At 36.7% G+C, this 72,089-nt stretch overlaps 1 protein-coding gene and 1 long non-coding RNA gene across 2 annotated transcripts; both read left to right on the forward strand.

The window, feature by feature from the left end:
* Positions 1 to 21,448: 21,448 nt before the first annotated feature.
* On the forward strand, positions 21,449 to 45,512 carry LOC112042967 (protein toll-like). The gene is made up of 6 exons (XM_024078199.2): positions 21,449 to 21,623; positions 41,468 to 41,704; positions 42,433 to 43,474; positions 43,551 to 43,884; positions 43,962 to 44,120; positions 44,259 to 45,512. Exons 2-6 carry the CDS (start codon positions 41,566 to 41,568, stop codon positions 45,030 to 45,032), a joined length of 2,448 nt encoding a protein of 815 aa, XP_023933967.1. The 5' UTR covers positions 21,449 to 21,623; positions 41,468 to 41,565; the 3' UTR covers positions 45,033 to 45,512.
* Positions 45,513 to 57,898: 12,386 nt separating this feature from the next.
* LOC128198395 (uncharacterized) lies at positions 57,899 to 59,551 on the forward strand. The gene is made up of 2 exons (XR_008251105.1): positions 57,899 to 58,541; positions 58,625 to 59,551. It is a non-coding gene; the product is annotated as an uncharacterized LOC128198395 (long non-coding RNA).
* Positions 59,552 to 72,089: the final 12,538 nt, after the last annotated feature.

Genomic DNA, 72,089 nt, shown 5'->3' on the forward strand with positions numbered 1-72,089 from the left:
CAAGTATGAGGTATAAAAACTCAAGGATACTTTGTCGCCAAAGAACCGGTATAGATCAAAGTGCAAAGTATCCGATCTGGGGCGCATTACTCTTTGACTGTCAGAAGCACCGTCGAGACTTAGGAATGCCTTCTTCTGAGAATACCCTTTGAGTTCCTAGGTCTTTTGCTTTGAGATTTATTACCTGTTGCAATTAAAATTTTCCTTGGTAGATCGTTCTTTAAAGTTACTTCGCTTGTTATAATTTCTGCTATGTAGGCACTACATTAAGATATTGTGATATTGTGATTAGTTTTCTGTTGTTGTATTTTCATATTACAATTTACGTTTATTTTACCTCTTACTTTGTCTATACTGTTTAATCGATATTCTACTGTTACTCTAAGTTACATACAAAAATAATTTAACAATTAGTGCTTATTTAACTTTTTTTAAATATTAATATATCCTTAACATAATTTCAAACAATATTTTCAAAATGGATGTCTTAAAAATATTTTATAATGCCACCTGCTGAAGTGAAATTAATATGAAATACGAATATCATGAAAAATGGTAATTCTCATACAAATTCATGCATTCCAGCCGTTTTTTTCTTTCATCTTTTTTTTTTATTATTTATTCTTTACAAGTTAGCCCTTGATTACAATCTCACCTGAAGGTAAGTGATGATGTAATCTAAGATGGAACCTTGTTAGGCTAACTTGTTAGGAGGAGGATGAAAATCCACACTCCTTTCGGTTCCTACACGACATCGTACCGGAACGCTAAAATGCTTGGCGGTACGTCTTTGTCGGTAGGATGGTAACTAGCCACGGCCGAAGCCTCCCACCACCTAGACCTAGACCAATTAAGAAAAACCTCAATCGGCCTAGCCGGGGATCGAACACAGGACCTCTGTCAATAAATCCACCGCGCATACCACTGCGCCACGGAGGCCGTCAAAAACTTACGAATTCAACTTACGAATCTAAAATTTTGAAACAGCATTGTATTTTCATTAAATAAGACAGCTCTAGCTACAAGCATACCTTAAATACTTATTACTTTTACAATAACGCCGTAAGGTAAAGAAATGTATGAATTGTTTAAATATTGAAATTTGAAAAGCATTTATTAAAAATCTGTATTCGTCACACCTGCGCCATATTGAAATCACTTTTTTACGCTCGAGTTTTATCACGAGGCGCATTCAGGCGTCAGCAGTAAAGGCGAAATTACACCTCTGGAATGAAACACAAAACCTCACGTTTATTTGCATAAGATATCGCACATCCCGTCCAGAATATTAATGTTTTCACGAGTTTTCTTTCTTAAATATACTTTTTATATCTTTTGTTTGGGGAATTTTCTTTATTTTGCATGTAACTTATTTTTTTTGGGACTAAATCTAAAAATGGTCTTATTCACATTAATAAACACTTTCGATTTTCGATTTAAATGTTGTATGTAATGATAGGTATGCCTTTTCAGACGAAATTTCCGACACCCATTGACAAGAGACTATTATATATATTAGTAGTTCAGAGTGTATTTATACATTATATAAGTATTTATATGTAGTATATAATAATTGTATATTAATATTATAATATCAACTATCTTAGCACCCATAACACAAGCTACTCTGTATGCTATGTTATGCTTGTTTGGGGCTAGATAGTGATGTGTATTGTTTAAGTATATTTATAAAAAAAAAGAAAAGAAAAAAGAAAGAGTATAAATGTGAATACTATATATATATATATCATCCGGTATCCATTGAACATCTACAAATATATTATTTCCAAAGTTAACAGTACCGTACGGTAATAGTGACATCATTGAACGGAAAAACGATTTCCAGTTTAGTCGTTCACCCTATAATAGGATGCATAAATCACAATAAAACTCACAGCAGAGCGGCGCCATTCCTTCTAATTTATAGGTCTAACGTACCCAGGGAGTACTTTTCCACTATAGTGGATATACGAGTCAGTGCACTCACAGTCTGTTCGCAGAACTAATCAACTAATAAAGTCAAGGACCTCAGCTCTGAATACGTTTTTTTCTTGTTCTGGCTTTATATCCATGCGCCGGTCGTAAATCCTTCATTGTTTTACAATGTTCTTGAGTTTAATTTCTTTTTGGTACTTTTTATAGTTCATAGCAGTCGGTTATAAAACATCAGGTGGTTTAATGTAAGCATTGCATATTAAATAGGTTAAATTATTGCATGTACGAGTAACAATGTGGAGTAATCATTAAAAAACTAGTTTTTTTTTGGCTACCGCACCTGCAAAACTATTCGCTAACATGGTGTATATTAGCCGCTAATACATTTTTCGGTACTCCATAAAGTCAATTGTAAAATGAAAATCACCGACCGACAGATCGAACCGTTTATCAAATTTGGGATTGGACTTGGTTGGACCAACACCCCCAACTTCAGGCTGTTTGAGATTTTGTTTCGAAAGAAAGATTATCATATATATATTTTTATGCTTTACAGGTTAGCCCTTAACTATAATCTCCCTGATGATAAGTGACGACGCAATCTAAGATGGAATCTGGAAACTAAATCGCTTGGTACGTCTTTAACGGTAGGGTGAAAACTTCAATTGGCCCAGCCGGGGATTGAGGACTAGGACCTGCGTCTTGTAAATTTACCGTACATACCACTGCACCACGGAGGCCAAAATAAATCAGTTTTTGAATTGTATTGTCTTGTACTTATATTATAAAGTTATTAAAACTTTTAACAATTCACAAGTATAACTGACAAACGTGTCTAATAAATAGATATGATTTTTTTTTTAATTTCAAGTCAAACAAATGGAGTTCTCAATATATGCTTATTAAAATATAAATTCTGCGCTCGAACAAAAAGCTCTATTTTGAACTTCATCCTCCTCTACAATACTTTTGTTCTGATTGTTGGTTCTAAATTTCAAGGAATTCCGAACAATATTTCACTCCGCATTCTATTTGAAAACTAAAATTGCAATTTGCAACAAGGCTACTGCCAGGAGCGTGACAGCGCTAATAAAAACTTGGCACCGTACACCTTAACTTTTACTTTGAATATTCATAACGCAAATTCACTCGGAAGTTTTTGGTGAGAAATTATGATAATAATTTCGTAGTAACTCCAACACTCTTCCCGAGATTTTAAAACTGCACAAGTTTTGCAGAGTAAGTTACTAGCATAATCCGAACTTTCAGATAAAGCTTCTCTAAATTTGTTCATAATATCACACTTTCAAATTTCAAGTTGGTATATTTTAATTATATAATTAATTAATAAATTTATAGGGGTGTGGATTTTCATCCTCCTCCTAACAAGTTAGCCCGCTTCCAACTTAGATTGCATCATCACTTACCATCAGGTGAGATCGTAATCAAGGGCTAACTTGTAAAGAATAAAAAAATAATAATAATTTAATAAAAAAATATTAATTAATTAATTAACAATTCAAACAGTACAGTAATTTAAATTGTAATGCAAATACGAGTATGAAGACATTGCTGTACGGGTGTCAATCTTTGCCTGTTGGTATACACTTAAAAAATATTGTATTTCTTAATATAATTTTGGTGCCACTCGAATTACATTATTGATTTAATTACAAATTTATATTTTAGCTATGTATTTTTAGCAGAATCACTGACTCGAGCTCTGATATGGATATGGACAAACTCTCCCGGGTATATTGGAAAGTGATACAACCATTAAACTTTTACCTTCTTTGGCTGGTGGGAGGCTTCGGCCGTGGCTAGTTACCACCGACAAAGACGTACCGCCAAGTGATTTAGCGTTCCGGTACGATGTCGTGTAGAAACCGAAAGGAGTGTGCATTTTCATCGTCCTCCTAACAAGTAAGCCCGCTTCCATCTTAGACTGCATCATCACTTACCATCAGGTGAGATTGTATTCAAGGGCTTACTTGTAAAGAATAAAAACAAAAAAAAAACCTTCTAAGTCGCGGAAATTGTACTAGTATTTAATTTTGTTAGATTCCTATTGCATGAGATTAGATAAAGTAGAGTATAAAACGTGCATAACTTGGCATTAAAGCACTCTTCTCTCTATAATAAAACTCACTTCGTTCGTTTTATAAAATGCAACTTGTGTTTTAATGAACGATATTCAATTTTATCTATACTAATATTATAGAGGTAAAGTTTGTAAATTTGTCACATTCTTTAAATGGGGTAATCTTCGGAACTACTGGCCCGATTTCAACAATTCTTTCACCAGTAGAATGCTACATTATAGGGGAGTGCTATAGGCTATATTATATAGGTATTATATATATTAGCCGAGTTATCACAGTTTTTGTCGTACAGGTCCGACCGAAAATCCTCTTAAACAGACTTATTCGCAAGCGCTGCCTTAACTATTGTGTAAAATTTAAATTAATGTATAAAAACTTTATGTATCTTTAAAAGTTCTACAAAAAAGTCCGCGACACCATACATCTATCTTCTATATATTAGCAGATATAGTACCTTTTGTGTTTTAAAAATTATTAATTTTATATACTTTAGTTTACGTCACTATTTATACAACTAAACTTTAATCCTTATTAAAATAAATTATTTAATAATCACAAGGATATTATGGAGATAAGATTTGCCCTTTACATTATGTTAATTACTTAAATAGTTTCGGAGATAATACAGAATTTCTAAAAGACGCAGAAATTCCGCTATATGACTAGGGTAGGGTAGGGTAGGGGTAGGGTAGGGTAGGGGTAGTAGTAAAGTTGACATCGAATTTTACGCGGACGAAGTCGCGGGCGTCCGCTAGTTATTTTATAACTTACTTATATACTTACAGGAATCGGTTTAAACTATGTCAAACATAAAGTTGACCCAGCCGCTCCAGACAATAAATAGCCCGGACAAACACACAGACAAATATACTCAGAGGCACAATTATCCGCCCACTATAATATGACGCGATGCAAGTGGGCGGATAATTGTGCCTCTGAGTATATTTAAAAGTAGTTAATGTGTGATTTGGTATCGTGTAACCAACTGTAAGCTCTTGAATAATTTGCTTTAGGAATTCTATTTTCAAAACGACCGACATTTCAATTTAATTTAAATATTTTCTTAGTGGACGCCCACAACTTGGTTCGCGTATAATCTGTTAATTTTTTAATTAATTTTTGAAGATTAAATTAATGTTAATTAATTTATTCGGGGAAAAATGTAGCGTTTTGCTCCAAGGTTCAACTTGTCTCTATACCAAATTTAATTTAAATCGGTTCAGTGGTTTAGCCGTAAAAAAGTAACAGACAGACAGCAAGAAGGTAAGAGTCCGGCACTACCCAACATGGGTGTCCATGAGGATTTTCCCCCCTACGAAAAAAAAAAAAAAAAAAAAAAGACAGCAAGACTTACTTTCGCATTTATAATATTTATATAGATGTATTGTGTATTTGAACTAAACAAAACTATTTGAAAGCAATAGACTAATGATTTTAAACTAATTTCGTGGCTGTTATTTACGAATATTATTTAAACGGGTACATACCAGAGTCCCGTCGTGACCACGATCCATGCAACTGGGTCGAAATATCGACATTAAAAATCTCGTCGTTTTATCGTGGTATGCAATAGAGTTTCAAATACACGGGATAACATCATCACTCGGTACCATAAAATATTCGGGACGCTATTTACGGCCGTTACGTAAAACCTTTTCATTATTACTATCATTGTCTGATTACAATGGGATATTACTCGTAACTTGGTAGGAGCGGCGTAAATAAGAGCAATATATTTTGTATTGTTAGAGAATTGAGTTCCGCTACGTAGAATGTAGACCTCTGATGGTTTATGGTTAAGTTATTAGTTCAAATAACAACTTAACTTGATGGACCTGCCAATGCATAGCTTTAAGCAATGTGTTAAAAATAGCCCTTGACTACAATCTCACCTGATGGTAAGTGATGATGCAGTCTAAGATGGAAGCGGGCTAACTTGTTAGGAGGAGGATAGAAAAAGAAAGAAAGAAAATAAATTTATTAAAATCTAAAAGTTATAGACAGTCAGTACCCTATCCTTATGACAGCATGTCTGTCTGTAACCCTTAAAAAGAAAGGGTGTACAGCTCAGCATATGCTATAGGATGAAATCCACACCCCTTTTCGGTTTCTACACGACATCGTACCGGAACGCTAAATCGCTTGGCGGTACGTCTTTTTAGTAGGGTTTGTCAGGGTAACTAGCCACGGCCGAAGCCTCCCACCAGCCAGACCTGGACCAAATAAAGAAAATCTCAATCGGCTCAGCCGTGGATCGAACCCAGGACCTCCGTTTTGTAAATCCACTGCACATACCACTGCGCCACGGGGGCCGTCAAATTGCTAAATGTATGCTAAAGTTATATTCATTCAAATTGAAAAACGGGCTCGGCTTGGACACGACTGGTTCACAGAATATTCAAAAGCGGGACCGGAACAAAAGATGCTGGGAAGGAAGATTTACGGACAGTTTGCAACGCAATGATATGTCACGTAAATTCGAGTACCTTTAGAAATGTGTGCTTTTGAATACTTTCGTGTGGATTTTTGGTAGAAGTAAAAATTAAATATGGATAAAACGGAACTAACAGAACTATCATAGAGGCGAAGATTCTGTAAGTATACCTCAACCAGTTTTATTATAATGATGGGTAGGTAGGTACTAGGGTACACTTGTGACTGTTTCCGTGAAATTCAATTTTTCTTAAATTCTTTTTTTTTTTTTTTTGTTTTTTTTTTCTTTACAAGTTAGCCCTTGACTACAATCTCACCTGATGGTAAGTGATGATGCAGTCTAAGATGGAAGCGGGCTAACTTGTTAGGAGGAGGATGAAAATCCGCACCCCTTTCGGTTTCTACACGGCATCGTACCGGAACGCTAAATCGCTTGGCGGTACATCTTTGCCGGTAGGGTGGTAACTAGCCACGGCCAAAGCCTCCCACCAACCAGACCTGGACAAATTAAGAAAATCTCAGTCTGCCCAGCCGGGGATCGAACCCAGGACCTCCGTCTTGTAAATCCACCGCGCATATTACTGCGCCACGAAGGTCGTCATAAATTCTGCGAAAACCATGGATTTTTCCGGGCAAAAAAGAAAGGAAATGGTAAGAAAGCTAAAGGTATATCATCTATCTCCACTTAAAACTTAACTTAAATTGGTGTGGTATTAGCAGACTGACAAACATATACAAAGACACACCCACAAACCTAACCTAAATAAATAAACTTATATTTATGCCAGAGAATTAGTATTGCCATACAACGTGCCTTCTGGGCACTTTACCAATGAACATCGATGAATTCTGCGACGCTGAGTCTATAAATATAATTTAAATTTAATATATTTCCCTTTTTATTTTTTATAATATGTAGCTTAATATATGTAGCTACGTAGTTTTTATATTATTGTAAAATAAATTACAATATTGGTGTTATTTAGACTGGCACAGGAACACTACACCGATATGAGTACTATTTTTTCACCCAACCCAATAGAAGAGTAAGTAGAAATCTATCGCCAATAAACAGAGAAATACATGCAGCGCATGCAAGGAACACGTCCATAAAATAACCAGTATAATCATATAAAAGCTGAAGTGGTGGTGGGCGGGCCACATAGTTCGAAGAACTGATGGACGTTGGGGTCCCAAGGTGCTGGAATGGCGACCCCGCACTACAAAGCGCAATGTTGGTAGCCCCTCCCCACCAGGTGGCCTGAGACATCAAGCGAGTCGCAGGGTTCGCTGGATGCAGGTGGCTCAGTATCGTGATGTTTGGAAGTCCCTACAAAAGCCCTATGTCCTGCAGTGGACGTCCATCGGCTGATATGATGAATCATCTAGATCAAACTGGTTATTTTTACACGATTAATGTAAAACTTCTTTAGCTCTCCTTAACAACATGTGTTCGCCTCACCCGATTACGCTTTTCGTAACGCATTCACCAGCTTACTCCCCAAGTCAAGCGTAAAGATTTACTTTAAAAGTGCCGCCTATCTTTCAAGCAGTATAACGCCTTAATGCTATTTCACCGACTATGGTTAAACCTCTTATAACTAAGCACAACAATGCTGCTAAGCGGAAGAGAGCAAAAGGGTAGGACTTCCCTAGACGAGGATTGTCACAAACAATTCTACAACTGCCTAAAAGGTTCCTTCCAGTCCGACGGATAACGTGCAAAATGTCCAAAGTAAACAAGGAGACCTTACTTCAGCCGGTCAAATAAACACTATTAACTTGAAGGTTAATCGCATGTTATCAAAGGCTCTATTGTGCTTTGAAAGGCTAACGAGGCCTTTTAGGAGAGTGTTTGGGCAGTCAGTCCTGAATGTTACCAACAACGAACTAATGGGCAAACAACTAAAGCTTGCGCCACCTAAATAAGTTTATTCAATTAATTATGTGGATTTGTTTGATTCAGTCACGCGGGTTTTAGCATTTCGCCTAAGGGTGATGTCACTAAGTTATACTTAATTCAATGGAAAAGCGTAAAACATTTGTATGATTTTAAAATACGTTTGTTTGAGTAACTTAAATAACTTTATTGTTATTGTGTTATTAACTTACTTTAAAAGCGTTTAATAGCTTTCATTTAGTTACGTAAGTTTTGATATTTCACGTGGATCGCGTTATTGGAATTATTTTAGTTCTACGATCATAGTAAGTATTTATTTCATCCAAAAAATGTATTTATCCATTTCATTGGGATATTGAAATGTAATAGTTAAAATCTAGCACTTCAACCCAGGACCTCGTGATCCGAAATCTCAGAGACTGACAACTGAGAGCCTCAATAGCTCAACGGTAAGAGCGGTCGGACTCATCACCGAGGGGCGGTGGTTCGATCCCCGCCCCGTTGGTCTATTGGATCCACTCCTAATACTGTCTTTCTCGACTAGTTGGAGGGGAATGGGAATATTGGTCTTATTTAAAAGGTATGGAAATCTATACTAATATTATAAAGCGGAAGAGTTTGTTTGTTTGTTTGTTTGTTTGTTTGTTTGTTTGTTTGATTGAACGCGCTAATCTCGGGAACTACTGGTCCGATTTGAAAAATACTTTCACTGATAGATAGCCCATTTATCGAGGAAGGCTATAGGCTATATTTTGTTTTCAAAAAAATTAGGGATCCTTCCTGAAACTCCAATAATGTAACCCAAGGTGAACATGGCGTGTGTTCGCGCCTTCCCAAAAGTCTGCTAATGCCCTCAAGCATTGTCATTGCTATTCAAAAGGCCAAGGGGTTGCAAATACAGCAGCGTCATTCACTCGACCGTGAAATGACCTCACTCTCAACCAACATGCGCACGAGACGGTTGTAGCTTGCCAATTTGTCATCGGACCTAACCTTACTTACAATAAACCTTTTCAACCTTCTCCAAGTTTTTCTTTACCAGCGTGCGCTGCAAAAACTATTGATGTTAGTATAAAATAATGTACAACAACTTTGTAAAACACATCATTTTCTACAAAAAATGTCGCGACAGCATATATCTATCTATCTATCTATACTATAATAAAATAGTAGAAATCGAGTGTCTGTACTTTGACCAAATTTAACTAAAATCAAGTTAGGGCGATTAGAAATGAGCAATAGAATACAAAAATATTTTTTTTTTATTTTCTTGCCTGTCTGTCTGTCTGTCTGTCTATCTGTCTGTCTGTCTGTCTGTCTGTCTGTCTGTCTGTCTGTCTGTCTGTCTGTTCTTCTGTCTGTATGTTCGCGCTATTCTTTGGTTCTGCTGAACGGATTTTGACGTGGATTTACGATTAAGACACATACAAATAGATTAAGCAAAGTTCAGGGCAACATATAGGCTTTGTTTCATTAAAATCGGACAGATAGAAAAAAAGTTATCTTGAAAAAACCGGATTGCTCAAATTGAAATTGTTATTTGGAGAAACGAGTTTTCCACTAAAACTGTGTAATATCGATATTGAGGCACATATTCTATACTCAACTGACCAATTTGTTTGTTTATTTGGTTGAACGCGCGAAACTAATCTCAGGAACTACTTAAAAGTTCAAGTTCAAACTGAATAATCCTTTTTGTGTTTAAATAGTCACAATGTCTACTTTTTTATCGTATAATGTTATACAAGATTTATTACTATAAAAAGAGCACGAATTTGGCGCAATCTATACTTTATACTTATAATAAAACTGTAACAGGTCAAAATACAGAACTTTTTGATTAATTAAAAAAAAAATATCATTATACAATCGATACTGAATTCAAAAACATTTTTTTTCGATTATTTGTCTGTCTGTCTGTCCCTATTTTTTGTTGACCGAGCATCACACTGAAACTACTGAATGAATTCAAATGAAACTTAGCACGGTTTGAGAACATAATACGGAGCATGTTATAGAATACTTTTTATAGCGAAAATAAAATCAGAAGGGGGTGAAATAGGGGTTGAAAGTTTGTACGAAAAGTCCTCCTCTTTTCCTGGTCAATTTACCCAAGCACAAAAAACGCGCTTTAAACTTTATTATAGACTTTATTATAGGCCTTCGGCCGGGAGTTTATGATACAGCCTTTGACCGTGACTACGGCTGGGCATTTTGCCCAAGCACAAAAAAAGGAACGCGCGGCCTTCGGCCGGGAGTTTATGATACAGCCTTCGACCGTGACTACGGCTGGGTATTTTATCCAAATAAAAAAAAGCGCGACATTCGGCCGGGAGTTTGTGATACAGCCTCCGACAGTGACTACGGCTGGGCATTTTAGCCAAGCACAAAAAATGGAACCCGCGGCCTTCGGCCGCGCACTGTATTGTAGCCCGGCCTTCGGCCGGGAGTTTATGATACAGCCTTCGACCGTGACTACGGCTGGGCATTTTACCCAAGCACAAAAAACGGAATGCACGGCCTTTGGCCGCGCACTGTATTGTAGTCCGGCCTTCGGCCGGGAGCTTATGATACAGCCTTTGACCGTGACTACGGCTGGGTATTTTATCCAAAGAAAAAAAAGCGCGGCCTTCGGCCGGGGGTTTGTAATATGGCCTTTGATCGTGGCTACGGCTGGGAATTTTACCGATGCACAAAAAACGGAACGCGCGGCCTTCGGTCGCGCACTGTATTGTGACCCGGCCTTCGGCCGGGAGTTTGTGATACAGCCTCCGACCGTGACTACGGCTGGGCATTTTACCCAAGCACAAAAAATGGAACCCGCGGCCTTCGGCCGCGCACTGTATTGTAGCCCGGCCTTCGGCCGGGAGTTTATGATACAGCCTTCGACCGTGACTACGGCTGGGCATTTTACCCAAGAACAAAAAACGGAACGCGCGGCCATCGGCCACGCACTGTATTGTGGCCTGGCCTTTGGCCAGGAGTTTATGATAAAGCCTACGGCTGGGCATTTTACCCAAGCACAAAAAACGGAACGCGGGGCAGAATCCGGGGGTTTGTGATAGGGTCTTCGACCGTGGCTACGGCTGGGCATTTTACGCAGACACAATTAATTGCACGCCGGCCGTCGGCCGGGGGTTGGATAGGGCCTCCTACGAGGGCTACGACTGGGCATTTTAACCAAGCACAAAAAACGCGCACTTTATTGTACACCGGCCGGGGGTTGTGATTTTGTAATTTTTATATATAAAACATACGAAAATAGAATAAATAGAAGGGGCGACGGGGTCGAAAATGTACATCGATTTTCACGCGGACGAAGTCGCGGGCGTCTGCTAGTATTCTTTATAAGAAAATGGACCGGAAGCAGAATTAAAACACAGAACAACTTAAGACACAATATAATTTAATAATTCGACACAATATAATTATTAATTCAAATCCTTGCACAAGAGAGTACGTTAAGCCTGGTCCCAGACATTGTCATTAACATCTGATTGTGGTCGTTGAAAATCATTATACGATTAAGCCCGCTAACCCGCAGTGAAGCAGCGTGGTGCGTCTAAGCTCCATATCCCCTCTCCTATAAGGAGTAAGGCCTGAAAGTCTTTTAGTGGACTGTTGAAATTGGCTGATAATTATGGTACTTTTAATACCTATTGTGGTAGTAGCATTGTGATGGGTGGCATAATTTTGAAATAAACGCATTTTTCTTTCTTTCTTTTTTTCAAGTATCTATACTAATATTATAAAGCTGAAGAGTTTGTTCGTTTGTTTGATTGAACGCGCTCATCTCTGGAACTACTAGCCTGATTTAAAAAATTCTTTCAGTGATAGATAGCCCATTTATCGAGTAAGGCTATATATTATCCCCTTATTCTTACGAAAACGGGAATCACGCGGGTGAAAGCGCGCGGCGTCAGCGTAGTAAAATATATTTGTTGTAAAATGTGTAAATTGAAAGTATACTTAATAATATACTTTCATCTTACATGCCAAAAATAATAAACGGTAATTTAATTTTCAAAATAAGATAAAGACCTATACAAAAAAACAAGTTTAATTAAGCTAAGACGTACGTTTTAGGTAAACCCCTTTATACACACAACAAAAGGAGAAACCGAATCTTATATTGGAGATCTTCGCTTTTATCCGACGTATTTGAATTCAACTTTCGTAACAAAGACAGGATTACAGCTCTTGAAACACAACATCTTGTGTATATTTGCATAAGTTATTTGCGAACGCGCACTCGGCATATTGCCGTGAATGTTTAATACCTTCGTTGTGGACTGTGAGCTTGTCATAGCCAGATACACCTCATTTAACCCATAACCTGAAACTTTTTAGTAATGTCATTATCAACTCATATTCGGCTCACTGAGTCCCTTCTCAGAATGAGATGGGTTAGGCTTTAGGCCACGCTGGCCAAATGCGGAGGATTTCTGAGAGGAGACTCGTGCTCAATAGTGAACCGAATATGGGTTGTTAATGACGAATATAAAAAGAAAATGAAGTGAATCACTTAGCTTAGGATATCTAGCGAATGTTTGCCACAAAGCTAAGGAACTGGAAATTAGAAATATGATGACAAGATAGAAACAATCAAAAAATTACTGTATCTACTTGGACAAGTGAGGATATGGGCTCTTGAAATCTGATACTCTGAACTTGATCGTACCTTTAATTTTAAGTTTTCAAACAATCATTATCACCATTATCTAAAAATATTATTACCCGACGTTTCGAAAGTTCTTGTAAACTGAGTCTAATTGAAATAAATGAACAGTGACTTTTGATTGATATCTTCCAAAGACACCATGATCGAAATTCCATTAGCCCTCATTCACACGAGTGTTTTTTTTTTAACAAAGCGTTCAAATATAGTATGAAGCTAAACAAAGGTCTATTTCCAACGCCCATAATTGAAAATGCAATACTGCTAGAAACAAAAAACGTCGTGTTTTAAAAACGTTCTCGTGTGATTATATACTTGGGAATGCATTTGTTGTTTTGAACGCTTTTTTAACGTCAGTTAAAAAAACTCTCGTGCGAATGCCTCGATAGCTCAACGGCAAGAGCGGTTGGCCCATCACCGAGGGGTGGTGGTTCGGTCCCCGCCCCGTTGGTCTATTGTTGTACCCACTCCTGGCACAGTCTTTCCCGACTAGTTGGAGGGGAATGGTAATATTGGTCATATTATAAAAAATATGGCAAATACTCTTATTATTTACCGTACTTAGGTAGGCTATAGTAGGCATAGGCTAACAAACTTGCAGCCTTCATTAAATGAGGTATTGAGGTGGTCTGGCTATCGCAGGCTTTCGTTCTATTGCCTCCACCGCCGAAAATATTTCTTTGTGGCATTTAGAACACTATTCAGTGAACGTCGGTTGAATAGCGAATACAACATTCGGTTATACAAGCGTACTCGTACCAACGAATATGTTGGTTACATTTGTTTGAAAAGCTTTTTTTGTATATAAGCTTTTAGTAAAATCACGGCCTCGCGTGCTTTTACGTAATAAAATGTGGTAGAACGTTTTCAATAAACGCAGGTGTCGGGTTATGCAAGTCATCCTTTTATAAAGTACTAGCAGACGCCCGCGACTTCGTCCGCGTGAAAATCGATGTACATTTTCGACCCCGTCGCCCCTTCTATTTATTCTATTTTCGTATGTTTTATATATAAAAATTACAAAATCACAACCCCCGGCCGGTGTACAATAAAGTGCGCGTTTTTTGTGCTTGGTTAAAATGCCCAGTCGTAGCCCTCGTAGGAGGCCCTATCCAACCCCCGGCCGACGGCCGGCGTGCAATTAATTGTGTCTGCGTAAAATGCCCAGCCGTAGCCACGGTCGAAGACCCTATCACAAACCCCCGGATTCTGCCCCGCGTTCCGTTTTTTGTGCTTGGGTAAAATGCCCAGCCGTAGGCTTTATCATAAACTCCTGGCCAAAGGCCAGGCCACAATACAGTGCGTGGCCGATGGCCGCGCGTTCCGTTTTTTGTTCTTGGGTAAAATGCCCAGCCGTAGTCACGGTCGAAGGCTGTATCATAAACTCCCGGCCGAAGGCCGGGCTACAATACAGTGCGCGGCCGAAGGCCGCGGGTTCCATTTTTTGTGCTTGGGTAAAATGCCCAGCCGTAGTCACGGTCGGAGGCTGTATCACAAACTCCCGGCCGAAGGCCGGGTCACAATACAGTGCGCGACCGAAGGCCGCGCGTTCCGTTTTTTGTGCATCGGTAAAATTCCCAGCCGTAGCCACGATCAAAGGCCATATTACAAACCCCCGGCCGAAGGCCGCGCTTTTTTTTCTTTGGATAAAATACCCAGCCGTAGTCACGGTCAAAGGCTGTATCATAAGCTCCCGGCCGAAGGCCGGACTACAATACAGTGCGCGGCCAAAGGCCGTGCATTCCGTTTTTTGTGCTTGGGTAAAATGCCCAGCCGTAGTCACGGTCGAAGGCTGTATCATAAACTCCCGGCCGAAGGCCGGGCTACAATACAGTGCGCGGCCGAAGGCCGCGGGTTCCATTTTTTGTGCTTGGCTAAAATGCCCAGCCGTAGTCACTGTCGGAGGCTGTATCACAAACTCCCGGCCGAATGTCGCGCTTTTTTTTATTTGGATAAAATACCCAGCCGTAGTCACGGTCGAAGGCTGTATCATAAACTCCCGGCCGAAGGCCGCGCGTTCCTTTTTTTGTGCTTGGGCAAAATGCCCAGCCGTAGTCACGGTCAAAGGCTGTATCATAAACTCCCGGCCGAAGGCCTATAATAAAGTCTATAATAAAGTTTAAAGCGCGTTTTTTGTGCTTGGGTAAATTGACCAGGAAAAGAGGAGGACTTTTCGTACAAACTTTCAACCCCTATTTCACCCCCTTCTGATTTTATTTTCGCTATAAAAAGTATTCTATAACATGCTCCGTATTATGTTCTCAAACCGTGCTAAGTTTCATTTGAATTCATTCAGTAGTTTCAGTGTGATGCTCGGTCAACAAAAAATAGGGACAGACAGACAGACAAATAATCGAAAAAAAATGTTTTTGAATTCAGTATCGATTGTATAATGATATTTTTTTTTTAATTAATCAAAAAGTTCTGTATTTTGACCTGTTACAGTTTTATTATAAGTATAAAGTATAGATTGCGCCAAATTCGTGCTCTTTTTATAGTAATAAATCTTGTATAACATTATACGATAAAAAAGTAGACATTGTGACTATTTAAACACAAAAAGGATTATTCAGTTTGAACTTGAACTTTTAAGTAGTTCCTGAGATTAGTTTCGCGCGTTCAACCAAATAAACAAACAAATTGGTCAGTTGAGTATAGAATATGTGCCTCAATATCGATATTACACAGTTTTAGTGGAAAACTCGTTTCTCCAAATAACAATTTCAATTTGAGCAATCCGGTTTTTTCAAGATAACTTTTTTTCTATCTGTCCGATTTTAATGAAACAAAGCCTATATGTTGCCCTGAACTTTGCTTAATCTATTTGTATGTGTCTTAATCGTAAATCCACGTCAAAATCCGTTCAGCAGAACCAAAGAATAGCGCGAACATACAGACAGAAGAACAGACAGACAGACAGACAGACAGACAGACAGACAGACAGACAGACAGATAGACAGACAGACAGACAGACAGGCAAGAAAATAAAAAAAAAATATTTTTGTATTCTATTGCTCATTTCTAATCGCCCTAACTTGATTTTAGTTAAATTTGGTCAAAGTACAGACACTCGATTTCTACTATTTTATTATAGTATAGATAGATAGATAGATATATGCTGTCGCGACATTTTTTGTAGAAAATGATGTGTTTTACAAAGTTGTTGTACATTATTTTATACTAACATCAATAGTTTTTGCAGCGCACGCTGGTAAAGAAAAACTTGGAGAAGGTTGAAAAGGTTTATTGTAAGTAAGGTTAGGTCCGATGACAAATTGGCAAGCTACAACCGTCTCGTGCGCATGTTGGTTGAGAGTGAGGTCATTTCACGGTCGAGTGAATGACGCTGCTGTATTTGCAACCCCTTGGCCTTTTGAATAGCAATGACAATGCTTGAGGGCATTAGCAGACTTTTGGGAAGGCGCGAACACACGCCATGTTCACCTTGGGTTACATTATTGGAGTTTCAGGAAGGATCCCTAATTTTTTTGAAAACAAAATATAGCCTATAGCCTTCCTCGATAAATGGGCTATCTATCAGTGAAAGTATTTTTCAAATCGGACCAGTAGTTCCCGAGATTAGCGCGTTCAATCAAACAAACAAACAAACAAACAAACAAACAAACTCTTCCGCTTTATAATATTAGTATAGATTAATTTTATGTGTGTATCGTGGTAACCGAGCTTCACTTGTTGTGATTTTTTTTTTATAATAGCAGACGCTCGCGACTTCGTTCCTGGTAGAGATTACTTATAGTAATAAGGCCGCCTTTGCATGCTAAGTTTAATTTATGTTTTTAATGTTTCAATTAATAATTGTATTTTTGTGTGCAATAAAGTATTTCTTGTTCATCTTCTTTGTCCGTGTGAAATGAAGTTTGTCACCAATCTCGCGGAAACCATGGATTTTTCTGTGACAAATGTAGCCTATATGTTGTTCAATAATTTCCTTCTATACCTTCCAGTGAAAGTCCGGAAAAGTAAATGGAAAAACAGACAGATAAGCTTCTCTGTTTGTCTGTCTGTCTGCTTGTTGCTGCCACAGACGTTACTCCAAAATGTTATGTGAACCTTAATTTTTCATCAGGGATTAAAAAGTAGTCCCGTTCCACGATACTAAATTAATTTTATCAAACCTTCAAGCTGTTTTGATCAATTGGAACGTTCCAATTGGTCAACAATCTTGAATGTTTAATACAATAATCAAGGTATTATTGACAAAACTTTTATGAACCTAAATAAAATTTTAGAAAATCAATTAAACTATTAAATAGATGCAGACGTTAATACAGTTTCATCACGAAACATGAACCCCACTCAGAGCCGATAAATAATCCTTCACGTATTTACGTTTCAATCAATCCAAAATGAGATGTTGATTTTGCAATGTTCAGTTTAGAAGGTTGTTTGTTGTTGCATGAATTCGTCGGTTTTTTCAAAAAAACCGACGAATCCATGCAACAAAAAACAACGGAAGTTTATTCCGTTGTTACCGGTCAAATCGAACTCGTAAAAACTCGTCGTCCAACTACATTGGTCATTTATCGGTCCGGTGTTTTGCAAGTTTGATTGTAAATCATAACACTAAAACGGGCCCCGCTGGTAAATCCTAAATCGAAACAAGATAAACTGGTCCGTCGCGTAAATCCGTATAAAACCGTAAAACGTTCGAAAATGATTTATAGTTGGACGGATCTGAGCCTTCGTACAAAAACAGATTATCGGAATCCCTGTTATTCCAGCAATCGATTTAGCGCACGGATTTGCGAACGTATAAATGCTCTATGTTTCTTTTTTCAATACACTTACATAACAAAATATACTGACTAATCCTAAGACTTTCTTGTGTGTTATGTAGTAATTGTGTAAAATTGTTGTGTGTTGTGGTTATAAAAAGAAAGAAAAGAACATACAATACAATAGATGTAAGGGGTTGGGCCAATAGTCCACATAGATTGGCAGATTTCACACACGCAGAGAATTAAGATAATTCTCTGGTATGCAGGTTTCCTCACGATGTTTTCCTTCACCGATTGAGACACGTGATATTTAATTTCTTAAAATGCACACAACTGAAAAGTTGGAGGTGCATGCCCCGGACCGGATTCGAAACCACACCCTCCGGAATCGGAGGCAGAGGTCATATCCACTGGGCTATTAATATGGGCTTATTATATTATAATCTTTTTATTCGTAAAAATTAAACTGAGTTTCATCATTTTTATTTTAACATAATATTACTCTGTCAAACAAAAAAATAATGTATGATGTAATAATATTAAATGTCGAAGTTAGTTAAGAGATAACAAACAAACAAAAAATTACGCTTCGAATTAAGAGCCTCTTTTAATTTTTTGAGTCAGTTAATAAATAAAGCATTAAGCAAGGTTTTCGGTTTTGAGGTTTGCTATTTTTGTCAAAGGCATTTTATACAAAACCGACTCCATATTTTCAAATGTTTCGTCCCTCGCGGGAATTTACGTGTGAATTTCATTTCTAAACCTGTGTATTACGGGTCCACCTGAAATATCCCTGTCATAAAGTATAAATACTCGCAAAAACCCGTTACATCCCAAAAAATATTGAGAATGTCGTTTTGTTTATTTTGCCCATCTATTGTGTGAATATTTTATCATATTGCGCAAGTGTTTTATTACAACGAACATATTGTTCTATATTTTTCTGTTTTGATAATTTGCTTTATAATTTTCATTTCTTACTACATTTCGAGAGAGAATATCTTAGCATTCCATGGATTCACCGTGCGGGTGCCGGGTCCATCGCGTGGTAGGGAGAAAAACTCCAAGCAGAGTCCTGAACTTGTGACTACAGGATGTAGGGTTAAGGAATTCCTTGACGATCAATCTACACTCCCCGTTCTCTGCTCGTGTTGTTCTCCCTGCCTAGCCAAAGTTTTAGTAGTACTTTCTTTCCAACGACTTATATTGTACCACAAGTACGTATATTGTACCGTAGGTACAATATACTGCTAGCCACTCATTATCCAATAAACTCACATGCCTGCAGCGCTAACAGCTTGACATCAGGTGAAAATGATCGTGTCTTGGTCGCGACCTGCATAAGGTTATGCATATCGCAACCAATACACGATCTGTTTTATCGGGCGTCAAGCAGTTAGCGCTGCAGGCATGTGGGCTTGTCGGATGGTGGGTGGCTAGCATAAGTCGTTGTTTCTTCCCGACTTAAAGAGCATATATTAAACTGTCAGATGGAATTACTATAAGATATAGTAAATTGTAGTTAGAATGTTATTAGGTATTAATTAATAGAGAGCCAAATATTATAATCATCGTAATTCTGCCAATGAGCAGTAAGCGCCATATTGAGTCTAAAAACTAATAATATATTCTTTTATAAGGAAACAGGCCTGTTAATTTAGAAAGCTTAGGTTAACTAAAGACCTCTTAAAGTTATTTAAGACGAGGCAAAGCTATTTTGAGTGCATTTTTTTTTTTTAGTTTTCAAAGTAGTAGAGTTACTACAAACAAAAATACTCGACGTTTCAGAAGTATTTATACGCTAAGCTAACTTGAAATTTAATTTACAGCAAATTATGTACTTAAGCGTCGTTTAGTTGTTAAAGTGAAAAATCCGAGTTAAAACAAAAGCTTACTTAACCTTATAAAAAAATAAAAATGAATATCATGTTCTGCGGAGAGCCCCGAGGCAACGCAACCAAGCAAAGTTTTCCAAGCTACGGCTGTCTGCCACAATCTGTTACAATTTCTTTTTCAAAGAAACATAACCGTTTTTTAACAAGTATTATAAAAATCCATGCTATATAAAAAGCTGTGATAGCCCAGTGGATATGACCTCTGCCTCCGATTCCGGAGGGTGTGAGTTCGAATCCGGTCCGGGGCCTGCACCTCCAACTTTTCAGTTGTGTGCATTTTAAGGATTTAAATATCATGTGTCTCAAACGGTGAAGGAAAACATCGTGAGGAAACCTGCACACCAGAGAATTTTCTTAATTCTCTAAGTGTGTAAAGTCTGCCAATCCGCATTGGGCCAGCGTGGTGGACTATTGGCCTAACCCCTCTCATTGTGAGAGGAGACTCGAGCTCAGCAGTGAGCCGAATATGGGTTGACAATGAATGTTAAAGAAAACTATATGTTGCAGTAATCTACCTTAGAGGTAATCAGGCTATCACACTTCACACTAATATTATAAAGGCGAAAGTTTGTGTGTAAGTGTGAAAGTGTGTAAGTGTGTAAGTATGTTTGTTCCTCTTTTACGCTGCGGCTACTGAAGCAATTTGGCTGAAATTTATAATGAATAGATGCAAATTATATGCTGAATAGATGCAAATTTTAAGTTTATGTAATCTAATTCATTTATGTACCTACTGTTCTGCTGTTGATTACAAATAAATATATAAAATAAAATGAAAATAAAAACAGAAAAAAATAATTAACTGATCCTATTATGCATGACCAGTTAGCTAACAAATCTAAAATAAACTATAAAACTGTATTATTTAAAATTAAAAAAAAATCGAAATTGCTTGTTAATGGTGTATGAAGGGAAAAGTCCCTCTCTATTAACGCAAAGGGTTAGGGAACTCCGGTCCGCTGAGTCATCTAGTTTATTAGATATACGAGACCTCGTGTCATGTTGCCCTTAATACAACGCACATGACGGAATTACTACTTCCTTTTTATTGGAAACGTATTACTGAGCTTCGAATGTGGAACTTCGATATGTATTATATATTTTTTTTAATGGCGAACGGCCATCTAATAGTTCTCTTTGGAATAGTACATTTTTCTATATAATTATAAATGATTACTACAGAATGCAAAAAAAAATGTCTTTAAAACTCATTAAATAAAACAGAAAACGAAAACAATGTTTTAGTTGAAACAGGGCGAATTTTTTACCCTTTTCTTTTCAATTATTCACATCTGCACGAAAAACCTGTTAGAATGGAAAATGTTTGGGTGGGAATAGAAAGTACGACATTTCAAAATTTAATTTTAATTGTAACCAAGTCAAAGTAAAGTATCTGTCAATATCTTTTACAGCAAAATTAAGTTTTATCAGTAATGAAAATAAATATTGCCTAATTGTCTTATTATAATAATAAATAAAAATAATATGTAAACCTTAAAAAGATTATTCAATGATTGATGGAAACCCAGTTTAAGTTTACATACCGAAACAAAAACTTAATTAATAATAAATAAATAAACTGTGAAAATAAAGTATGTATCACAATTATGCGAAATATAATTTGTATCCCAAGTTTATATCAAATTATTCCCACTCTACGCAGCGATAAACAACTTGACTCGGCAATTTCCGTAGACATCCGAACGCGACCGACTATCTTTATTTTGTGACGTAGCGAATCGTTCGCGTAGCAGTTCAGTCGAGTCGTAGCCGACGTAACGGCCGCGCGTCTACGAGGGAGCTACGAAATTGTTTAGACCGATCAATTGGACACTATAGAGCTTATTATTATTTCAAAAGTGCTGTATTTTCATGAACTGTGTGTTGAATAAAATGGTCTCGGATATGTTTCTTGTGCCCTTGGACATTTATTTTTAGAAGGTAAGTTTAGACAGTAATTTTTTTATAATTTTATAGCGATGTATTTTCGACGTTTTATTTATCACTAGTATATGTATGGTGAAATAAAAATCAAAATAAATAATATATAGTTGTAGGTGTATAATTACTCTCATAAAAATTACACAAGAGTAAGATCTCGTAATATATTGCAATTTGATTAAAATCCGATAACTACAAACAATAGCAGAATTATTCTTGTATAAATTCGTAAAAACAGACAGTTTTAATTACAGATAGGTGTCATTTGTATGTAATGGTCAGGTTAAAGACGACTTTTTAAATTAAAGATAATGTATAAAAAAAGTATTAAAGGTTACAGGTACATATTTTAGTTCAAACTTAAAAGCCTGCTGGCTCTTAGTATTTAGAGCTTACCTATAAGCTTTTTGACGCAATAGGGTAGGGTATATAGTTTAATTGGTGATTTGCCCTTCAACAGTGCCAAATGACACAATAAGGTAGACACAATTGCTAACGATTTTTTTTAATAGAACCACCATGACTTTTAGCGATTTGTAAGCTTAAAAACAATTGGATAGCCTCTAATAATCAATAATTAATTAATCCAAATGGATACATCCGTAACTCTTATTCTAACAGAACATATGGAAAAGACAATAATTGTGTTTAAGAGTTCCTGTCATGAATATGGTTTTTGATGTATTGGAATTAATTCCTTAATTAATTTAATAATTAACAAAAAGCGGAGTTTTTACTTCTAATTATAATTCTAATATATAATATATTTAGTTCTAATTATAATTCTATTGGGTATTTTACTCAAATGTCAAGACAAGCCTGTCACACATACTTTAGTTAAGTATGTTTCAGTTAATTTCTATGTACGAATAGCTTTAGCTTTTTTGACTGACTTTTTTGTTGTACGAATGGAAACGGCATACTTTCTAACCTTGATTCTTGACACTTTTATTTCATCAATCAATCAATCAACTCTACCTATAATTACTATAAATATGAATATTATTAAAAGAAGGTGACATATAGTGGAGTAGATCATGAGTGCATTCTTCAGACAGACGAGCAATGACGATTATTACGACCTCTCTGACGCAGATGCTGTGAATTCTTAACAAGTCCTGGGTTCGATGTCCAAGCTCGAGTCAGTTTATGATTTAATACTTTCTAATTTCACTCAAGTCCCAACTAGTGATAGGCACCGTGGAGGGTTAGCACCACTATACCAGTAAAGACGTACCGCCGAGAAATTTAGTTTTCTCTGTTGAAAAAACTACCTATCGACTGCGCTACAGAACTCGTCAGAATGTATAAGGTGCATGCCAATGGAAATTCTAGTGATCTGGTCCAAGTAACCTTAAGATTCAGATCAAGACATGAACAATGCCAATGTATAAAATCTAAAGGACGAATTTTGTATAGAGGCTGGGCCTTTATTCCGAGTGTCAAATAAGCAGAACAAATTATTTTTATCTCAAAAAAACATAAAATATAGCGTTTAAAACTTTTGGAACCTGCATTTTTTTTAATTAATTAAATAAAATATAATTTTTTCAACAGCTGACAACATTAATTAAGTATTTTATCATAGTAATATGCTCGTAACTTACACACTGCACGGATTGTCGGTGATCGGTCGGCATTTAATGCATTTCTAAGGCAATTTGTGGAATTGTTTTGTTTCATGCGAATCTCTACGAATTAATGTTTTTTTTTAACTTGAATGACAACATTACATGACATTGATAGCTTACACCGGATTCAATTCCAGTTATTTTTATTGGTTATTTTGAACACTTTTACTGTATTGTCTATGTTTAATTTGTATACAACGGAGCGGGGCAAAAAAAAATTTTCTAATTAATGCGGGTTCGTCGAAACATGGATTTTATCGAGATAAGATGTAGCCTACGTGCTAATCCAGGGTAAAATCTATTTTCATTCCAAATTTCAGTCAAATTGCTTTAGTAGTAGCGGCGTTAAAGAGTAACAAACATCCAAACAAACACCCAAACATACATCCAAACATCCATACAAACTTTCGCGTTTATAATATTAGTAGTATAAAGGCCCATTTTAGGATATGTCCTTTGGTAGCGGTTGGGTAGGTGTTATTTCGCCGCGCTTAGTTACTACTCTACCGCAAATGCTGTAACGGAAGGCGATATAGCGTTAAATTACGACGCGTAGAAGCCGATATTCGATTTATGGGTTTAATAAATTGCCTTTTGTATCCCTTGGTAATATATTTTAACTAATATTATATCATTCTGTAGCAGTTATTAAATAATACAATACCAACAACAGACTTTAAAATTAATAACCAGCCAAGTACGAGTCGGACTCGTGCGCGAAGGGTTCAATACCATTATCTATAAAAACGCCAAAAAAATAAGGAGTTTCAGTAATAGGGTCCTGTTTAACCCATTGGGCATGGAACCCTGAAATGGTAATAAAACTTTTAGGAACTAATTTTTTTTTTTTTTATTCCTTACAAGTTAGCCCTTGACTATAATCTCACCTGATGGTAAGTGATGATGCAGTCTAAGATGGAAGCGGGCTAACTTGTTAGGAGGAGGATGAAAATCCACACCCCTTTCGGTTTCTACGCGGCATCGTATCGGAACGCTAAATCGCTTGGCGGTACGCCTTTGCCGGTAGGGTGGTAACTAGCCACGGCCGAAGTCTCCCACCAGCCAGACCTGGACAAATTAAGAAAATCTCAATCTGCCCAGCCGGGGATCGAACCCAGGACCTCCGTCTTGTAAATACCACTGCGCCACGGATGCCGTCAAAAATTACAATTATCTAATACTAGACCTGAATATTTATTATCAGCTTTATGATTTAATTTAATTAAATTAAATGATTGGAGTCATTTCTTATAGAAGAGGGGATTTGGAGCTAAGACCCACCACGCTGATCCAATGTAGGTTAGTGTGCTGAGACGATAAGTACTCGTAATTTAAAATTTTGACGATCAATATCAGATGATAACGATCGGATCGAGGAACGATGGCGTAACATTGAGGATTTGAACCCTGGACCATTTTCCGTGGGCTAACCACTAGAACTACAAGGCAGTAAATGAATTGTTTGGTAATAACCACATTTTAGTATTTATGAAAAATATTTTTGGGTTTTGGGTCCGTTGGTAATTTATACTTATAATAAATCTGTAGAGAGGTTAATTCTATACATGAAATATATTTCTCAAATAAATATCAGGGGGTGATTAGTGATCGATACTGATGCCAAAAATGCAATCAGTAAAATTTTTGTCTGTCTGTATGTTCGTTATAGAAACAAAAACTACTCGACGGGTTTTAACGAAATTTGGTACATGATTTACTTGGTACTTGATTGTTCATACTCCTGAGCAGGTTATAGTATACTTTTCATCACGCTACGATCAATAGGAGCAGAGCAGTGAAGGGCAATGTCGGGAAAACGGGAGAAGTTACTCCATTTTTACAGCGATACTACTGTAAGGACTGGATTAAAAAGGTCTAAGGGCGGACGAAGTCGCGGGCGTCCGCTAGTTTATAATATAGATATATATCTACTTTAATTATTGTCATATAAGTGAACAATTAATAAAATTTTGAAATTGTGATAAACCTTTCAAACATAAATCTACGAAAAAGATGTACAAAAACAACAAAAGCGTCTGAAAATAGATTTTTCCATTAAAGTACCTATCTGTCTTATTTTCCTTAAAAAAACATTGTTATTTCTTTTCGTTTCTAATGGATTAAGGAACATCAATTACTGATCCCGTAATTTGATCAGGACGGATAATTGAGTGAATACCTCTCTGCAAATTGAAGTGATTCGGATAATAAGAAACTGAGAATTGGGACTGTTGTTATACGGAGGGTCCCAAATTGTATAGTAATAGCGAGACTGGGTCTAATTAATTACACGTCTGGCTCTGATGGCGTTATTTACTTGTGGGTAAACATTTTGTTTACATTGCTCTTTTTATCCCGGGGTATGTTGTTTACATTATTTTTAGTATTCCGTAACCAAAGGGTAAAACGAAACCCTATTATTAAGACACCGCTTTCCGTCCATCCGTCCTCATAAATCGTGGTAGTGTTAGATAACTGAAATTTTCACAGATGATGTATTTCTCTTGCCACTACAAAACAACGAATTAAAAAAAAAAACAAAATATTTAAGGGGTCTCCCCTAAAACAAACGTGATTATTTCCTATCGGCTTGGCCGATTTCATTTGTTTTATTAAGGTTAAGATTTGAAACTAATCAAGAGTTATTTATTTAACTTACACTTAAAGAACAATCAAAATTTTTCGAAACTTCTGAACCGGTTGGGAATTTGGTTGGGAATGGAGATAGATCATAATTTGAATTAATACAGAGGCCATCTTAAAAAATACCATGGATCCACAATTCCGACAGAGTTTGGAAAAAACTGAATTTTGCGCAAACAAAAAAACCAGAAAAAGTCTGGCTTTCTTCTTCGATTAAATCCATTTTCAACACACATAGCTGGTAGGTACAAAATAAAAAAATAGCTTTTAAAAATCGCTTGATGTCAAAAAAGTTTTCTCTTCATAAATATTTACTCCGGAACAATAAGTTCCTCATATGGCGAGTAAAAAAGCCATAGAGTACGTGCATCAAAACCGCAAGCCGGGGAATGTATCGATTCACTCGTTATTTACATAACAAAACCCTCATAAAGGGGAGCATTAATTTCAGCCGTCGCGTCCGACGCACGTGATGATAGGGTGCGGGAACCTACTGCAATTTATTTATGCACAGACTTAGGGTATATTCGCACTGCGGAAAAAATGTGGTAGCTTAGAATAGAGGCAACGCATGATATATGATTGTGGGAATAGTTCAATGGTTAAAATTTTGGGTGTTTTATTGACAGTGACAAACAAACTTAACTTACGTATTTTAATTTATCATCATTTTTTCACCTATTTTTTTAATTGACATAATTTTAAAAAAATGTAACTAGTATGTTTGTTAACTTCTTAATTAAGTAATTTATAGCACCACAATTAAATGAAGGTCTGATGATGGAGCCAAAACACAGATGAGGGAACTCTTGAACGAATTACAGCAGTTTTCTTGTGTTTGGACTTGATTTATTTAAATTGATGATAATTTCCTAACCAGATGAGTTGTGACTGTCATCAGGGATCTGGTAATGAATACGAAGTACATTTAAGGGAACTCTTAACGGTTTATAGTAGATACCTTGTGTTAGGCCTTGATTAATTTATATTGATGAGAACTTTCCACTCCTACTAATATTATAAACGCGAAACTTTGTATGGATGGTTCGATGTTTGTTACTCTTTAACGCCGCTACTTCTAAAGCGATTTAGCTGAAATTTGGAATGGAAATAGATTTTACTCTGGTATATTTTTTTTTTTTTTTTTAATTTTTCTAAACGTCAAAAATGCCGTCATCCGTTTTAATAATAATAATAATAATAATAATTTATTTACTTCAGGTTATACACCCATTTAAAATATACATAAATAAGTACAGATAATAATTAAATATAACAATTAAATAATAAATCTATAGAAATTTCTGAGAGCAAACATATTTCTTTTTTTTATTTCTTGTTCCTGTCGCGATGCACGGCAAGCCAATATTTTAGAATAGGGTTTTCAGGATACTCGGAGCATACACTGAGGATTTCATTACGACAGTTCCGGATACGGGACCAAAAAGACGCAATTCGCGATCTCACGATAGCGAAATAATCTGGTATTCTGGCGTCGGCAAACATGCCCGATGCGCTACAATATTTAGGCAGTTTCATCAGAATGCGGTATGCGTTATTATACTGCACTCTGATGCTGCTACGTGCCTTTGAGGTGCAGTTGACCCAAAGCTGACTGGTGTAGAAGCATTGACAGTATGCTCTAAACAGTGTCAGCTTCGCTTCGGGACTGCACCTCGCAAACCGGCGAGCGAGCATGTTACACCGAACAGCCAAGGCCCTCCGTTCGCGCTCGATGTCGTCATTATCGCGCAAATCCTCAGTTAAAATATGCCCCAAGTATCTGAATTTGTTCACCCTTTCTATAGGAGATCCATCTAAGAACACTAAAGGCACATTTTCCGGACCTTTACCTGCCCGAAATACCATCATCTGTGTTTTCTTGACATTATACTTTAGACCGTGATCCCTCGCATACTGTTCACAGATGTTCAGCAAGTGTCTAAGTCCCCTGATTGAGGGACTCAGAAGTACCATATCGTCCGCATAACTTAAGTTATTTACACATGTTGTACCTATATGACAGCCTACTTTGGCACTTCTGAGTTCTTCAATCAAGTCATTGACATATAGACTAAAAAGGTCCGGAGAAGTCAGCCCACCTTGACGCACGCCACACTCTAATCTAAAATCATTAGAGATAGCGTCGCCCCATTTCACAACGTTTGTTTGGTTCTCGTACCAATATCTCAACAAATCAACGGTTTTATTCGGTACATTGGACCTAATAAGTTTTTGCCACAGTAACTGATAGTTGACCAGGTCAAAAGCTCGGCTAAGATCTAAAAAACATGCATAGATTGATGTATTCCTATTTGTGTAGTAGCTGACCGTTGATTTGAGACTAAAAATCGCAGAATCTGTCGAGAGACCGGGACGAAAACCAAACTGTGCATCATCAATCTTTATATTCTGATTAACATCAGAATATATCAATCTCTCTAGTATTTTTCCAACAGTATAACACATACGCTACATTTTATCCCGAAAAAATCCATGGTTTCCCAAGATTTGCAAAACTGATGATTTTGATGATGTGAATGTTTGTTACTCTTTCACGCCTTAACTACTAAACCGAATTAGCTGAAATTTGGTATTGAGATATATTATAGCATGGATTAACTAAGGCTACTTTCTATGCCGGAAAAATTCATGGTTCCCGAGAGATTCGTGAAAAACAAAATTTCACGCAGACGAAGTCGCGGGTGTCAGCTAATAATATTATAATTTTGCTTTTGAGTTTTTTTAAGATTTTGAAGTCGGTTGTATTTTTTTTATTAATTTTTTATTCAATCTATTTGATAAATTCTTTCACCAATGTTTTGGATACCACGGACAAGCGAAAAGTTATGTCGAACTTATAACGACTAAATCCCAACCGTGCTTCATCTCGTCGCCTGGTGACAGCGACACAAGAACGCTTTCGGCGTAATTGCAAAGACCATTAGATCAGACCTGACCCAATTAAGATACTATAAATTCCCTATTTGGTCCTGGTTTTGACCTCACAAAGTTCCTTGCCCTAAATAAGTGGTCAAAAATATAGGTAGTCTATCGGACGCCCGAAACTTCGTTTGCGAAACTATTTATTTTTTATTCTGTCGATTATCCCGGGAATAATATAAATAAATAAATAAATATTTTTAAACAATACACATCACTATCTAGCCCCAAAGTAAGCATACAGAGTAGCTTGTGTTATGGGTGCTAAGATAGTTGATATTATAATATTAATATACAATTCTATACTACATATAAATACTTATATAATGTATAAATACACACAGACACTAGAAAACACCCATGCTCTTCACACAAATAAATAAATAAATAGCCTATGTTCTGCTCCAAGATTCACTTTATTTCTATACCAAATTTCATTTACATCAACCGATTTGAATTAAGTTTAACAGACAGACAGATTGTAATTTGGTATTTAAAGGAGGTTGGCGAAAGTGGGAGTCGCACTCTGAAGTGTCGTACACTCATACCTTTGTATTAATTAAGCTATTATTTTATAAGATGCTCGTAAAAAAAAAATAGATTTTACAGAATGGAAATCAATAAAAAAAAGTGTATTTTATTAACAAAAAACTACTTGTTGCCTACGACCGTAACGCCTTGTAGTATTTATGAAGCAATCACGCAGTTGTATGTCAGCGGCGGTATTTTTCACATTTATGTTTAGATATGATACCTACTAATTTTAAGGTATATCTTTTTTCTCCCTGCTTTTCAAGAGACCTTACCTTTGCTTTTTTCTTAGCTAAATCATGATAAACAACTATTAATAAGTGCCCATTATATACGCTACTTCTATCTGCTAGTCCCAAAATACATGCAATCTTACCATTCTCCTTTCTGTAATTGTTGAAAATTAAAAATTGTTCGCTTAATTCATAATAATAAATTGTTCCGTACACTCCAATTTCTAGAGCTATTCTCGAACAAGAGTTGTATACAACAAAATTATAAAACTCAATACTGGTGGATACTTCAAATTCAATTCCCTCCCGCTCTTTGAACTACAGAACATTATTCCCGCCGATCAGCAATTCCATATAAGTGAAATACTCTTCAATTTTCACGTGAAAACCTTTTACAGAGTTAAATAAAGACTGGGCGCCGAAAACGTACGTGCCAATAGCGAGAGAGTGGGGCTTTTATTTTTTCATAAAAAATTATGGGCGGGCGGGATTAAATATAAAAACTTGACAAGCGCAAGTCGGATTCGCGAGAGGGTTCCGAACATGATTGTAAATAAGGACTATATTTGTTATGATTGAATTACAAATGGATTTTCCAGAAAAAAAGAAAGTGAGCTTTGAAACCTAAACGTCAACGGTAAAGGGGCCGGACTCATTATAAAGAGGTTTTGATTCTCTTTCCGTCCGCTGGATTATTGTAGTGGGAATGGAAATATTGATCATATTAAAAGGTAGTATGCATAATATGCCGTGATAGCTCAGTGGATATGCCCTGTCCCTCCGGTTTCGGAGGGTGTGGGTTCAACAACCAACTTTTCGTTGTATGCATTTTAATATCACGGGTCTCAAACAGTGAACGAAAAACATCGTGTGGAAACCAGCCAGACCTGGACCAATTAGGCCCAGCTGGGGATTGAACCCAGGACCTCCGTCTTGTAAATCCACCCCGCACACCACTCCGCCACGGAGGTCACTTACCTACGTGTAAGTGTAAGGGTCTGTAGCCATGTGACACGTCGTCGATATCTGCAACCGCTAATGCTTTGAAAACTGAAATAATGTACAGGAATGACGGATCAGATCGATAACTCGATCACGTGACCTATCGATAACGAATGTCATTCCCATACATTTTTTTTTAATTTTTGAAGCGTTAATAGAAAGAAAATCGACGTGCAACATGACATGCCCAGATTTTAATTTACGTGTTACCTTTACGCGTTTCCGAGATTCTAAAGGGTCTAAACATATATCCAATTAATGCTTTATGGGTTTCGTTTTTTATTCTGAAATGCGGGACCCTAAAAATTATATTGCTATCGTGACTTGTGAAAGCTTACGATTCACGTTACTTTTCGTGTAGGCGTTGTATATTTCTTCAATTGGAGCAATTACAGATATTAAAGTTTTTTTTAGTTGTTATTTCTACAATTCTGTTTTATAATTGCCTCATTTATCCTAATTGCTTTAGTATATTATTTTTTTATGTATACATTAATAAAAATACATTTCGATTCATAAATGGCTCACCGACTCGCATTGGAGCAGCGAGGTGGGTCTAAGCTTCATATTAGCATCATCTACAAAAAGGGACGCCTAGCCTTTTAGTATTCCGTTAAAAAAGACTGATAATGAGAGACAAGAGCCTCAATAGCTCAGCGGTAAAACTGTCTGACTCATCACCGAGGGGTGATACTTCGATCCCCGAAATCTCCCGCAAGCAATTCAAAAATCTCATATCAAGACCTTTCATTTCATGAATCACACGATGAAGTTTGTAAAAGACTTTTTTTAACTTTCCATCTTACGCCCCATAAGTGCCCCCTATATTAAAATTTTACCTATTCACGATACATCCCTGTATTTAAGTCACAAGAATTGATATGTGTACCAAATTTCAACTGGATTGGTCCAGTACATTCGAAGAAAACAGACAGACATTAAAATGTGCGTGATTGATATTATAAGGGTTCCGTTTGTGTACTAAGTACGTTCAGAACCCTAAGAAGATGTGGTAGATATTCTGTTAGTAAAAAAAATATAATGAATAAATGCAGTAGAAAATCATCGCAACAGAATATCATTTTACAGTGTTTACTATACATAACTATATATGTATATAACTATATACGTACTCATATGCCCTCCAGTAAGCAACCTGACACGTACTCATTAGTGTTAATCCTCAAATATCAATTACTGTAATTTCATCCGCTTCCATACCATGAAGATCGAAACCAGAGCCCGAAGGCAGACACTTGATAAATTAAATTATTGATAACATTATTGCATGGACAATTATGGTACGCGTCCACTGATCGCATCGAGACGTCGTACGTATTGGACGCATCGCATTAAACGGAATTTAATTTTTCGGTAGTTAAAATCCGTTCGATGCGATAATCTCGTTATTTATACAAGTTGGGAGGAGGGTAGTTTATCAAAAATTGTTACTAATCAGATGTTTTTTTACTGTTAATTAATTAATAGTTATAATACTTAACAGACACAATGTTCTGCAAATTGCGTGGTACATTATCTCGTTCCGACGCTTAGAAATTTTTATTTCCTGGTAACTCAGTTAGCTACCAGAATCAAGAGTATTCGTAAATAAAAAAGTATATCGTCTCATCGAGATGAAGCTATTCACGAAAATATTTACTTATTACTATAAGATTTTCTATCAGACATTTGTGAATTATAATAATCCATATCTTATCAAATCAAATGGTGTACTTAACTCATCCACTGTAACATATTTTTCTTGATAATATTCAGATAAGCTTATTACTTTTAGAATAATTACTCCTTGAAAAGTTTTCTTGAAAAAAATTTCACACAGGAAATTATTTTAAAATGATTTAATAAAATAAGTTTTATTTCCGGCAGAAGGTACTTTTCGTTCGAAATTAATTGAACAAGTTCGTAAGAAAGTCGCGGCTGAGATTTCAACCCAGATAAGGCAATGCGTTTCTTAACTTTCAAAGGTCGTACAGGCTAATTGCAAAAGTTTAATTATTACTACCATTAACCTAGTTATTTTTTTACATTTCAAAATATAGCAATAAGCTAATATTTTAGCCACTAATATCTATAAAGTTCTAGTCTAGTCAATAATATAAAACAGATATACCAATAATGTCATTAGTTTACCCTAACTAATTTGTTTTGCACGCAGCTTCGTTACGTAGATTTAGTTTTTTTTTAAGTTTCCACAGAAATTCCATGTACGTATGCAGTTAAGGCATGGACTATCAAATCAACTGATCGGCATCGCTAAAACGCCTTTGAAGTGTCGCGTTGGCGGAAAATGCTCCGTATTCCGTGGACAGCGCATATAACCTATGCATCGATGTTGAAATAACTCAACATCTCGAAAAGACGTCACACCACCTGTTATTTGAAAATCCTCAAGTACTTCGGTCACATTTCCAGTATACAAGGAGATAACGTAGAGAAACTTATTATCACTGGCAAAGTGGAAGGGAAGAGACCTCGAGGACGTAGCCCGATGCGTTCGTCACATCAAATCCGCACCACTCTCGATTCAAAAATACACGATGCTCTGCAAGTCGCGAAAAGCCGAGCCGCATGGCGCGACATCGTGCGGAAAAAGTCGTGAATGTGTGATAGGGGTCATGACCCACAGTAAAAAGAAACACGTCGCGGAGAGAGAGAGAGAGAGAGAGAGAAAGTATGTTTCTAGGTTGTAATCTACGATTATTTTACGATCAACGGCTTTAAGTTTCGCCATTTTAATATATGTAATGTAATTGTGAAGTTACTTCGTGAAATTCAAAATCTCTCTTGATTAATTATTATTTATCTGTGTAAATTTACAATCATCAAATCCTCAGGATGAATTCATTTAACTAGACTATATCTTATAACCAACAATTCCAATTAGCAGGACTAACTGCATAGCTCCTCCTAAGAATGCACGAAGCCTTAAATCTTATTCAATTGACTTAGCGTAGCTCCATGTTATCCTAGTAGATACTCAGTTTCTACTAATTATTGCTAAAATAATTTAATTTTAAAGCTTAGTAAAACAAATTCTTTGTTATGATTTGTGATGTCCTATTGATCAAATAGATGATTATTTGAAAATGTTTCATATTAAGATTTTTTTTGCGACGACATCTACATTATATTTTGTGGTATCGTTATGCCTATACATACATTTATACAGATTCTAAAACAAAGTCCTCTGCCGCGTCCGTCTATTAGTAGTTTGAAACTCGAAACTCGAAAACTACTGAACGTATTTTCATGCGATTTTCATCAATATTGCAGAGTAATTAATAAGGAAGTTTTAAGTACGTAATTTGTCAAAGTTTTGTTTAACCCTCAAAAGCTACGATGGTGTTTTTACACCCAGGTGACTTAGTTTTGTGTATATAACTTTTTCCGTTTTTACGCACTGTCTTGAAATTGTGTGTATTTTCCTAAGTCTACAGTGGCTCTAGTAATGTAGTTTTGAGCGAGTCCTGGTTTCAAGATATACTCGCAACCCGGTGTTTTACACCCATTGTAGTCATAGTCATATACCATACTAACTTCTAAATAATGGTAGTGTACAATGAAAACCTATAAATTTTCTTGTGGATGTTGCAGGCGTTTGTTAGTATTGCTTAAATTAATAAATTACGTCAAGTTATAAATTGATTTATTTTTATCGATATTGTTTCGCGGATTACCGCGATAAAAATAATTAAAAAGATATAACGATATATTAATATATTCCAAGCAACAACGTCTTTTAGATCCGACTCAAAACTGTCGAACGTTTCACCGCGAAACCAGAGCATCCATAAGGTGATGTTGAATCTCAAACTTTCGGTTGCGACTCGTCACTACTTTTATTGAACTCCCACACAGTAACGTCTGTTTATATTCAATAAATTAAGTACCGTCGCACTCGTTGTTTGCATACATTTGAAATTCCTCGGTTAGTGTATTTTTTTAACTTTATTGGACACCGTGTTCTATCGAAAAAATACCAATTCGCAAAATTGGTTTTTAATTGGAACGAAACTTCGTGAAATATGCGTGATGCATTGCTTGCATAGTTTGATTTGCTTTTTCAGCAGTTTACTGCATTGGCGATGCACACATTTTCAAATATTTATTTTTATTGTCCAATACAAAAAACAAGTTAACTATTTTAGTTTTAAAATATCAATATCTAAACGATTGAGAGCACGTTTTGCGATGAAATACGTGAGTGTTGGACACAATTTGCGGGTTTTTAAATTACGTTAACAATATTTGGAACCTTCCAGTAGCTTATAACATAATTTTGGTTTCCAGTTATAATTTTCTTAATTCTCTGCGTGTGTGAAGCCTGCCAATCCGCATCGGGCCGTGGACTATTGGCCTAACCCCTTTCATTCTGAAAGGAGACTCGAGCTCTGCAGTGAGCCGAATATAGGTTGATAATGATGATGATGATGATGATAGTGGTAAATATATGGAGTTGCGATCCACTGCACTTGTCAACCACAACCAAAGTCTTACCTAACCCGCCTGTCACAAACCGTACAAGTGACGTAGGAAGTAAGCAGAGTCGTCGTGTGGCGTTAGGGCGTCACGTTAGGGCGTGTCCAAACATAGCGCGGCAATCGTAGAAGCACGCCGCGTGCGATTTCCTCGCTGCGTTCGGACGACTAACGCGCACGAATGACGCATTTTGCTCTACATTAGTTGCGCGGCAAGATTGTATCTCGCAATTAACGCGTGTTGTTGCCGTGCACTTACCGCATTTCAAGTTACTCATCCTGCTAACCACTTCCCTATTTTTCGGCGCGAGTCAAAGGACTAGTATAGGGTGGAATAATTATTTGCGCGAGTTGAGCTCTGTGTGGACAGACGGCAATATTACGTGAAGCATTATGTGGCTGTGGCTTATGGATATTATTACAAAGTAATATTACAGTTTAATGTAAATCTACTATAATTAACGGCCGTTTTCTTTGACCTAATTGTAATATACCGTTCTATAACATCATACATATTAAATAACATGCGGATGCCCGCAACTTCGTTAGCGTAAAATTCAGTTTTTCATATGTCATTGATTCATTGATTGTTCCCGGATAAAAAGTAGTCTACATGCCGCTCAGTAACCTCTACGGTTGAAACTAAATCAATTCAGTCGTTCCAAAGTTAAGCCTAGTAGCCTATTTCCAAAGTTAAAACCAGACAGATAGACAAAAAATTTAAAAAAGCTTGATAATGTTGTAATATAGTGTAAATAACTATATGCACTTGACAAAATACTTATATTGAAATACAGACAGATAGTTCAATTTTATGTATTGATGATGTTCTAATAATAAGAACCAAAGTCACCAACATAGCTCAACGTGTCGCGAAGCTGAAGTGGCAATGGGCGGGGCACATAGTTTGTAGAGCTGATGGATGTTGGGTCCCAAGGTGCTGGGATGACGACCCCGCACTAGTAAGCGCAGTGTTGTTCGACCCCCCACCAGGTGGACTGACAACATCAAGCGAATCGCAGGGATTCGCTGGATGCAGTTGGCTCAGTATGTGATGATGTTTGGAAGTCCCTACAAAAGGCCTGTCCTGACGTGGACGTCCATCGGCTGAGACGATGATGATGACGTAATAATAACAGTACCTAACCAACATATTATCAGGTTTTATTTAAACTACAAAATGATTACAGTTTTTTACGTACAAAACGCAATCCCAGTAGAAATGGGCACGTACAAAGTGAATATAATGAAAATTTTACCTACATTCTGAAATTGTATGCATAAATTCAAATTATATGCGGCATGTTCAGTTACGTACCAGGTTAGTTGGAAAGTTTTAATGATAAAAAACGCACGTAATGCGGTGGTCGTTTATCTTGCAATGCCAGCCTCACGTGCTAACTACCACCTATTTGAATTTATGACCCACAGTACTTTCATCTTGTTTGCAATGTTGCCAACTTATCATTACCAATGCCATAACTAGTTATACGAGCTGATCTATCGAATATCTTTTTTTAATGACAAGTTAGTCCTTGAATAAATAAAATAAGGAATGAGTATATAAGAGGAAGTCTGAAGGTGGCGCCAGTGACAGAAAAATTGAGGAGTAGAAGGTTAGCTTGCTATGGACATGTCATATTACTAGAAAAATGTTGAATGTGCAAGTGGAAGGACTATAAGAGGAGAGGAAGGCCAAAGAAGAGATGGTTGGATTGTGTGAAAGAGGACATGTGTGTAAAAGGAGTGGATGATGAGTTGACGAGTAATAGAGACGAATGGAAAAGATTGATATATTTTTCCAACCCCACTTAAGTGGGATAAGGGTAAGGAGATGATGATTAGTCCTTGAATGCGATCTTATTTGATGTTAACCCTTAAAAGCAACAAATATTTTTTATACAACTATGACTATAATATGGTTTTAATTATTGGAATAAATTATGTAAATAAACATATTATATTTTTCTTATTATATGTTCTTAAATATTGGATAGCAGTCTTTGGTTTTTTGATGTATTAATTTAGATTTTCGAAAAAAAAGCAAATAAAATTGCCTATAAAAGAACGGTTCTAAAAATTAAAGTAATTTTGAAGGAGTATGGAAAAAAAAATAATATACTTTATAATTGGTTTTACATTTAATTAATATGCATAAATAAGCCTTTAATTTGACATGTCCTTATAATTAGTATCTGTAAAAAAACATAAATTTTTGTATATCTAAACGAGACCTGCTACTCTTTTCCAAAGATGCTTCTACATGCTTGTACAGTAAAATAAATCTAATAACGGAGCTTATTATTATATACATATTAGAATTAGTATCGTCGTTGACACTTTATACAATTTCTTCATAAACAATAAAGTTTATTTTCTCTTCCAAATTATACTATGCCAATAGTGCATAATCTACCTTTTTAAAAATATACAAAAAAAAAAAAAAAACACAAAAATGTATCGAACTGTACGACTACAAACAACGAGATACGAGATTTTTATGTATTGGATTACGAGCGGTCAAGATAAACGACATTTTTTTTAAACAAATAACTTCTAAAAATCCTGTGCTTCCTTTTTATGTTATTTGTTTTTTAATATATTAAAAGGTTTTTATAAAAAAAAATGATACTAATAAACAAGTAAATATTAATTTAGAATAATTATGATTCAATTTGACGGCCAATGCGCGGCGGATTTACAAAACGGAGATCCTGGGTTCGATCCCCGGCTGGGCAGAATGAGATCTTCTTAATCTCTGGTCTGGCTGGTAGGAGGCTTCGGCCGTGGCTAGTTACCACCCTACCGACAAAGACGTACCGCCAAGCGATTTAGCGTTCCGGTACGATGCCGTGTAGAAACCGAAAGGAGTGTGGATTTTCATCCTCCTCTTAACAAGTTAGCCCGCTTCCATCTTAGACTGTATCATCACTTACCTTTAGGTGAGATTGTAGTCAAGGACTAACTTGTAAATAATATAAAAACAATGTAATTTACTCCATACAATATCTTAGCAGAAATGAAACAATGGCACATTAAATCAAGCTGTTATCTCGTTGTAACTGCTACTATGCACTATCTCGCCCGTCGCCCGTCGCGCTGTCCTTCATTACAACTGTTGCTAACCCGCAACTGTCACTTGTTTCGCACTAAATTACTTCACCCGACGTTCATAGTAACTATTCTACTCGTAAATGAGGGTAATACAAATACATAATCATAGTGCTTGTAACATAATTTATAGAATAGCATTTGCTGCTGTTTTTTTTCAGCAGAGATTTTCAGTTGAAATTCTGGCTTCGGAAATTTGTGGTACAACATTGTTTTTCGGAGAGCACGTTAAGCCGTCGGTCTTATCATCATCATCATATCAGCCGATGGACATCCACTTCAGGACGTAGGCCTTTTGTAGGGACTTCCAAACATCACGATCCTGCCGCCTGTATCCAGCGAATCCTTGCGACATGCTTGATGTCATCTGGGGAGGAGGGTCTCAACCTCATTAAAGTGATTGTCATTGGAGTAAACGTTATTACCCTGAGCTCACCAGCCTGCATTGGAGCGGCATAGTGAGCCTGAGTTCTATAAATTATTCTCTCTCCTATAATTGAAGTCATGGCTTTATAGACTGTCATTAAATGATATTATAATTTAATGCGTTGGTTGCTACCTAAACTTGTTTAGTACTTTCAAATTATCTCATCATAATCCATTATTATCATCATTAACAGCAGATGGACGTCCACTGCCTCTTGCATGGACTAGTGGGGGTCAAACCACATTGCGCTTTCCAGTGCGGCTTCGCCATCCAGCATCTTGGGACCCCAACGTGTCCATCGGCTCTTCGGACTATGTGCTCTGCCCATTGCCACTTCAGCTTCACGACTCACTGCCATACCTCAAATTATCTTACCTTATCAGCCGATAGACGTCCACTGCTGGACATAGGCCTCTTGCATGGACCTCTAAGCACAACGATCTCGAGCCGCCAGCATCCAGCGGCTCCCTGCAACCCGCTTAATATCCTCGGTCCACCTAGTGGGGGGTCGCCCAACACTGCACCGTGCGTTTTCCGGTGCGGGGTCGCCATTCCAGCACCTTGGGGCCCCAACGTCCATCGGCTCTTCGAACTATGTGGCCCGCCCATTGCCACTTCAGCTTCGCGACTCGCTGAGCTATGTCAGTGACTTTGGTTCGTCTGCGGATCTCCTCATTCCTAATTCGATCACGCAGAGAAATTCCAAGCATAGCTCGCTCCATCGCCCGCTGAGAGACTTTGAGCCTTCTAATAAGGCCCATAGTCAGCGACCAAATTATCTAACGAAAGTTAAATACAGTGCAATCAATGACTTGACATAGTACCATGATTGCCAATAAAATTGTGTATATTTTGACCACCAAAGCAATTTAAAACGCGATTTTTATTCGCGAATGCTCACAAACTGCGAACGGCGGAATCAATTCCATTGTTGGCATTGCCAACCAAACAAATTCAGTGCAATGGATTCTACAGGTCAGCGATTATTTTATTCGCTTTAAATAGCAGTTCGTTTTAACTTGAAAGCCATGTTATATAAAATGGAAGAACGTTAGGTATATAATTGGTAAGGGCTAAACCCATTATTTCATAACTCAACTTACATGGTGATTAAAATGTCTAGCAGCCAATATTTGAGATCTGTTGATTATTCCCACAAATACAAAATTTTTTAATTTATAGAAATTACCAATAATGATTCCATATCAGACAGACGTTGAAATGCCTGCGTGCATCGTGCAGGCAACAATCGAGCTGCGTGAAAATGTAAATCTCAGTCAATACTGTCTACTCAGCCATAAAGGCGAAAGTTTGTGTGTAAGTGTGTATGTTTGTTCCGCCTTTCCACTGCGGCTACAAAAGCGATTTGGCTAAAATTTAGAATGGAAATTTACTTTTCATTCCAGAAAAATCTATGGTTCCCGTGGAATTTGCACAAAACTGAATTCCACGCAGACGAAGTCACGAGCGACCGCTAGTCAAATAATAATTATAAGTCCGTCATTAAATTTAACATTATTTAACACAATTTAGCATTAACAACCATATACTATTAACCATGTTAATAATAATGACCGAGACTACAGACTGAACGTACTCTCCAAGGCACGTGGGTGTAAAACCACCAAATTTCTAATTCTGGGCTGAGAATTATAACTAAAAATTTCTTAGAAGAAAGAAAAAGTCGTTTATGAATAACATCAACACTAATACGCATTGGAGCAGCGTCATGGGTTAACGCTCCTTATCCCCTCTCCTATATGGAGAGAGCTTTGTAGCCCGCTAAAATGTTCTTTAATGTACGAAGCCTGCAGTATAAAAGTGACGTGGTCATGGTCAATCTAAACTCCTAATCCCACGCTCATGGACGTGGTAAAATTTTCATTATTCAACAACGAATTAGCCCCTGTGTGAAATCTACTATGCTGGTTAGCTCTGAAATACTTAGTCAATCCACATAAATAACGACTGAAATATCAAGACTGAAATAGCAAATGTGTAAGCTCCATCGATCTTTTCAAATCTTTTCAACTTGACTTTTCAAAAGTGCTAGTAAAGTTAGACATGAAGGTATACTCTGAAATGCTCTGAAATGCTTAGTCAATTCACATAAGTAACGACTGAAATATCAAGACTGAAATAGCAAATGGTTTAACTCCATTGATCTTTTCAAATCTTTTCAACTTGACTTTTCAAAAGTGCTAGTAAGTTAAGCCTAATTGAAGCAAATGAAATCTACTATGTTGGTCAGCTCTGAAATGCTTAATTTCAATCCACATTTCTGATATATTTCTATTTGGCATCATAACTTACATGTACACAATAACTTGCAATGCATGAAGGCCAAAATACCAAACTTGCGCGAGTATTTAAGATATAAAAGTAAACATCATATAAGTAAGACATTCCCAATCGCGGAAATAGTAGAAAATTTGATTAAATTGAAATTAATTAGTTTGATTATGATGATGATACTTACTCTTATGGAATTATATTCAAGTTAATATTATGTACGAGTATAGTATTCAGAGCCACTATACTACTTTTGAAAATGGTACGTTAGGTAGTACTGCTGTACTAGCTGTACGTTGTTAAAGTAAATGTTCTCCTAAAGTGCCTTTTGCTTTTAAAACCATGATCACGTACTATAATCTCGTTACAGCTAATGAAACGGCCGAGTTTTTTCAGAATCTAAATTGCTATAAGATGAGGAAAATACTGTAATAACCAAGTGACCTTAAGTCACGTCCGAACAAGATCCTAATAAGGATTATGGCTGGTGTTCAGAATTTGTTCATTTTAATAGAATCTCTTTTTGTTACAGTTTCTACGAATGAAGATGCGTAGAGTTCCAGTTCAAGGCACTTCTCGGAGGTTACGCAATCTGAATCATTTTAGATAAATGGGCAAATGTAAAATACCATGATGGATCGAAAGTTCACACATGTGTTGATGGCGGCACTAGCCGTGCATGTAATTAGTGCTAGTGTGATGTGCCCCAGTCACCCTAACTGCGTTTGCGGCGGCACGCTCGCAATTGAACTGAATTGTAACATCGATGGTAAGTGCTGTCACATTTAAGTGTCCTACGTTCGTAAAAATCAAATTTTACCTGCAATTATTCTATGCAGCAGTTACACTCTCTCCTTATTTTTTTGCACCGTACATTCTGGTTTAGCAGAGATTGCTCTTTATAATTATTAACATAGAATTAAAATTTCGAAAAAACCTCGAAGGTCATGAAATTTTTAATTACACTCTCGGTCAAGTCATCAATATTCTCTTTCAGTGGGCTTTCATTTGAGACTCTACTCAAGTATATTTGCAGACATTCGGTTATTATTCTCCACTTCAACCCCCAGAACTTTTAAACGGCTCAACCGATTTCATCAAACATATCTAAGAACACTCGTCCGTATTTCAACTTTGATACAAAAAAAAACTAAATTGAAATCGCTTCATTCGTCCGGGAGTTATGGTGCCACAGACAGACTGGCAGACAGATATACACACGTCAAACTTATAACACCCCTTTTTTTGTGTCGGGTATAAAAATATGTATATAGACTACAAGCCCTTGAACAAAAATTACCTGTGAAATGACCCAACGTGAATAACGCTTAGAAGGCTTGTTCAAGGGATTGTAGTCTAATATTACATTTACATATTTCAGCAGAAAAACTAATTGTCACAACGTTTTGTTTTAATTTTGAATAAAAAATGTTCTACACAAAAAAATATGTAAAATCTTGTTTTTAATATGTGTTTAAAGTAGAACATTTGTTTCAGGGCGTATTGTAAAAATAAACTTACTACCAAGTACGTACATCAACATAAAATGCGAAAACACCACAACTCTAGATTACAGCCAGCTACCAAAATGTGCCAACGGAACAAATTCTTTCAAGTCAGTCAGTTTCAAAGACTGTCCATTACCAAACAGTTCATTCAATGATATTTTAATGCATATTGGAGTCCCTAAGACAATGTCTTTGATATTTCAAAATGCAAAAGAGCTATCTGGATATTTCGATAGAAAGCATTTTGCAGGATTAAAAGATTTGACCAAGCTGCTTCTATCAGTGAACGGAATAAAACACTTACCGGACAACTTATTTGTGGACGTTCAAAACTTGACATGGCTTAACATACGATGTAACAATATCAAACTGTCTGAAGAGTTATTCAAGCCCCTAGAAAGGTTGGAGACCTTGGAAATAAGTCATAACCACATGACGAATATGTCCTCGAATCTCTTTTCTCATTTAACGTTATTGAGAAAATTATCCTTATGGCAAAGTAATGTGACAAAGTTTTCAAAAGATTTCTTCACTGGCGTAGACGTTCTCGAAGAATTGGATCTGAGTTCTAATGGACTTAATGAACTTCCAACATCAATTTTTAAGCCATTAAGAAAATTAAAGAAACTTACGTTATTTTCCAACAAGTTTTCAACATTACCAGAGAATCTCTTTTCAAACAATAAAAAGTTGGAAACTGTAATAGTTCTCAATAATGATGTAAAAATGAAAGAATTGCCGAGAAGTCTATTTGGAAATTTACCAAACTTAAATCAGGTATACATTCAGAGAAGTGGAATAGAAGTTGTGCCATATGACATTTTCACTAACTCGTCTCTGTTAAAAAACATATCGTTCGCATTTAATGATATAGAAATAATACCAGAGTCAACTTTTAATGATCAAATTAACTTGTTGGAATTGGATTTGAGTCATAATAACTTGAAAAGCTTACATTCTAAATTGTTCTCATCATTAGTACGCTTGGAGAAATTGAATTTATGTTATAATTCCATTGAAGAAGTTTCTGGGTGAGTTCAAGGCTGATTCTTTCTCTTTATACAAGCATTTGTATGCATATTTCTAACTATTTTCTTTCTTTTGCAGTTCTACGTTTTCTTCGCTCTTAAGTCTCATATATTTAAACATGGAGCATAACCATATAAAAACAATATCCTCGTATTTATTCAGCAATAATAGACAGAGGATGTCAATCTCTTTTGCTTACAACGAGCTTGACGATCTGCATATGAAATTGGAATATAGATTCAAATTTGGAACTAAACTAATAAGTGTAATTAATCGTGATTCACCTTTTGCTCACACGTCTCTAAGATTACTCAATTTAAGTCACAATAAGTTCCAAGTAGCTTTTGATGATTGGTGGTTTAATGGCCATGAAATATTGGATATCAGCAACAACTATATACAATTTCTATCGGTATGTATATTGTGACTAAAAATAATGATATTTTTATAATTTTAACATAACTAATGTAATATTTAATCATATTTCAGGATAAAGGATTTGACATACTTGATAAACAATGTACATCAAAGTACAAAAAGCGCATAAGCCCACTATTAAAAGAGATATGGATCACAGAAAATCCTTTAAAATGTATGTGCACGAATTTTCAATTCATCAACTATGTAAAGGATGTTCTCAAAACAAAGGTTTGTAAATATTAAATACACTTAAAAATCTTGTTCCATCGTTTTTTTCTAGTGTTTATTTAAATATTAAATTAAGGTATATTCATATATATATATATATATATATAATTTATATTGATTTATATGTGTTAATTTCAGGTTGTTGATGATACTCTTACGCATTGCTCTACTTGGACGAAAGAAGTTTGTCGCGAATCGTGGGCTTTCACTTTCACGATAACTCTTGCGACGTCGCTAACTTCTTTTTTTATGATTGTGTTATTCTATTGTGTGTACAAGGAGCAAATACATCTGTATATAAAAAAAAAACTTCAATACTTTTTTCATCAAGAAACTGCAGTCTCGGAAGAAGATAAGAACATTATAGTAAAATATACTGATATGGACGAAGAGTTTGTCTTAAAAGAAATATTACCAGAATTGAAAGAGCATAAAAATTACAATGTACAAATAAGATGCATAAATAATGCGAATAATAAAGATCATTTAGCCAAACAGTTTAGGACTGGCACAAAGGAATCAAATGTCGTCTTGATTATATTCTCTCCAAATTATCTAACATCAATGTATAGTCACGTGAATATAAAGAAAATCCGAGGCGAAATGTTGAAGAGCAAGAATACTGTTTACGTATTTACTGATATTGGCTCGGAGAACTCGATATACGCTTTTCTGAAGGAGCAGCGAGATCGGCGATCAACTATTTTGTGGAGCGACCCAAATTTCTGGAGTGTGTTAATCTACATGTTGTCAAATAGCACGTACAAGAAGAAAGTCAGAATTGCCACTGAACATGTGAAATGTTCAAAAATCGATAAAAATGAATGGATGGCAACCGATCCATTTGTAACCACAACTTCTGACAGCCCGGAAATTTATACGTCTCGAACAGTTGCTGACAGTCCAGTTTAATGAATTCTAAATGTATTTTAGTGAGGTAAAGACTGAACTCTTCGCTACAAACACTATGACTCTCACATTTCGTAGTTTCAGATCACCAATATAGTTTTGTTGTAATATAGGTAAAACTTGTAAATAATCGTGTTTAACTGTAAGGTATTGTAAAATGTACTATGTAAAATTTTTACAAAAAAAGATTTAGTGTGTTTAAATTTATGTAAATCCTTTAGTTATTGTAATCTTTTAAATTATAATACATAGTAGATTCCGGTCTCCGTGTCTCTTGTACTGTGGCTACATCTTCAGCGTTATCCGATATCAAAGAAGTGTTGCCATTGCTATGTAATCGTTATATTAATAATCATTAATTTATATTACATGTAAATATATTATAAGAATGTATTACTTAAACCCATCTAAGTTTCAAGGAAACTGCATATTGTTAATGAGTTATAAGCTACAGCTTCAATAAAACATATACTTTACCAAATATCTTATGTTTTTATTACTCTTCCTATTATCCATGTCAACATTTATAGAAATCATATGATGTCAAATCACTTTGCATTTTTAAAAACACGAATAACGAAATGATACTCAGCATTTCTGAACAATAAGTCATAAAATCAATGCATATTGCATATGCATATTGCATATGCATAAAATCATAATTTCATATACCCGATATCAACAACGTTATTGTTTACATATATATTTTGCATTGATGAATGTCATGTCAGCACTGCAGTGTTCTCCGTTACTTTCCTTAAAAACTTGTTCCACACCGTCCGAGTAGAGGTCTATGAGAGACTTCACCTGTCATTCGCTATATAACTGAGATTCCTTCCATAAAATACAGTTGAAAAGTTACTGTTATCACAGAGCTCCAAAGGTGGCGAAGTTTGTTCTTCTGGTGGTCCACGAAATAAGAAGCATCCTCTTTCAGTACCAAATATCCTTACTGATTTCTATGTCTCTTAAATTATAAAATAACAATGCAGTTTAAAATAGTTGCACACTACGTTTCAGAGGTACAGTTTAACGCCAAATTTCTTAACGCTACGAGTTTGATTTTAATAATAAAGTAATACCTAAGTCACGGTAACTATCTCACCACCACAACCAAGCAGAACCACATCCAAAATATAATTTCCTTGCCTCGAATATACATCGAATCCTCCTCAGAAGTGCTCCTTAGAAAGATAGTTTGCTTGTTATCATATTATTTTATGATAGTCTATGTGACGATTCAGTGAACACGAATACGTATTCCGTATACCTATAATGTGCCCCATGTATTTTATAGGAGATTTGTGGGAAATGTACAGGTGTTCAATTGACGAGTTCAAATGTTGGGGACGATGAAATTGTGATCATTTTATTTGATTAAAACCCGATGAAGCGTGAAGTGGAATAAGCTTACGTGTTCTATTTACAAAGTTATAATTTTATTCGATTAACGATCATTAGCATTCATATAAAGTGTAAGCTGTTACATACTTTTTAGAAAACTAGGGATTGTCTTGTTAAAAAAGTTTTTACTTTTCAAAAGTACCTACGTACTATTTTCATTTACAGAGATCGTAACATAATCAAAACATTATCATCCTAAGACCGCAAGACGGCTTTAGATCAACGTGTTGAGTCGTTCCATATACTTTCTACTCAGAAATAATACCAGTGCCAGATACGTGCCACGACCATCGATCTCCTATAAAAAGTGGATGCACAATCAGCGACCAAAACACGTCCCCACTAAATGAGAGCCAAACACAACTTCTTGGCACTCAATTCAAATAGTCGCATTTGCAAATTCAACCTTAAATTCAATAAGGTTGAATTTGATCTGAATTTGGGATTTTATTGAATATTGGACTATATTTAAAGGTATAATTTTCTTTAACAATAATTCTAAAAATGTCAAAGCAAAATTGGCCAGTTTTGATGTGAAATTTTCTACATGATTCTGTGTTCTATTATTTTAAGAGGTCAATGGCCACGACATAAATGTTATCTCGTGAAGACATGACATGTCGCGACCAGCGGCAGATAGAAAATATTGCTCTCTTTTTCGTTCCATCACAGTGAAAGAGAGAGCCATATTTCTGGTTCGATCGCTATTGGTCTTTTTCTTTTCACGGGATGTGGTCGTGGCACGCTTTTTAGGCATCTAGTATGCCTAAAAAGCGTGCCCTGTAGTGCGCCGTTACAATTACAATTTTCCATCGATTTATACTATTGCGAGAATTAATTAATATAAAGTAACGTAGTTCACAATCATGCGCTGACATGACTACCATGAGTAAAGGACCACGCTCCTGCAGTGACGAAAATCTATACTAATATTTTAAAGGTTGTGGTATTGTAAGCGGGTAATCTCTGGATCTACTAAAGCAATTTTATAAATTCATCTACCAATAGAAAGCCACGTTATTTGTAAATGTCATATTAAGTTATATTTTATCCAAGTATCCTTACGAGAACGCGAACTACGCGAGTGAATCCGCAGGGCATCGGCTAGTTGCATAAGAAGAACAGCGCGTTGTGGGAAGCAAGTGCTAAGAGAACAGTGAGTACAGAGAACGGCACGGGTAAGTCGAAACTAGTTTTGTTATATATGCGGCTGCTTTAGCCCTCATTCTAACTTGTAGAGATTTTTTTTTATTCTTTACAAGTTAGCCCTTGACTACAATCTTACCTGATGGTAAGTGATGATGCAATCTAAGATGGAAGCGGGCTAATTTGTTAGGAGGAGGATGAAATTCCACACCCCTTTCGGTTTCTACACGACATCGTATCGGAACGCTAAATCGCTTGGCGGTACGTCTTTGTCGGTAAGGTGGTAACTAGCCACGGCCGAAGCCTCCCACCAGCCAAACCTGGACCAATTAAGAAAACCTCAATCGGCCCTGGCGGGGATCGAACCCAGGACCTCCGACTCCCGACCTTCTCTTAAAAACTTTCACGGAATCGAAAAACATTTGGAATAGCTGCTGCGAAGCTGGTATCTAGGAAACAGATTTCTCACATTATACCGAGGAAAATAAAAAATACCAAAGCCACTACAGTTCAAACTCCATAATTGGTTACCAACCGACGGTAGGAGCTGTCAAACTGTCAGCCTACCTGAAATGAAGTATGTGTGACTTATACAGTCTCTCGGTCCATAACTACTTCGTCCCTGTGGAATCAAAATGACGTAATACGGTCGAGATCCTGCTACCTCAAGCAAGAAATGAGTTAAGTTAGCTTCAGACGTTTAGGGCGTGGCTTCGCAAGACTGTAGTTAGTAGTTGACCTTTGTCTACGTTGTGACACAGTTTAGTAAGCCGGTTATAATTTATGGGAGCAAAATTGGTAAGTTATTGTAAAATCACAATATAAACTAGGCAGATTCTTCTTCTTACTCGTGCACTCTTGGCAGAGTGGTCGTGGTTGCAGCGATGAGCGACGCCTTCTGTGCAATGCTCCGCCACTTTTGGCGATTGGCTGCATTTTGAGTACACTCCGCCAAAGATGATTGTGTAGCAGCCTTAACCAAATCCGTCCAGCGGGTTGGAGATCGGCCTCTGGATCTTTTGCCTTGGACTTGCCCAAGATTTAGGCAGATTACGTATATTCAATAAGCTAAAAGTTTCTGAAAAATCCGTTATAGACAGTTTAGCTTTATTTTATTCAGATTTTATTTAGAATTGCTGTATACAGCAAACCGGTCAAGTTAATAAAAATCCACAATGGGTGCCAAATATCAGATATAGTTTTATTCTGAGACTCTAAAAGCCGTTGCTCATCACATTTGGGAAAGCGATAACAACGGCATTCTGTCAAATCCTTCTATTCCATGGACGAAAAATCTGTACTGACCAACTACTTCTTCGGAGTTGGTATAAAGTTAGGTTAGTGTAACTACACTAACCTAACTTTATACTGACTCCGAAGTTCAAAAAATCAAAATCAAAAATCATTTATTTCAAGTAGGCTCAGTTTACAAGCACTTTTGACACGTCAGTTGACTATTTGTAAAGATTCTACCACCGGTTCGGAAGGCAGGTTCTGCTGAGAAGATACCGGCAAGAAACTCAACAGTTGCTCTTTTGAAAAAGTCATACAGTATTATAATTTACAATTGATAACAATTACAATTTCTTATAGTTTTATTTCCTGTGTGAAGGTGGAAGCTGATCCAATGGCCTCCAAGCGCTTTTATCTTTAAGGAACTCATCAATGTTGTAGTAACCTCGACTAAGTAAATGTTTTTCGTTTTTTTTTTTTTTTTTGTTTTTTTTTGTTTTTTGTTTTTTTTTTGTTTTTTGTTTTTTTTTTTTTTTAGTTAGCATGAAAGCGCGTAGCTATTCTACGCTCACCCAGCAACATCTACGATGCGTTCGCATTCGTAAATACGGACTAACCTTCTACGAACTCCGGCGAACTGAAGCACGTTTATCGTCTAATATAAACTTGAACATTTCAGTGTACATGAAATCTTGGCTCGTCATTATTTTGCTACCTATGAAGAAATTACGAGTTATTTTTTTGGCATCAAAAATAATTAAGTACTGAAACTACTCACGTCATTGTGATGATGGATATAAAATATAGGATGGATCATTGCACGGTGGTTGCATGATCGAATCAGAAGTGAGGAGATCCGCAGAAGAACCAAAGTCACCGACATAGCTCAACGAGTTGCGAAGCTGAAGTGGCAATGGGCAGGGCACATAGTTCGAAGAGCCGATGGACGTTAGGGTCCCAAACAGCTGGAATGGCGACTCCGTACTAGTAAGCGCAGTGTTGGTCGACCCCCCACCAGGTGGACTGACGACATCAAACGAGTCGCAGAGATTCACTGGATGCAGATGGCTCAGTATCGTGATGTTTGGAAGTCCCTACAAAAGGCCTATTTCCTGCAGTGGACGTCCATCGGCTGATATGATGATGATGATGATGAATATAGATATCTATTTAGTAGAGACAAACACTACAATGACAAAAATTTAAATCGCAATTTAGCATCTAGAGCAGGATCGTGGCAAATAAGCGCATGGCACTATTACTAATAGTTCAGTCATGCTTGCTTCCGGTTTAATTTTTATAGTGAAGGTTATTTTCTCCCAATTATACTTGTTTGAAGTAGCAATTGCAGTATACATTAAGTATCATTTACATTGTACAATAAAACTACAAAATGATGGTTGTGTACAAGCAATATATTTCGAGCGTATCTCTTCGGTGCAGTGTAATATAAATCTAGCTTTATTTATGTCCCCAACGAATTCCGGCTGTGGCCACATAACAACTACTAACTGGACAGGCTTTCCTGAACATTTTGCTGTAAAACTTTTTTAATTTCATTATGTCCCTAAGGTTGTTTTTATGAAATGTATATATGTATTTTGTCAACACGAATGTATATTGTTTAAGTGTGTTTTCCGTATTTAACTTTAAAATCAATTTTGTCAAATTAATTAGCTGTTACTCGCTGATAATGTAGCTTCTTTCCATGAGTTAAATCAATTATGAAATCTTTTTAGTGGTTTAGGCGTGAAAGCGTTACAAACAAACTTTATGGGTTATTCCTTTTTTTTGTTGTATAGGCTTGCGCTTGACTACATTTATGCCTGATGGAAAACAGTGATGAGGTCCAAGATGAAGCGCGCTTGCTTAGAAGATGCCTATTTATTCTTGCCTTGAAAGTGCTCAAATTGTACGTGTCAGGAAACTCCTTTCTTCTGTCATTATGTAAGTATTTACTAACAGATACTAATAGATAACTAGATTGAAAATACTCAAACGAGTTTAGAAAGCTTTGTTGTCTGTGATATAAAGATTTCCAAAAAAAATCTTGAATTAATTAAACTAGTATACCTAAGATTTTATTTAATTAATCAATGAAGAGGGAGATTCAAAAAGTTCAAAAAGTAATCATTTTTTTTTTAATTTCAGTTTAACGAGGAAACCTATGTGCAATGTGTCAATGTGAATATTTTAGAATTTAAACTATTGTGAGTGTTATTCATATTAATTGATTATGAAACACGGCTAAAACTCACGTGATATTAGGTCGGAGTAGTTTCGAATCCAAACTGTTTGGATCGTGCCACGATGTAAGAACCAGCTCATAACTAAAGGCCCCGTATGGGTTCAAAACTAGTCGGGTATACTCCGACCTAATATCACGTGAGTTTTAGCCGTGTTTCATAAACAATTAATATGAATATTTTCTATCATTTATTTCTAGTCCAAATTAAATATGTTGAAAATTTTCGTTTTATAAAGAGTAGCTCAGCACGGCTATTCTCTAACAATGTTTTGTATAACTCGTAAGTGTGAGTTTCGAATTCACCGCAATCTTTCTCATTCTATAGTATCGTGTTAAATAGAGAGAGATAGAGGTGAATTCGAAACTCGCACTTGCGACTTATAAAAATATCGTTACAGAATAGCCCAGCAGGATTCTGAATAGGCGTGATTTGGCTCATGGAATATGCATAGGTGAGGCCGAACTTCGCATTTATAATTTAGTTTTGATCGTATTTTACACCGCTAGAAACTTTAACCGTGGTTTAGAAACATAATCCAATATGTTAGTTTCCATTTCAATATATACTCAAAGACATAATTATCCGCTATTAAGTGGGCGAATAATTGTGTCTCTGAGTATATTATTAAGAGCCTCGATAGATCAACGGCAAGAGCGGTTGGGCTCATCACCGAAGGGTGGTGGTTCGATCGTTGGTCTTTTGTCGTACCCACTCCTAATACAGTCTTTCCCTTTTTTTTATTCTTTACAAGTTAGCCCTTGACTAAAATCTCACCTGATGGTAAGTGATGATGCAGTCTAAAATGAAAAGGGCTAACTTGTTAGGAGGAGGATGAAAATCCACACTCCTTTCGGTTTCTACGCGACATCATACCGGAACGCTGAATCGCTTGGCGGTACGTCTTTACCGGTAGGGTGGTAACTAGCCACGGCCGAAACCTCCCACCAGCCAGACCTGGACCAATTAAGAAAATTTCAATCTGCCAAGCCAGGGATCGAACCCAGGACCTCCATTTTGTAAATCGACCGCGCATATCACTGCGCAACGGAGGCCGTCAAAATTACTACACGGAGGCCCTACTAGTTGGAGGGGAATATTGGTCATGTGTTCATGGTCATGTGCGTGTTAACATTGGTCATCAATACACACCTGGACAGTGTTATTTTGTTTTAACTTACAAGGATAGTTGGCCTGTTCTAGAAGTAGATATTAGTTTAATAGTCTGACCTTTGTAAAAGGCTTGTCGAAACTAAGCTAGCCTTGAAGGCATAAGCTACATAATCATTATCATCATTATTAACAATCCATATTCGGTTCACTGCTACGCATGAAATTCTTCTCCGAATGAGAAAGGTTAAGCCTTGAGGCTACATACGGATTGGCAGACTTCACACACATAAAAAAATCTCAGTTATGCAAGTTTCCTAACGATGTTTTTCTTTCACCGTTTGAGACACGTGATATTTAATTTCTTAAAATGCACATAACTGTAAAGATGGAGGTGTATCACTCAGGCTGGATTCAAATCTTCGCCTTCGGAATGGAAGGCAGAGGTCACATCCACTGGGCTATCACGTCTCGTCATTGTATAATATATTGATAGTGCCTACTTGTAATTCTATCTACCCACTGTATATTTATTCTTACAACGATCCGGTACGAGGAAACTTTTATTTATATTTATAACAGTTTATTCATAATATATAATAGGTAAAGAAAAACAGAAATCGTATCGATTTAGTTCAAAGTAATATAAATTATGTTTCTATCCCTCGTGCCATTTAAGCTGCCATTGATTGATGCCAAATGTGCTCGCGCCAAAAAACCAAAATGTAACAATTATTGACAGTCAGTTCTCTATTCAATCACTGTCTGGAGTCCCAATGCTAGGAATGTCCAATGAAATGTAGTTTTGTTTTCCCTTTGGTTTTTTGACGTGACAAACTGACAACGTCTTATAATTCGATGAAGTCAGATGCAAACTCGAAACAGGATGACGTCATGCGTCGTTCCCTCGTTCTAGGGTTGCCAACTTTTTTTACAAGAAATAAAGTATATTCTATCAGTATTTTCTTATGATGTTGTCACGTTCAACTATCATCAGTAAACCGACTTTACAGACAACCGTTTTTTTTGCCGTGGCCACGATTCTGCTTATAAACAGTAGATTTAGTTTAGGTAATATAATTGTTAATTTTCATATACAATCTCTTAGGTTATTTAGCCTTTTAATAGCAATATATATAATGATAATAATTTGATTTTGAGTTAAATGTTTTTAAATAAAAGTTAAAATACATATTAAATAAAAAACACATCATAAAATTTAATAATGTTTTATGATTTAATTGGATTTTAAAATATTTTGACTATTCTGAAAACTAATTCGAATAAAACGTAAACAAAAATTAGTTAGGTGGCATAGTACCCGCTCATATTTTATAATGTCTAATTTAATACATGGTCCATAACATAATATACAAGAAAATTTTAACCCTTTTGGAAGATACTTAGCTACTTACATAAAAGGAGTTCTACTTTGTCTAGTTTCGGTAACTTTGAAGTTCCAAATGTTGTTAAAATTTATAAACTTTGCAAACTAAGTTCCCTAACTTACCTTTCGATAAATTACAACTGCTTTTGCCGTTGCTAATGCGAAACATCTTTCACTTTGAAAACTTGTTTTTAAGTTTAGACTTAGAAGTCATTTTGAGTATAAACTAATTTTAACTTACCACAAACACATAATTACAAGTATATTTGACGGCCTCTGTGGCACAGTGATGTGCGTGGTGAATTTACAAGACAGAGGTCCTGGGTTCGAGCCCTGGCTGGGTTGATTGAAGCTTTCTTAATTGGTCCCGGGCGTGGTTAGTTAGTTAGTTGGCAATAACGTATCGCAAAGCGATTTAGCGTTCGGGTACAATGTCGTGTAGAATCCGAAAAGGGTGTGAATTTTCATCCTCCTCCTAACAAGTAAGCCCGCTTCCATCTTAGATTGCATCATTCATAACTAACTTGTAGAGAATAAAAAAAGAACCTTTTCTAGAAAAAATAGAATAACCTGAGTTCAGTTACTCCATTTTTTCTAGAAAAGGTATAATAAAAACACCAACTGACTAAGTATAAACACGTATAGGTCAGTTTATATCTACAAACATTTAGCGTGCATTGTCGTGTCGAGCCGTGATAGCCCAATGAATATGACCTCTGCCTCCGATTCCTAAGGGTGTGGGTTCGAATCCAATCCGGGGCATCCACCTCAATATTACGTGTTTCAAACGGTGAAGGAAAAACGCTGTGAGTAAACCTCCATACCAGAGAATGTTTATTAATTCTCTGCGTGTGTGAAGTCTGCCAATCGGCATTGGGCCAGATTTCGCCAAGTTTTTTCAAGATTTAATTACAAATGTATAGTTTGGACATTTTCTTCTATCTACTTGTGATCTGTAACAATGCTAATTGCCATATTTCAAGGTTCTAGATGAAATACCCTATGAGTTTTGATCCCCTTGAGAGTGTCGAAATATGCGTTATATGCTGAATAAACGGCTGTATCTTTTTTTTTTACTTAAACTTAGATGTTTGAATTTTTTTCCGTAAATAAAGGGCCAGAGGCAGACAGACACGTACGTCCTTTTGAGGTACAGAACCCTAACATTATAAAGAACAGACTATATTGAGAGTAAATGTAATCGTATTGATTGTGTTAATAATTATTTTACCGCAGGTGAAATTGTTTATAAATTCATAATAATGTATCCCTGCATCTGTACACTTATTATAAGTGTTAATACAATTAATTAAATGCGATCACGTTTCGATTTAAATTTAAATAATCGTGTTAAATTTCGTTTGGTGCTATAATGTTACGTACCGGATTGAAAATACAACCTATTTAAAACGATTGTCACGCAGGAGATTAATAGGCATGTTATTAATTAAAAAGGTAATCTAGAATATCGTTAATTGTGATACTATGTACAATGTATATTGTACGCTATATACTATTCGAAATTATGGTTAATTTCAACCATAACCATAATTTTACGAAATATTGAGTCATCCCTGTATTTATCATCATCAGCCGATGGACGTCCACTGCAGGACATAAGCCAGTTTTGTAGGTACTTTCAAACCTTTAGGTTTAGGTACTTTCACGACCCTGAGCCTGCATCTAGCGAATCCTGCTGCGACCCGCTTGATGTCGTCAGTTCACCTGGTGGGAGGTCGACCAACACTACGCTTTATAGTACGGAGTTGCCATTTCAGCATCTCGCACCTTATTTATACTTATTTTATATTTAGAGTAAAGAGGTGAGTTTATATAATCTCTGAATGGTATGGAAGGAAAAACAATACGGTCGAGAAAAACACACTTTCTAAAGTAAATTAAATTTATTAAAAAACAGACAGATAAGCTATGTTGCTGCAGATTTTGCAATTTTATCAGCGTCATTGATTAATTATAAATGATGTTTCTAGCGCGGCGATCTATAGATAAGAAGAAGAAGAAGAAGAAATATACTTTATTGTACATTAAAACAAAAATAAACAATAACTTATAATAACACTTAGAAACCAATGTACAAATGGCGGTCTTATCGCTAAAGAGCGATCTCTTCCAGACAACCACTGTAAAAGAGAAAAAAAAATTGAGTTGTCTAAATCTCCACCATCTAATATTAAACTTCTTGTTTTTTCTAACAAAATAACCCATAGGAGCATGGGAGATATCAGCTTTTATAAAATAAAGGAGGTCTGGGCAATGCAGGTACTTGCTATATAAACAAATTCGTACAAGCAATACTTTCGATTTAAACGAAAATTTAGTCTTGTCTTGACTTCACTTATGAGAACGTAAATAACTAAGTGTGTTGGTGTAGGAGTATTGTTCAAGTGACGATCAATAATTTCCTAACACACATGCGAATTCCCTTTGGTATCTTAGGATCAAATTTCTGAGAGAATTTTACTTTGATATCTTATATTACTAACTTCGCAAATTGAGAGAGCCTTTTTTGATAGACAAGGTCTTTTTTATAACAATACATATCTACTATTAACCTTTACTTTATTATATCTCTCACACAGCTGGGCATTATCGAAATAGAGTTTTAACGAAGTAATATATTGTATTTCTATAATTATGACAATATAAGAACTGTTTTAAATACGTTTTTGCTCGGCTAAAGTATTATATCAAGAAATAAGTTTTTCGTTTTAATAAAAGACATTAAAATTCGAAAATAATATAAAGAGCCTATTCGATTTCGGAAGCATTTAGAGTATCAAAAAGTAGGTATCCATTCCATTATATCCAAGTCCAATAAAATCTATATATTATACATAAAGCGTCATCTAATAAGATTTTGATAAGTAAAATATATATAAATTTGCATCTAAATGTAATTAGTGATCTATTGCTTGTTTTTATGCACGAACCAGACAGAAAGACATAAAAGTTCTCTGCCCGGAGTTAGTAAGACCGTATTACAATCTCTTGCCTCAGGGAGCACTTTAAGTCTTCGATCACGGTCATTATTATTAACATCTGTGGTCGTAGTGGTCGTTAAAAAACAACTAAGAATGCTAACGTGCATTGGAGCAGTGTATGGTGGATCTCAGTTCGATAATATCCTCTCTCTTATAAAGACGGAGGCTTAGCCCAGAATTCTGCTGAGCTAAAATAGGCCGTTTGTTTATTTATTATTCTTCAAAATACATTTATTGAAATTAAGCTTCGCTAAAATGCAACACAAACCACAGTTGTTGTTTCTGTGCACTGGCTATTATTTTTTTTTTTGTAATTCCTTACAAGTTAGCGCTTGATTACAATCTCACCTGATGGTAAGTGACGATGCAATGTAACCTGGCGGTACATCTTTGTCGGTAAGGTGGTAACTAACCACGGCCAAAGCATCCCACCACCCAGACCCGGACTAATTAAAAAAACTCAATCGGCTCAGCTAGGGATCGAACCCAGGATCTCCGTCATGTAACTCCACCGCGCATACAACTGCGCCATGGAGGCAAAAAATAATAAAAGACGAACAAAAAGAAAAGAAAAACAATAATTAGCAAGTAGCAAAACAAACAGCATAATGATAGACTGGAAGATTTACTCGGTTCTTATTTATTTGTACTTAACTAACTTGACAAATAAACTTCGAGTAGCATGCATATCTCGTCAAAAAGGTATTGTTTGTTATTTATACACAACACAGCACGGCTATTCTTTAACGATGTTATGTATAACTTGCAAGTGCGAGTTTCGAATTCACCGCTATCTTTCTCATTCTAAAGTATCGTGTTAAACAGAGAGAGATAGCGCTGAATTCAAAACTCGCACTTGCGGGTTATAAAAATATGGTAACAGAATAGCCCGAAACTCGCACTTGCGAGTTATACATAACATCGTTAGAGACCGTTTGAGACAGCCGGACCTAAAGCACTTAAAGTACGCTTTCATACCCGTGGTTATTAGTGCAACATTAGACGCAAAGGGCGCAAATAAATCGAATAACCGCCTATACCGTAGAGAAGCTCTACGGATATTGAATATCCGTTTTAACCACTATCCGTTTCATCTAGATAATAATATCTAGGTAGGTGGGCGAGGGTGGAGCGTTGAACCGTCCGCATTATTCATGCCGCCGCCGGTGGAATGCCGCTGTCGCCACATAACACTGACTAATTTATACCGTGACTGGAATAAATGACTTATTGCAACACCGCTAAATACACGCCAGGTATAGTTAATCTATTTCAGAAAGTGAGTTTCAGGGTGCACGCACACAGTCAATAATATCGTCTTTATTGACAATATGTAAGGGCTTATTGTAACGTCGTGGATTTTAATTTTGGGTGGTCAAATTTGGAATCTCTAGGTTTGTTTCGAAAGGCAGCGACATCGATGAATGTCGTAGAGATTACGAGGTTCGCTGCTAGATGGCGCTTATATTAAAGTGCTCAGACAAATAAATATGGACAAGTAGTTGGAGCTTTATAATCTGTATATAGACTTAATATATGGTTAGAGGTATTCCACAAGTAACGAAAGGTATGGAATCCGAAACCGACTTTAAAAACAAATGTCACATATTATCTGTGCAATTTGTTGATTGTACTCTGTAAGAAAGATGAATCGGTAACTTTATAGCTTTGCTATTGGTGAGGTTTTTTTATGAAGAAAGTCCCGTTATCTTCTCGTTATATACTCGGGCACGTTCGAGTTTTTTCTTTTGGCTGGCTGAAATTTGGAGACATGTAGTTGACTTTCCAAAACATTAAATTTACTTAGAGGCAGTGATGTAAGATACTTGGTAAGACTCGAATTTATATTTGGTTAGCATTCGTGATTATCGAATTTTGTTGTGCTAAAGAGACAAATTCTTGCAGTTCCGGTCAACCATAAAAATTTCCCGTGAGATGTTAAGATGGCTACCTACTGGGAACTAGGGCGGGATATCCTTTTAAGGTACTCGGTTGAAATTGTTTTTTTCTTTGTCCGGCGTAGGTCAAACTTTAGTGACATGTGCTAACCTCCGTATTTTGTTACAGGATGGGAATGTAATATATTCTGAACTTAACCTAACCTATATACGTGACCTAATGTAATCACACTTCTTCTTAATACAACCACGTTATTATGTAGAAACGTAGATTGGTTGTAGACATTTGAAACGCCGGTTCTGAAACCTTTGGTCATTCTTGGAACATTTTTATGGAACCTGAGTTGACTATTACATTTAATCATTTGCACGCGTCGAGTAGCATGCTGTTAGCGGCGTAAATCTTGGAGGTTCGCTGGCCGCCAGACAAAATGACGGACGGATGAATGCAACAGCAAGGTCAGCGACCGCGTGGTGTCAGCTTCCATCATAAACGTCAGGTCGTACCTATTCTTTCTTTTGTTAAATGGAGTCATGCTAAAACTTCTATTTTTATATATTGTTTTTTTAAAAGGATGCGTTACATTAATTGTTGGTGGTGATTCGGATATACCGTTCAGATTACAATAAGATTTAGAGATAACTAGACCTCTTTCGTGAGTGTTTAAAATGCAACGTGTTTGTTGTCCCTTTAGTATAAACGTGTGTAATTGCTAAGCGAACTTAAATGGAATCATCCTTGTGGATTTGGCTGGTAGCGATGTGAATTCATAACTTCTAGTGCGTTGTTCGACGGACCCACTTTAAATACCTAGCCGTGGCAGTGGTTTGGTCAACAAAAATCCAAACGCTATATCGACACCATCTAATCCCCAAGGATTGGTATAATAAAACAAATATTTGAGATAACCACTGTTTATTTACAAAGTATGTGCAAAGTAACTTAACATTTAGGAAACCTGGTTTTTTTTATGTAATTTAACCCATTAATATTTTGTCCTTTTAGGGTTTCTCAAGGGTTTAGCATTACTTTTATATTGTAAAAAAAAGGTTCATCTAAAAATATAGAAGCCAAATACCGGTGATTACTGTAAAAGTGTTTTTTTTGTTTACTTAACCCCGCATCCTCCTACGGGTATAGATCCGAAAGCCAGAATCTCGGTGGTAACATTTGAGATTCTGGTCTACAAGCTGTATGTTTGGCTGGTGACGCACTAGAAATTTCATCCAAATCGTTTCACAAAAACCGGCACAAACTATAAGGCTTGCAGTGGCGCCCAACGTGGGGCTTGCAACGTGGGGGCTATAGGTTGCGAGGAGAGATAAGATCTAGGACGCAGGGGGCTGAAGAGCCCGTGCATATATATTTTTCTATAATGGCTTGCTTGTTTGCTCGGCTGAGGACTTCGATGTCCGAGGTCGAAAAATTAGAAATTCTATTACACAATGTACGCCCAAAGTTTTCGCAGCAGCTCGCGTTGACAACCATTTCATCCATATCGCAGCTGAAAGATGCATGCAGGAAACTCGAAGCGGCCAGTCAAAGGGCCACACAATTTGCTGAGCCCGGCCGTTCGAATTCTATTTTAACTCCTGAATTTACTTATAAAAATAAAAATAAAAATGTGGCATATTTGGACAACGAACAAAATTTTCATTCAAATCAGGTTCATAATGACCAGGGTCGTTATAAACAACATAGCAAGTTGCATCAAAATCGGTTTTATAACAGCCAGGGTAAATATGAACATGGTAACCCTCACAACAAAGGACGGGTTAATGATAATGACCAAACCAGGGCAGGGCCGTCACACACTGGTAACAAATATAGAAACCAGCGGTTAGTGAGGCATAACGTACACTGTTACGGTTGTAAAACCCCTGGGTACACGAAGTTTACGTGTCCAAAATGTAACAAAGCGGCTACTAGTCCAAAAAACTAGTCTGCTCGAACGATGCCAGCATAAATAAAAAATTTAAAAAATTAAAAAGTTTCGGCACTTTGGCATCTGTTCGATTTCAACCAAAAAAGAATGATATTAGGCCTTATCTTAAATTTAAAGTAGTCAACCTTAAAATTTGTGGTCTACTTGATTCAGGAGCATGCATCTCAATACTAGGTAACAACTCTCACGAAAACTTCATCAAAATTGGTTTCAAGCTAGAAAAATTTAGTAATATCTCCTGCACCGTGGCAAATGGTGTTAAGCTGGAAAGTATAGGTTACATGTACCTACCAATAACATGTCATGACACTACCTGTGCCATTAAATTTTTTGTTATACCTACAATAATATCGGATATAATATTAGGTATAGATTTTTGGAGGGCATTCAATATCGCCCCAGAGATACTAGACTGCATTGACTATAAGTATCAACCAGCGAGCTTCTGCGAGACTTTGAGTACGAATAGGGTAAACACTATTCAGTCTTTGGAAAATCTGTCAACCGAGCAGAAAGAACTAGCAAATGCCATTATAGGGAAATTCCATGACATCTCTTTTGAATTAAAAGGTCTTGGTAGGACGTCCTTAATAGAGCACGACATCGACACAGGTGATGCTCTACCCATTAGGGTAAAACAATATCCGCTATCGCCGGAAAAGAAGGTGGCGTTGCAGGAAGAGTTAAAAAAGATGTTGGCATTAGACGTCGTTACTCCCAGTGAAAGTCCGTGGAACAACCCAGTTATTTTAGTCAAAAAGGCAAATGGTGATTGGAGGTTCTGCTTGGACTGCAGGAAGCTAAACGCAGTGACAAAGAAGGACTCGTATGCTATACCATACATTCCTCAAATACTTGATAGTTTGAAGGAGGCCAAATTCCTGTCGACTATAGATCTGTCATCTTCATTTTGGCAGATACCTCTATCAGAACGTTCACAGGAAAAAGTGAGTTTCCAAATTGAAGGGGCAGGATTATTTAAATTCAAAGTTGTGGCCTTTGGACTTTGTAATGCTCCGGCGCGGCAACAAAGATTAATGGATAAATTAATAAATCAAAACTTTTGTAGTGACGTAGACAATGGTTATGTTTTTTGTTATATAGATGACATTGTGATATGTTCATCGGATTTCTCTACTCACTTGTTGTTGCTAAATAGAGTCCTGGATAAATTAAAGTCAGCTAACTTGACAGTGTCTTTTGACAAATGCAAATTCTTTAGGGAGTCAATCAAGTATTTAGGTTATGTAGTTGATGAGTTTGGGTTACATACGGATCCTGATAAGATCTCTTCAATTTTAAATTTTCCGACCCCAACCACAGCCCGGGAAGTAAAAGTATTTTTAGGAACTTGCTCTTGGTACAGGCGATTTATTCGTAACTTTTCAACAATTGCAGCACCGCTGAACAAGCTGACCAGCAAAGGGAGGAACGCGCCGAGGTTCCAGTGGAACGAGGCAGCTGACAAGGCCTTCTCGTTGCTAAAAAATGCATTGGTGTCAGCTCCAGTATTAGCAGTTCCTGATTTTAGTAAGCCTTTTACTGTCCATTGTGATGCTTCGTCGTACGGTTTGGGGGGAATGTTGTCACAGATGATCGAGGGTCACGATCATCCGATAGCTTATGTTAGTAGATCTTTAAATAAGAATGAAAGGAACTACAGTGCTACGGAACGGGAGGCCCTAGCAGTCATATTTGCAGTCGAAAAGTTCCAAGCGTACTTAGGAAGTAGGAAGTTCACGATAGTTACAGACCATTCGTCTTTAAAGTGGTTTTTGAATTTGGAAAATCCTTCTGGTAGGTTAGCTCGATGGGGTTGCCGACTGTCTCAATTCGATTTTGAGATAGAACATAGAAAAGGCACAGACAATGTAGTTCCTGATGCTCTATCGCGACTCATGAAAGTTGAGGCAATCCATGCAACGTCTGATACACCTACCTCAGGTATGAAAGATGAATGGTATGAGAGGATAAAAAATAATTGTGTTTCTAAACCTACACACTTTCCAAATTATATGGTTAAAGATAATATTTTATTTCGCTTAAGTAAAAGCAAGTATGATCTAATAAGCGAGTTTGATTGGAAAGAGGTCATTCCAAAAGGTTTGAGAAACAAAATTATAAGTGAGAACCATTGTGAACCAACAGCTGCACACCTAGGTGTTTTTAAAACACATAGACGCTTATGTTTAAGATATTTCTGGCCGGGTATGTACAAAGACATAGAAAATTTCGTAAAATCATGTGACGTATGTAAAGCATATAAACATTCTACACAAGCAGTCCCTGGTTTGATGGGGAAACCAAAGGTATGTTCACGTCCCTTCCAAGTAGTGAGTTTGGACTTAGCGGGTCCACTTCCACGAAGTAGGTCTGGATACACATACCTGCTAGTAATAACGTGCGTTTTCTCTAAATACACTCTACTATTTCCGTTACGCCGCGCAACATCAGCGTTGGTGGCTAAAAACTTCGAAGACGGGTTGGTCCTGGTACATGGAGCGCCGGAGACGGTAATCCTGGACAACGGAACACAAATGACCGGTTCCGAGTTCAGGAATGTCATAAAGCGCTACAACGTGCCAAGGCTTCACTATACTCCTCGTTACACTCCGCAAGTAAACCTGGTAGAACGCTACAACAAAACAATTATGACCGCTGTAGCGTCGTATGTAGAAGAGGATCATCGAACCTGGGACCTAAATCTAAGAAAGATCCAGTTCGCAATAAATAGCGCGATAAATGAATCGACTGGGTTTTCACCGTTTTTCTTAGTACACGCCCGTGAGCCAGTGATAAACGGAGATTTCTACTTGGATACGCAGAGTGAGTACAAGGTAGCTATGCCACGTGATGAATATGCTGGGAAGTTTGGATGCATGGAGGAGATTTATGATAGTGTTCGCAAGAAACTTCTAGAGGCACACGCTAGGAACGCACAATATTATAACCGTAGGCGAAGAAATGCTAGATTCGCAGTAGGGGATTGGGTATGGAAAACCACATATACACAAAGTGACGCGCAAAAATTCAAAATGGCAAAGCTTGCTCCTAAATACGAAAAGTGTAAAATAGTCAAAGTATTGTCACCACTAGTATACGAACTAGAGAGGAAAGACGGTACAAAAATAGGCTCTTGGCATATTAAAGACCTAAAACGGTAGACTAACTCATATATTCGTCCATAAAGTGTATAAATACTAAGTTAGGTACTTAAACACACAAGAAGAATGGTAAAGTACACTTATAAATACAAATAGGTTACTACAGTTTGATAGAGTGATGAATGAAAGGTCAGTATAAATGATGAGGTAGGTGTGTATTAGAAATGGATGGATCAAGTTGGATTGGGTTAGTCGGAAATTCCTGAAAGGTGATTAGAGAAATATTATTATCACGCTATGAACAAAATATAGTTCGTGAGATATTTACTGTGCTGTGTTTAACACAGAGACGCTTTGTTCCCAGAGATCTGTTAGCAATCGTTGTGCTAGGAATTATTCCCAGACTCTGGGCATTTATTATGGAGTCATATGAACTCATTTCACATGGAGACTCAGTCCCATGTTGGTATATGGTATAGTGATAACATGTATTACAGTTTGAAATAGGCTGTGTTAGATCAAGCTGCATGAAGCAACAAGATCGTTTATGATATTTTCATAAGTTATTCTCCAGTAGTGTTGTTTAGTTTTAGAATTTCTTATAGAGTTAGGTGGGCGTAGTTTAAAGAAGATAGTGAATAATTTAGGTGATTGAACCTAACATTATAATAGGTAGCCGGAAATTATTGTTATTAGTTGCCGACGAGCAAAAATAGATAGAGTTATTATGTTTGCTATTATTTTATGAGAGTATAAATTCAAGATGTAAAATAGAACCAGGCATTTTTGTTACAGCAAAGGGAAACCGGAACAAGTATCTACATCAACGTTAGTTATAGTTTAATTTTAGGTATCATCGGTATTTAGGTATATATATTTTTTTTTTCTTTTACTTATATTTTCTTTATGTAGTTTAGATGAGTGTTTTATTCCATTATCAGTGTTAGCATAGAGTGTTTTTTTTTTTTTTTTTTTTATAACGTCGTTACAGATGATTGCTTCTTAGAGCGCTGAGGGCAGCGAAAGTTTTTTGGTAGCAAAAAACTTCTACTATTTTGGGGGGTATTGTAACGTCGTGGATTTTAATTTTGGGTGGTCAAATTTGGAATCTCTAGGTTTGTTTCGAAAGGCAGCGACATCGATGAATGTCGTAGAGATTACGAGGTTCGCTGCTAGATGGCGCTTATATTAAAGTGCTCAGACAAATAAATATGGACAAGTAGTTGGAGCTTTATAATCTGTATATAGACTTAATATATGGTTAGAGGTATTCCACAAGTAACGAAAGGTATGGAATCCGAAACCGACTTTAAAAACAAATGTCACATATTATCTGTGCAATTTGTTGATTGTACTCTGTAAGAAAGATGAATCGGTAACTTTATAGCTTTGCTATTGGTGAGGTTTTTTTATGAAGAAAGTCCCGTTATCTTCTCGTTATATACTCGGGCACGTTCGAGTTTTTTCTTTTGGCTGGCTGAAATTTGGAGACATGTAGTTGACTTTCCAAAACATTAAATTTACTTAGAGGCAGTGATGTAAGATACTTGGTAAGACTCGAATTTATATTTGGTTAGCATTCGTGATTATCGAATTTTGTTGTGCTAAAGAGACAAATTCTTGCAGTTCCGGTCAACCATAAAAATTTCCCGTGAGATGTTAAGATGGCTACCTACTGGGAACTAGGGCGGGATATCCTTTTAAGGTACTCGGTTGAAATTGTTTTTTTCTTTGTCCGGCGTAGGTCAAACTTTAGTGACATGTGCTAACCTCCGTATTTTGTTACAGGATGGGAATGTAATATATTCTGAACTTAACCTAACCTATATACGTGACCTAATGTAATCACACTTCTTCTTAATACAACCACGTTATTATGTAGAAACGTAGATTGGTTGTAGACATTTGAAACGCCGGTTCTGAAACCTTTGGTCATTCTTGGAACATTTTTATGGAACCTGAGTTGACTATTACATTTAATCATTTGCACGCGTCGAGTAGCATGCTGTTAGCGGCGTAAATCTTGGAGGTTCGCTGGCCGCCAGACAAAATGACGGACGGATGAATGCAACAGCAAGGTCAGCGACCGCGTGGTGTCAGCTTCCATCATAAACGTCAGGTCGTACCTATTCTTTCTTTTGTTAAATGGAGTCATGCTAAAACTTCTATTTTTATATATTGTTTTTTTAAAAGGATGCGTTACATTAATTGTTGGTGGTGATTCGGATATACCGTTCAGATTACAATAAGATTTAGAGATAACTAGACCTCTTTCGTGAGTGTTTAAAATGCAACGTGTTTGTTGTCCCTTTAGTATAAACGTGTGTAATTGCTAAGCGAACTTAAATGGAATCATCCTTGTGGATTTGGCTGGTAGCGATGTGAATTCATAACTTCTAGTGCGTTGTTCGACGGACCCACTTTAAATACCTAGCCGTGGCAGTGGTTTGGTCAACAAAAATCCAAACGCTATATCGACACCATCTAATCCCCAAGGATTGGTATAATAAAACAAATATTTGAGATAACCACTGTTTATTTACAAAGTATGTGCAAAGTAACTTAACATTTAGGAAACCTGGTTTTTTTTATGTAATTTAACCCATTAATATTTTGTCCTTTTAGGGTTTCTCAAGGGTTTAGCATTACTTTTATATTGTAAAAAAAAGGTTCATCTAAAAATATAGAAGCCAAATACCGGTGATTACTGTAAAAGTGTTTTTTTTGTTTACTTAACCCCGCATCCTCCTACGGGTATAGATCCGAAAGCCAGAATCTCGGTGGTAACATTTGAGATTCTGGTCTACAAGCTGTATGTTTGGCTGGTGACGCACTAGAAATTTCATCCAAATCGTTTCACAAAAACCGGCACAAACTATAAGGCTTGCAGCTATTAAGATGTAGTGGTAATGGACAGGCCACATAATTTGAAGAGCCGTTGTTGACGTTCGGGTCCCAAGGTGCTGGAATGACGACCCCGTACCGGTAAACGCAGTGTTGGTCGACCCCCCCACTAGGTGGACCGAGAACTTAAAGCAGGTTGCAGGGAGCCGCTGAATGCTGGCGGCTCAAGACCGTTGTGCTTGGACGTTGTTTCAATTAACAAATCAATTGAGAATGTCATCTACCTACGAATGATATCCACCAGTAGGAACCGACATTTGTTACCTAGAATCTCAATATGTCAAGTAGCATACGTCAAATTAGCGTGCTGACCGGTACAGATAATTAGTCGGTCGGGTCCTTCACCGACTAATTAGCTGTACCATGTCTCCGCATATTCGTGATCAATCAGCGCTGAACGTGGCCGACAAGTTCCGACCTTCTCCAATCTGTTACGTTGTGTATGGAATCAGATCGCTCGCCGCCTGGACCCGCTGCCGTTCAAGGAGGCAAACCCCCCCCCCCCCCCCCCCGCTCCCGCTCTTACGGGCCGTAGAAGACCTACACATCAGCGATAATTTACGCGGACCAGTAGCGATAAGCGCTGGTGGTTGATACTCTTACGGGCCGTAGAAGAATCAGCGATAATTTGCGCAGACCAGTAAGCGCTGGGCGCTGGGTATAGGCGCAAGCAACCTGCTTTCTACGTGAATACGCCCTAAGGTCCAAGTCAGCCTGATTCCATCTTAGACTGCATCGTCACTCAACATTGAGAACGCAGTCATGGGCTACCTTGTCATTGATTAAAAAAAATGTGATGAATGTTTAATTTAATCTAAGAAAAAACTAGTTAATTAATAATTTGCATAGCTCACAAAATAAAAAACTTTTGTTAGTTAAGAGAAGCAAATTTGTTTTAAGAATTTGGATTACGAATATTGAAATAAGAAGATTGCTTGTATGCCGATTAAATATTAGGAGTAATAAGAGTATGAAAAAACAAAAAAGTATTTTATGTTTTTATTACAAGGTTGTTGATCCTTTTTGATAAATGATTACCCTCGAGTCCAGGCAAAGCGGTCAATTTATATCCTTATTATATCGCTTGAATAAATTGGCAGTAATATTTTATTAGAGCGTAACATTTAGGCACGGTTTTATCCGTTGTAAATATTATCCTAAAATTTAGCCGCCCAAAATAATAAACACAATTCATCTTGGTTAAAAGAGATATTAAAATGAATATTTATCGTTGAAGCATTCATCTTCTCACTAAAATATCAATAAAATGTTTATGCTGAGTTAAATGAGGTCAGTTCGAGGTGGTTTGAGTGTTCACAAATAGGCGCTTGGCACTAACCTTTTGAGCATGCTTCGACGGTTCGAGGTCTTAGATTAACAATTTGGTTTGGTTATTTCGGACTTATAAATAATGCATACTAACATATTATGCGAAAGTAAGTCTGTCTGTCTGTTACCTTTTCACGGTTGAACCGATTAAGACGATTTCTGGTATTCCAAGAGAACTTAGGAACAGAACAAAGGCTATTTATTGTCCCTAAAATAAAAAGAGAAGGGGCTTCCAGTTACAAAAATTGTGCATAAATCTTAAAAGAAATCAAAAGTTTTATGTGATTCAAGAACTTTTCAACCGCTAAAGGGTAAAAAGGGGATGAAGAAAGCTTACATTAAATTATTCGCAGACGAATTCTTGGGCGCTAATTAATAATATGTTTAAGGTATGCTTAGCGCATTGATAGTGCTGTGGTTTTCAACAAAGAGGTCCTTGGTTCGATTCCCACCTCGTGTCATCTAAGGTCCCTAAATTGGTTCATGTCTGGTCTGATGATAGGCGTCAGCCGTGCCTATCACCCTATCGGTAAAAATCTACCGCCAAGCGAAATATTGTTTCGTTATGATGTCGCGTAGAAACTATCAGAGGTATCTGGGTTGTACTATGATATATTTCTAAGTTAAGCGTCAATAGCTCCAAGGTAAAGGGGTCCGATGCACGCTGAGGGGTCGTTGATTATAACCCCGCCCGCTGGACTACTGTCGTACTCCTAGCATGGACTTTTCCGAAATGGAGGGAAATAGGAGTGTTGGTCTTGTTTAAAAGATAAGTCAAATATTAATGATATTTTATACTAGAGACTACTACTACTACTCAAGCTTGTGGCTTATGTGCACTTCTTCCCTATCCCTACCCTACACTACCCTACCTCTACCCCACCCTGCCCTAAATGTGCATGTGTGCGCTCAGTGAAGACGCTTAAGTCGGATCACTTTGTGCAGTGATTTTGTAGGCACGTAAAATATCTATGGTATAAAATAATCATTGTCAAATATTCTCTATAAAAAAGTAAGCATTATTCCTTGTATTTTTTCTTTTTTGATTGATTGTCTGGAAGAGATCGCTTATTAGCGATAAGGCCGCCAATTGTACATTCGTTTTTAAGTCAATTTCTTGCTTGTTATTATTCTTTTTGCTGTACAATAGAGTATATTTCATTCGTTCATTCATTCATTCATTCATTAAGCCCGCTTTCATCTAAAACAGCGTCTTCACTTAAACTCAGATAAGATTGCAGTCACGGGCTAACTTTTCACTGATCAAAAATCATCTGAAGAAATATTAGCCGTTAAAACGAGGCGATTCATTTTCAAAATAATAAAATACTGTATGAACACACATAGTACTCAAAGGCTTACCATAACATATAAGCTAGAATGTAATTTATCACACTATCCACACCATTAACCCAGGAGACTGTGAAAGCCGCGTGCATGATACGCCTCACAGCTCTCGATTGTGGGAAAATTCAAAAATCATTGCCATTTATCGCTGTATTTATGGCCCACCAAACTTCGGTTTGGGTAAAATCTTTTGCTAAATGTGGTTTCTGTAGTAACTTTTATTTATTACTAGGAAACAACTAGGGTTTTGGACACCTTTCAAGATACCTTCGATTTACATTGCTATGATAACTTTTAGGAAATCTTAACTGAATTCAATACCAGCTAAAAATGCATCAGATTCAGAATCTAAAAGCTAATGATGTTTATAAAGAACTAGCTGACACCGTGCGGTTTCACCCGAGTGGTTCCCGTTCCCATTTGAATACGGGGATAATATATAGCCTACAGTCTTTTTTGATAAATGGACTATCTAGCACTGAAAGAATTTTTTAAATCGGACCAGTAGTTCCTGAGATTAGCGCGTTCAATCAAACAAACAAACAAACTCTTCAGCTTTATAATATTAGTATAGATTATAATTCGTGTCACTGTTTTTGAAACCTCCAAAAAATCACGACTGACTTGAATATTTTTTTACATACTAGTACTTATCAAATTAGTAATGATTCATGAAGTATTTTTCACCGCCATAACGCATTTTTAATCGAAATTTAGTATTTGTGCTTAAAATAAATCTGTATGACAGAATAACGTTTGCTAGGTTTGCTAATGTTAAAATTACTGTGTATTTTTAATTAAAATTGTATACAATTTTAGGAAAAAGTTATAATTATTTACATATTTCACAATAAAAACCATTTATTTACTTATAAAAAATTTAATCTCCATACATAAGGTTGAATGAATGACTCAAAATGTTCTACAGGAATTCGTTTTTGGTAAACGATAATTTTATTCACAATATAAAATAAGGCGGCTTAAGGAGGATGATTTTTTAAATTTGTTTCCAGAATTGAGGAAAACGGTTTAGCCAGAGATTCGTAGACTCCCCAATTTCTGGATGATTAACTTACAAATTATACGAAATTCTGGTGTATTATTGTCATACAACGGCTGAGATATATTTTTTTAAGCGCTAGATATTTATTCGGAAATTTGAAGGCATAGTATAGGTCAACGACATATCTCGGAAAGAGAAAAAGGCATTTTGTCGACCAATAGTGGCCCATTTGATATATCGCTCTCTATTTCAGCGTAGTGTAACAAGAGAGAGCAAAATTCTACCGCTATCACTCGTCATTTATCTTTTTTTCGTCTCGTATTATATTGTGGTGTGCATCTTAAGCCTACCGTAAAATTTGTGATCCCTTGATCTACTTTTCATTTTCGATCTTTTGAAATTTTTTTACCACAAAAAACATATTACTTGTGGGTCTCATAGTCTATATTTTGTCCCCATATTCTCACGGGAACGGGAACCAGTTAAATAAAACCTTGAGGCGTCGGCTAGTTATTTCTAAGCTTGTATGTAGTATGTTTGGGTAGTGATCGATAATGTCGCAAAGGAAACGACTTGGGTGACCTCTGGACTGCGAGAGTAGTTTGCTCTACTTTCTGACACTTGGCCGTGCGTATTTTATTAATAAACTTAATTTGAAGCCCAGAAAGAATACCTACTGAAATGTCAGGAATACCGTAAGTAGGTAATACATGTATTAGAAGTTCCTCGATTACAGTATTAACATTATTAATTTATATTATTGTGGAGGGGATGTATCCGTGTTGGTATAAATAAGAGGGTATTTGGTTACTTGAGCTCATTTGTTTGTTAGGCAGCGTAGACACCGTCACGCTGCCGCGTCGTTAGCCGTGTTAGTGATTTTGTGCAATAATGTTTTGTTGTAATTATTAGTAATGTTTTGCAGGGAAGGTGAGTGTTGATGCATTCTGAAAGGATCCTTTAAACCTACTCTCTAGGTCACAAGTCCTGGGACCTGCTCGACGTGTTTCCTCTGCCACAAAATAATGGTACAATCTCTGTCGCTGCCACCCGTGACGTCACACATGTTATGACTTATTTATTTATACACTGTGAAAACCAAATAAACATCTGGATGAAAAGAAGAACAGTTTAATTATTTACCTGCCTTTTTGTTTAAAACACATAACATTCTATTAATCACCCCAATGCAAATATATAAACAAGATTAAAATAATAGGCTTACATTTAACTCAATATTTCAGCTGAACTCATATAACCAGTTTAATATGGAGTAATTAATTTCCTGCAACCGGCTCTCCTTTGGATATTGAAAATTTACCAAAATCCAATTACTGAAACGAATTGTTTTCATTATGGATTCATTAAAAATAAAATTGACTTTTTGAATAATGGAAAAAAAGGAAATATTCACGTCATTGCTAAAATAGGACACTAACAGTTATTGCTTGGCAACACGTATGGATCAATCTGGAGCAATTCATTAAATCTCGGCTATTGTTTCGGCAATGTTGTTTTAAATTGCTCCTTTTATATACCGTACTTCTAATGTCTTTGACACATACTTATTCTCAAATATCCATTTCATTGGGAGTTCAACAACTTTCTACATGGAAGTTTTGTGATTTTCTCTCTGTTCCTTTCTCAAAATGGCGGTGTGTTTCCAGCAACTACTGTTGAACTAAATTCATAGTTCATTATTGTATTGCCTAGTTGTCCTAAACTTATCAATACTCCATTTTCCCAACATAAACTGTGGTGTTTTCAGTTAATTTGTCAACCAACAAGATTGTCTGTCATTGTCCAGAATCAATTCTTTCAATCAGCGACACCGGTGCGGAAAATCCAGCCCTGCGAATGACCAACCCGCATGCCCAGCGTGATCATTTTACGGGCATTAACCTATATGGTAAGCGCAGTGTTGGTCGACCCCCCACTAGATGAACGAGGATATCAAGCGGGTGGTAGGGAGCCGCTGGATGCTGGCGGCTCGAGATCGTT

This window comes from Bicyclus anynana, chromosome 10 (genome assembly GCF_947172395.1).
Source record: "Bicyclus anynana chromosome 10, ilBicAnyn1.1, whole genome shotgun sequence".
Lineage (NCBI taxonomy): Eukaryota > Metazoa > Arthropoda > Insecta > Lepidoptera > Nymphalidae > Bicyclus > Bicyclus anynana.

What these genes read in the sequence shown, in the direction of transcription:
- LOC112042967 (XM_024078199.2), top strand. Translation starts at nt 41,566, where the DNA reads ATGATGGATCGAAAGTTCACACATGTGTTGATGGCGGCACTAGCCGTG. An exon ending in TCCATTGAAGAAGTTTCTGG is followed by an intron (nt 43,475 to 43,550) that starts GTGAGTTCAAGG and finishes TTTCTTTTGCAG; the next exon opens with TTCTACGTTTTCTTCGCTCT. An exon ending in AGGATGTTCTCAAAACAAAG is followed by an intron (nt 44,121 to 44,258) that starts GTTTGTAAATAT and finishes TGTTAATTTCAG; the next exon opens with GTTGTTGATGATACTCTTAC.